At 38.4% G+C, this 72,089-nt stretch overlaps 1 protein-coding gene and 1 pseudogene across 2 annotated transcripts; one reads left to right on the forward strand and one right to left on the reverse strand.

The window, feature by feature from the left end:
* Positions 1-1,368: 1,368 nt before the first annotated feature.
* On the reverse strand, positions 1,369-59,466 carry B4GALT6 (beta-1,4-galactosyltransferase 6). 2 transcript variants are annotated; one of them, XM_045527602.1, is made up of 9 exons: positions 59,421-59,466; positions 40,795-40,911; positions 33,045-33,158; positions 21,144-21,268; positions 16,536-16,652; positions 8,055-8,242; positions 6,134-6,256; positions 5,414-5,515; positions 1,369-4,904 (listed from the first exon to the last, which is right to left on the reverse strand). In XM_045527602.1, exons 2-9 carry the CDS (start codon positions 40,892-40,894, stop codon positions 4,757-4,759), a joined length of 1,017 nt encoding a protein of 338 aa, XP_045383558.1. In that variant the 5' UTR covers positions 40,895-40,911; positions 59,421-59,466; the 3' UTR covers positions 1,369-4,756. The 2 variants fall into 2 exon arrangements, with proteins under 2 accessions (XP_045383558.1, XP_045383557.1); XM_045527601.1 differs by lacking the exon at positions 59,421-59,466 and adding an exon at positions 58,018-58,372.
* On the forward strand, positions 55,249-55,673 carry LOC123621690 (annotated as a pseudogene).
* Positions 59,467-72,089: the final 12,623 nt, after the last annotated feature.

Below are 72,089 nucleotides of genomic sequence, written 5' to 3' on the forward strand. Positions count from 1 at the left end.
ACACCTCATTTGATAGCATATGGTTCTTCAGGTGTTTCCACGACATCATTTTACATGCAGAGATGTAAATTTCTTGAAGATTGGTATTGTCTGATAACTCGAGATCTTTCAGAGCACAAACTGATAAAATTGGTAAGACTAAATTAGCAATGGTATTCAAATCCACCAAAATCTGTCATAGGAATGTGTTGAGAAGAACGCAAGTTTTATTTTTCAAATAGTATATTTTTCTTTTAATTGTAGTAAAGTGATGAATCACTTTTTTCTATGTCACTTAAATTAAGAGCAATACAGTATATGCACCTAAGAGCAGCCTCCTCTAAACAAAACAATTCTGGTCCAGAATATATCCATAATCTGAAATCCATGTGTTTAAAGATAGTGCAAACAATATATATGTGTGTATATATATATATATATATATATATATATATATATATAATTAAAACATTGCACACACTAGGAAAAAAATTTTTCCTTGGGGCCATGGTGTTTTATTATGAAAACAGAATAAAAGTTTCAAAAATAATATGATCCTAATTTAATGAAAAATGTATTTTTGTATTGTTTTCTGTTTGTGAGTTATATGCAACTTGAAAAATAGTCCACATGGCTCCCAAAGTGAAGAGATGTGTGAATTACATATGCTTCATGAGGCCCCAGGCTCAAAACTAGTCTGAGTTAAATACAACTCAAATGGCAGTTAATGTGTTAAGTTAGCATGTTTCACCAGAGGACACATTAATACCATAGGTAGAAACCTGGGGCAAACTAAGCTAAATTTTACAGCTTTAAATGACTTAAATGATTGATTGAATAACTGGTTCATTTGTGAAACATAATGACAATATCCCTATAGATCATACTATGCATAAATCAATTAATACTTAAAATTCATTACACAAATAATAAGTTGATAAAAGTCATGATCTTATAATCTAGTCCTGAATACAAATCTAGTCTGTAGGTGTTTTTGAGATTGGAATCTTTGCCTTAGAGATTGTCAATACTACTTGATACCTGAAAAACAGGAAATGAATTGGCCATAACAACCTAGCCTACTTTACTATAGTTATGCACAAAGAAAAAAATTTATGCTAAAAATGAATTCTTAAATATTCATTTTGATACAATGGATACTAATTGTACTAATGAAAAATATTTAAATACTGCTTTTTTCAGGTAAAAGTTATGAGGTGATCTCTAAATGTATGTAAGCTATGATTTCCTTATGCTTATGTTGCAATTCTAGCATCAACCAACCAATAATTCACTTAAAATTTAGGATAACAATTTAAAAAGGGGGGGAACAAGTAACCCAAAAAAGTTCCTGAGAGAAAATAATTACATCTTCACACAAGGTCTTTAGAACATTATATTTCATAAAAGACAATGATAAAAAAGTACAAACATTTCCATGAGAAGCAAAAAAAAAAAAAAAAAATGAAAGTACAAGAAATTACTAGCACTTATTTTAGTGCATTTAATGTAGAAGCCTTTCATATCTTAATAAATAAAATAATCTTAAGTACACTTCCTCCTTCTGATAAACACAATGATCATTTTAGTTCTCTCAATTGGCATACTTGCAAGGCCAAGGCAATAAATCTAGAGTACTATTCATCTTGAAAATATATAAAGAAAGATAACAGAGATAAGCAAAGGCCAAATAAAATGATACAAAATCTGCTTTCACTTTTAGGGAGCCTCCAGAAGGAGAATACGTATGTATTAGATACTTTTCAATTTTGTTTTAAAATGGATATTAATATCTTGGCTAGGAAAGGAGTATAGGCAAGTTTTTAATACATGATTTTGAATTTATATAATATTATAAATAAGGTTTTCTTACTGAACACCTTTTCACAAAATACAAACAAAAAATTTAGATTTTAAAAAAATACTCATTAAACCCGAGTTTTGGCAAAGAATGACTATCTCCACTGTGAGACTTAATGTTACAGCAAATGTATGTACTTTTCCTATTTTCTTTTCTACAAACAGGCCCATTATCATTACTTCTTTCTCTAGTTGAAAGGCACTATATAATTTTCCCAGTAGGGCCACAGGGAACTCCTCATAGCTCTAGGTCCACCATATATAGGTTTCTTGACTTTGAGACTAAGAAATACAACAGATAAGTTATCAGAAAATGTCCTCATAATTTTAGAAAAGTTTCAATTTGCTTGACTTGATTTGTTTAGAAATGAAATAATGCTCTTTCCATACACATACTTAGCATTGCACCTGATCCAGAGCAGGCAATCAACTCATGTTCATTAATAAATCCACCAAACATACTATAAAGAAAATAGTTTGTATTGGCAATGTATTTGTTAATCTTTATGGAATAGATTTATTGTCATACAATGAAGACAACTGGGCAAAGCTCTGTCACTCTTATGGGAACATAGTAAAGGTCACTGTTTATAAGTGAAAAGAATTTTAGGTTTATACTTAAAAAGCAAAACAAAACCAAACAAAAAGCAAACTAGTGAGGTGGTTTTCACAGGATAACATACTATATTCAAAACTGAGAAAAAGCAAAATATTTGCATCTCATTCCTAAAACAAAAATTAATGTCAGACATAACTCAAGAAAATAAGGCAGACGCTAGTAGTACTGAGTTTTCTTGAAACTGTAAAATGTACATCTAAATGAAAAGATACCAAATGCAGACAGCTCCACATTAAAAAGAGACAAAGGTTTCCCTTATAATAACACTCAGAAACAGCCCTAACTTTGCCCCACCACTAAAACATTTTAAGTATTATTGGGTTAATTATGCTCCTGTGCCCCTACTACCTTGCTAGTGATCAACAAATGTTAACATTCCCAATCTCTTTTCATCAACTTAAAAAACTACATTGGTATGAGAGACAGAAAATGAACAGATACACAAATTAAGTACAAATATCTTAATTTTCAGAAGGTTTGATTTTTCATTATTTTGAGTACCACAAAAAAAATTGACAGATAAATATTTTGGAAATATTTCTAAGAAATAAATATGGAAAAATTCTGTTTGGTATCATAATAGAGAGGCTCAGTTTTCTCAAAGCATAAGAATTTCAATTATTTTATGATTTGGTTTGTGGTCATTGGGATTATCAATATTGCCATAAAAACTGACACTTCAATATTAAACTTACAACCTGAGATAAATGACCATATTTCTATTTTAGGTGAACAATCCATGAGGCATATGTTATTTAAACATCTCTCATATATAGCTTTCTATCGTTCTTCATGTTGAAGATTCACTTTATAGATACACAGTTTTTTTAAGTTTGTAAAAATATCTTAAGATATTTTAAGGAATCTTTTATAACTGATAATTTTCAAAGTAAGAATATTGTTTGGTTTGGCTATGGAAAACTTCAAGCAAATTTAAGATAAATGTACTTGACATCAGGTAGTATGAAATGTTTTCACAGAAGTGTCATAATATCAGTGCACTTAACTGATAAGGTATTTTAAGATAATTCTACTAATTATACTTTTAATGAGGAAATTTTAATAATTAACACCAGAGATGTAATTTCTTAAAAGTGAAAAAAATATAGTTTGAGTGAAACTGGTTGACATTTAAGGGTCCCTTCCCAAAGTGAAATTCTATGTCTGAGAATTAAACTTAAAATTTGTTTTTATCTACTAAGCATTTATCTTCACAAAAATAGAACATTTAATTTCTTATCTAATAGTATAATTCATTTGTATATTATAAGCACTACTGGGTTTTCCATAGATCATTCTTTTTAAAAAAAACTGACTCGATTTCTTTTTAAACGAAGATACTTTTTTTGGCTCTTCTGAACTGGAAATAATAAAAGTGCTGTTGATTGTGAATTTAAAAAAAATACAGTGTATAAACACACAACCTTGGGAACATTTTTTGAGGCACAAAATCCCTGACACTTACACCAGAGGTACATGAAAGACATTTAACATAAAGAGGTCCTTTATATCATGTCACATCACAACTTTTAAGATTTTCTTGGTAATACTCATGCAATATGCATAAACAATATGGTTGTGATTTATAGCAAAATCTGATGAGGCTGCAAGCAAGGAAAAAAAACAGGTAATCCTGGCAGGAAGAAAAGCTGTTTAAGTCCTTTCTTCTTTCCCTTTAAAGCCCTAAGAAAGCTGTGACTTCTTCCACACGAAAGGCAGAGTTCTAAAGCTCAAAACTAGTATAACAGTTTACCGTATTAGTTGGCTGTCAATTATTGACAGTTCCTTCATTTCACACAAGGGTTAACCTTTGTTTAGTGATGTAAGTTTACAGTGTTTTTTCCCATGCAAATAAAAAAATGTCTATAAAAGTCCAATAAAGGCATAACCAATGACATGCAAAACTGCAACACATCTTATTTTTCAACAACTTGAACACCTTAATTTATATCACATATGTACAAAATATGTCTAAACGGAAATAAAAGCATTCTCTTGAATTAAATTATAGATTTTAGTATAAAAATTTTCTTTTTGTAGGAGCTCTCAACTTCCGATCTTCAGCAATGGCTTCCAGTCTCTGCAGTGCTCACCATGGAGTGTGTCTCAAAGCAGAGAGGATGGGTGGAAGAGGGGTGATTGGACATAGACCCCCGCTGTAAACACTGAGGACTGCTGGCTCTTCTCCTCTCAGAGAACAGGGCACCGTGACACATCCAATCACTGACCTCCGTTAAGAGTGCACTCCAAGTTTATGATCCAGCATGGTGGTCTATCTTGCCATGAGAGCTACTTCTTTTAATAGTCTTCAATTGGAGCTAACTCTGGCGTGAGGTTTACAGATATATTTGTATACAACCTATCAACCAGTATTTTTGGCCTACATATTAAATTGTTCAACCCATCGATGTACTGACGCTCTTTAGAATACCTTAGTAATTTATACCTATAGTGTTAGAGGAAAAAAACAAAAAAGTAAGAGAAACATATTCAAAAGAAAAATTGATGAGGAATATGCTCAAGGTCATCTTCTAATTAAAGCATTTAAAGCTTTTTACAATTTCTGGTTCTTGCGCATAACTAGAAATGTCTAAACCATTATTCTAAATTAGCAATTTTATTAGTCAAAAAATGCCACCTGAAAAAATCATTTTGTACCATTACAACTTAGACACCCTTAAGAAATAAAGTGTGTTATGTTTTATAAAGGAAACACTTTCTAAATAAATAGTTAACTGGGTTCTTTAATATATGTGTGTATATGTGCCATCTCTTCATAACAAGCACCAAAAAAATGCTTCCCTTCCACAAAGAACATTCCCTTCAGCAAAAAATGCTTTCCTTGCATAATGAAAATTCCCTTCAGCAGATACTTTTGGGTGCAATACAGTTTTATTTCTCTTTCATATATAAAACAGCTCTGAAGCCCTGGTAACAAGATGATATTAAACTTACCGTCCTAAAAACTGGACTTCACCTCGATGGTGATGAGGAATAGACTTGTATTTTCCTATGTCTCCCTCTGGTCTGGTTACGTTATATCCAGCATAGTGAACTCTAAAATACAACATATGGAAATGAAAATATAAAGAAATAAAATCTCACATACAGGCCAGGCACAGTGGCTCACACCTGTAATCCTAGCACTCTGGGAGGCCGATGCGGGAGGATCACTTGAGGTCAGGAATGCGAGACCCCGTCTCTACTAAAGATAGAAAGAAATTATCTGGACAGCTAAAAAAATATACAGAAAAAAATTAGTTGGGCATGGTGGCACATGGCTGTAGTCCCAGCTACTCGGGAGGCTGAGGCAGGAGGATTGCTTAAGCCCAGGAGTTTGAGGTTGCTGTGAGCTAGGCTGATGCCACAGCACTCTAGCCTAGGCAACAGAGCAAGACTCTGTCTCAAAAAAAAAAAAAAAAAAAAAAATCTCACATATAAATGGATTATGTGGGTTCAATTTTAAAGTGCAAAAGAATGCTCTAACCTCTGTTGCCAATAATTTCAGAAGGCAGTCTTAATGAAAAAAAAGAGAAACACAAATAGGATTTAGAAACCTCAAAAACTTCCCATCCCCCCAAAATGCTTTCTTCGAATAGACAAGGTCTAAGATTTACCAAATAGAAATAAGATTTATAAAAATTTTATTATTAAGCAATTTGTACCTCAACATACCTGTTCCAAAGGTCATCATCTTCTCCTCCCCATCCCCAGAAGGCATTAGGAAAACCATTGATCTTTCTAAATTGTTCCACTGTCAGTCCACTTACACCACCAAAAAACTCTTTATATGGAAGACTAAAAAAGAAAGCAGGATATAGCATTCTAAGAATGAAATCATAACAGTTTGCCTTGTGAAATCAGTTTTCTTTCAAGTGCTTTGCAAAACATACCTGTTTCCCATATAAACAATTATGTTAATTACATAGTATTCTGGAAAATGGAAAGTACACCAAGAAACAAAACATTTTTATATTCTACTGAAACAGTATTTGTAAATGTGCTATGTCACCCACATAATAAAACATTTGTGGTAATTGAAATTTAATATTTAATATATAAACAAGACTCAAAATAAAACTCAAAACCCAGTGTTCAAAAATTGTATATTTTCACAAAAGTAAACTTAATTAAATACATCAGTAACTATCAATGCATGTCAAACGTTGCTAAATAACATTTAAAAATTTTTTAATTATAAATGCATTATTTATTATATAGAGCAGGATAAATATAAACTACAAAGGATAATTCTTAGCATTTAATTTTGAAATGACTAGCTGCCTATTCCCATAATGATCTTATCTGTCAGGATTATACTCCCAAAATACTCATGGATATTTACAAATATATTTATTTTTAATGTACTAATATTTAGAGAAATTACTATATTTTTAATTTGGATTTTATTTTCCTTACCCTTCCCTAACTCATTGTCTAAGGAATTTGTCACACCATACAACGTTTCTAAACTAGACTTTTAATTATCTTAGTTGTTAGTCTAGGTATAGACTGGTTTTCTTACGTTGAGGTAGCATTCCTAGACCTATAGTCCTGAATAAATTCGCATGCCCTGAAATGTTCCTGCCTCTTCACCTCCCCCATCTCTGGATCTAATTTGACTCTAGTAGGCTGACCAAAGCCAAGTTTCCAGAGGGGTTAAGAACCAGATCATGAACCTTGATGGCTTCCTCCAAGGTAACCCCAGACGTGGAGTACAGATACACAGATAAAAAGAAAAAGGTTTTCTAATGATGACAATGACTAGCGAGAAAAAAAAAGCATTCTTTTTTTTTTTTTCCCCTGTTTTAATGCTGCTTCTTTTGCTCATGTCCTTGAGACTTTTTGTCTCTCTCTACTTTGCAGGGCAGCACCAGGCAAAACTGTGATGTGGGCACCATCTTCCTGTCCCAGGCAACAAAACAGTTTTCTCTTCTTGCTCTCTCTTCCTTTAGCCAATGAAAACTGGGATCTCTTTCCCAGATCAGACCTGCATTTTTCATGTCAACTTAAGTTACTATCTCAGGTCTGATGACTGTTTACATTTTAAGATATCTCCAGTTGGAGAATGAGAAGATTTATTATTAATGGGCAGCTCAAGAATGCATAGTTTAGGAAGCTACACAGCAGAAGAGAGGGCTTCCTGGCCCTGAACCATCACTGGAGGGACGGAAGGAGCCAACATGAGTCTTGCACCTACCACATGGCAGACATGGGGCACACATGACCTCACAGCAAGCCTGTCAATGGACTCTGTTTGTTATTCCAGTGAAGAAGGAAACCAGCCTTCAGAGATACAAGTAACCAACCAAGTCCTGTAAGTGTGAGAACCCAAATTTAAATCCGCATGTGCCTGACTACAGAAACCATGCTCTCTTTTCCATCACACCACACTCAAACCTGTGTGTAAAGAAGTGCCCAGAAGGATGACAAGCCCCACTGCATCCCAGCTCTCTAGGAAGATGGGTTAAGTTGTAGATGATATTCTTGAGGCTCTTGAGCTCTCTCAGATTTAGGCATATAATACTACTACCAATTCAATGCTATGATTGTGCAAGTATGTCGTATGATATCAGGAATGGTGCCCACTACTTACATATACATGTATTTATCCAGCTTTGCTGCAAAATGACGTGGCATTTCTCCACATCCATAATAGTTACGGTCATTTTCAGGGAGATGATCCACATCATGGAAGATGACGCAGTCCCAGACACTGTCTTTCATTGCCTCTTTGAAGCCCACATTGAAGAGCATCGCACGGTTAAAAGGTTGTGTGCCAGTCTTCACAGAGCAAGCCCAGAGAGAAAAATAGAAATGTACGTGTTCTTTGTCATCTGACTTTTTCTATATTTTTCTAACTTCTTGCATCATGGTCAAATAATAATAATAATTATACCCAAATCAAATAGACAAGTAATAAACATACTTTAGGATTTTCCAATATACTATTTAAATTTACTGACTGTATTATTTTATACTTTGCTAACATAGAAGAAAACATTATTATCATCTATTGGTACATCATCACATTTACATATTTCTGTTTGGCTGGGTGAGGTGGCTTATGCCTATAATCCTAGCACTCTAGGAGGCCAAGGCAGGAGGATCGCTTGAAGTCAGAAGTTCAAGAACAGCCTGAGCAAGAGCAAGACCCTGTCTCTACTAAAAATAGAAAAATTAGCCAGGCGAGGTAGCATGTGCCTGTAGTCCCAGCTATTCGGGAGGCTGAGGCAAGAAGATTGCTTGAGCCCAGGAGTTTGAGGTTGCTGTGAGTTAGGCTGACACCACAGCACTCTAGACCAGGCAACAGAGTGAGACTGTCTCAACAACAACAACAAAAAAAGAACACAACCTTCCTATTGCGGGGAGTTAGCTATGCTCCCAGCAAAAAATCGGGTCCCTTAGGCAGGAGTTGTCACAAAGGATAAGGAGATAATAGAAAACAAAATAATAGAATATAGAAATCAAAGAATACACAGAGACGAAAGTACAGTTTCATCAAATATAGATTTATGAAAGGGGGGGGCCAACAGGAGACCCCACAGCATTCCCGTGAGCTGTGAGGCCACGAGTGAAGTTTCACATCAGTATTTATGGGTACAGTGATAGGTTGCCAGGGGTAATAGATTTACATAATAACAGGTAGTCCATTTTAGGTTAAAAGTCTCCCAAAAGGCTTCTATAGATCCCCTAATTAACTCTATCTACGTAAGCAAACGGTCACAAATCTTTGAAAGACAAACTTCTAAGTTCTAAGATAAAGCTATCACTTAACAGAAGGGTTAAACAGAGATGCAGTGGCTCCGTATTTCTTTATCTAGTTATTGTGGATGGAGACACGTAGTCAGGAGTCAAGCAGGAACTGTCCCTTGGGCTAACTGCTTCTAGCCACAGGTGTCTGTCTGTGGGGCTGCCACTCTTTGATCAGCTCTCATGCCGTGGCTCCCTGCAAACCTGCTCTGTCATACAAACCAGGCGAAAACCACAGGTTTGAGACTGCAGCATCACCTTGGAAAGCAGCTGCCACTGATCTTTGAGATGCCCTCCTGAGGTGAGGCAGCTTCTGACACGCAAACTAACACGTTTACATTTTCCTGCAGGGCAAAGCCCTGCAAAACTCCTGAAGTCTTTTCTGTCTCTAATATAGCAATATTAATCTATGGAGCAACATCCTATATTACAACCATTTTACTTTATTTACTAGTAAAACTATATTAAGGTGAACTGGCAATAAACAAGTTTCATTCTGTATCTAAAGAAAATTAAAGCGCATTTATTGATGTCTTAGCAACAGTTCTCAAAATCATTTCCAAAATATAAAATAAGAAAGGATTATGAAAGAAGTGGATGACACACACGGCACAGTCATCACCAGAGCGCTGCTTTAAGAGCGAAAAATTACTAAGTTTTAGTCCTGGATCTTACATAACTTGAGATAATGGAAATCACTTTACTTTTTACAGCCTCTTTTTTCACCAGTGAAATGGAGAGAATAAGAAGAAAAGACACTTAAATTATTTTGTTATTACTGATGCATCAACATCAGCTTTAAAAACCTACTTTCCTTTAAGGTTTTAAAAATTGTTTTTATTAAATGTGGACATAATGCTCAAAGGCTTATAAAAAAATAAGAAGTTCCATGTCTAACCTATCTGCATGCCCCAAGAGCAATACATTTCAACTCTTCCAGCTGTGTATTCTGGTATTTATCTCCGTATTTTGAGGTAAGGAGAGTTCTAGTTATTTCTTGCTTCTTTGACTTTAGACTCTTGACTTCTTCTCATGGTAGCAGAGAAGTTAAATCACCATACCCACTGCCCAGACCTTCACTCTCCCAATATGGTTATATTATAATTCTTGGTTAAATCAATAGATTTATATGATTTGGACTACATAAATAATTCTCCAGTGCTGAGTGAATTGATTCTGTTTTCTTTCTCAAACTGGGATTAGCTATAGTTTTCTATATAACTATTACCACTTTGTACAAAAGGCCCAAGAGATATGCTCTATACCTATTAATAATTGATGTAATCATCCAAACACATCAAATCATCTATCAATTCTTTCTCCATCTCCTAAGCCCAACTTCCCCTTGCCCTCTCCAGACCACATGTGACTATCACCTGGGACTTCTCTGACATTCCCTAAATTCTCCATGTCTTTAACTTGGATTTCTCAATTTGCTGAGGCCCATCCTTCAGTACCTTCTTAAGGATCCATAGAAAATACATGTTCTTAGTCAATGAATGATTGAAAATGCCACTAGTCTACCCTCACACTTAATTGACATTTTGACTGAGTAAGAAATTCTAGGCTGAAAATAACTTTTCTCTAGAATTTTAAAAGCATACCTCCACAATCTTTCAGCTATCAGCATTGCTGAGAAGGTTCCTACCTTTCTGATTCATAATCATTTATCATTTTTCTTACAGAATGTTTTTAATATCTTTTCTTTTTCATCTGTATTCTAAAATTTCAAAATAGTATATTTCATAGTGGATCTACATTTTATTCATGTGTACACGTGAGGTCCCTTTAATCTTAAAGACTCATGCCTTTACTTCTGGAAAATTTTCTCATAGTCTTTCTTTGGTCATTTTCCTCCTACTCCCCCGAAATTTTTTCTGCTGTATTTTTTCCACAGCCAGTGTATTAGTTATCTATTTATGCATAAGAAATCACAGCAAAACTTAGAGGCTTAAATAAGCAATAGTCATTTATTATGCTGATGACTTCTGTGGAGAGAGAATTCTGGGAGCAGAATAGAAATGCCTCATTTCTGTTCCATCATATCCGGAGCCTCAGCTGGAAGACTGGAAGGCCAGGCACCTGGAAATACTGGAAGGCTTGCCTGGGGAAGGAGGATTCACTTCCAAGGTGGCTCACTCACATGGCTGGAAGGGTGGTGCTGGCAAGTTGGTTCCTCTCCACACAGCTGCTTGAGCATCCACATGACATGGCAGCTGGCCTCCCCAAGAGTGAGTGATCCAAGAGGCCAAGGCAGAAGCAGCAATGTCTTTATGACCTAGCCTCAAAAGTCTCATATTGCCCCTCCCACAGTATTTGGTTCTCCATGCAAATCAGCCCTTGATCACTGTGGGAAGAGATTCCACAGGGGGTCTGACTGCAAGGAGCCAAAGATCCCTGGAGTCCATCTTGGACAGTACTTACTCCCACGACATACTGATGCTCTTAGATCAATCTCCTTATTTTCTTAGTTTTGGTTCTATTTCAGGAGTTATTTTAAATCTTCCAGACATTCTATTGAAAGTTTTGTTTTATTTATCACATTTTCATTTCTTTTCTTTCTTATTCTCTGATTGTCTTTATGATGTCCTGATTTTGTTTCAGGGATTCATTATCTTTCCTTCGCTCTCTGTGGATCCTGGTTATGAGTTTTTGTTGTTTCTTTTATTTTTTAAAGATTTTTTTTAAAAGTTCCCTCCATTGTCTGTATTTTCTACATTCTCTCTCTCTCTCTCTTTTTTTTTTATTTGGCTTTATCTCCTTGTTGGAGGCGTTCTTTAAAATCTAGGGATCCTTGGCTGCCCATTCATGTTTGAGAACAGGCAGTAAACAGCTGAGGGGAATCTCCACATATCTATGCAAGAATTGCTGCAAACCACTCTTGACTCACATACAAAACACACACACACCCTAACCCAAAATAAAATTTAAAAAGGCACATCCCTCTTCCTCCAGTATTCTATGTGTCCACAGCTCAGGGACAGGCAATGCCCTTCCTTGTTCAGGACAAAAGCCTTGGCATCAGGTTTGCCTGTTCTCCATCACTCACACTACATATCCAATTCATCAGCAAATACCACTTCTAAACCCAGTGTAGTCCAAACCCAACCACTCCCTACCACCTCCTCCTCAACCACAGGAGCCCAAGTCATCACCATCTCCTCCCTAGACAACTTCCAAAAGCTTTCTAGTGGCTCTCCTTGTTTCAGCCCCGACCCTTATAGCTTATTCTCAACACAGCAGCCAGAGTCATTCTGTAAACATAATTAGACCAACTCATCCCTCTGCTTAAAATCCTCCAGTGTCTTCTGACCTCACACAGGATAATCCAAGTCCTCACCTGGACTGTTAGGTCCTTCATTGTTTGCTTTTGATTTCCTCCCCAGCATGCTCCTCCGGTGACACCCATCTCTCTGCCCAAACACACCAAGCATTGTCCTGCCTTGCCTGGAATGCACTTTGCCCACATCAGCATGGCGTGCTCCTTCATCTCCTCAGTGAGGCCTTCCGAATACTCTGTGAAAAAGAGCACCTCTGCCTGTCCTTACCACACTCTGCCCTGAGCTCCACCTGGCATATCACATAATTATTTACTGCCTGTCTTTCTGCACAAGCACAGGAGGGGGCCTTATCTGGTTTGTTCACTGCCATATCCCTTTGTTGAAATAAATGCAAGTGGGCTGCAGGGAAGTGATAACACGAGGGAGCTGGCCTTTTCCTTTGGAGACCTCCAGTGTCAGATCTGTTTGCTGAGGCTAATCTATTTCTCTAATGAAGACACTACTTATGCCCTGCCCCACTCGGAGGGGTGAAGGATTCATACCTGGCCACTGGCTTTAAAAAGCTAGACAGGGAAAAGGCCAGAGGGTCCCCAGTGTTGGCATGCAGACTTATTTAATCCCCTGTCTTTAGGCCCCAAAATGTAGCTGTGTCAGCACAGTCAGAGCTTCTTGAGTGTGGTTTTTCCAGAAGATAAACTTCTCATTTTCTATAAGATACAACAAAGTAATCCCCTGGCAATACAAGCAAAGATGAGGAACTGGGGATTTGACTGTTTTGTAGTGAAACTTTTTCACAACCTGCTTATGGTTAGCCCAGTGCTTCAGTCTACTTTCTGTGACATCTTTCGAGTGCCGAGATTCTCAGACGTTTGTCCAGCAAACTGACTCCATTCTTGTCCCAATTGCCTGCGACAGGCACGTGGGTTTGGACATTCACTGCTCTGCGGGGCAGCTGTCAGCACTCCATCCACTTCCTGACTTCCAGGAAGTGCTGAAACCTCTCACCCATTACCATTTCTTTGTCCTGAGGTTTAATAACTTTTTAAAATTTTTTCTTCTTTCACTCTCATTTTAGGAGTTTGGAAAGAAGAGGTAAACCCATGCTCCATCTTCGCTATTTAAGCAGGATCTTTGAGCTGCTCTTCAATTACTTAGCATTTCTCCTGGGCACCCGTCCAGCAGAAAAATTACTCTTCTACTTCATATGTGGTGAAGATGTTTCTAGCTCCAACCCACACACTATCAAATACATGGTTCTGAATTAATATTGATCAAAGCTGAGATTCAGACAAGAGGTTTGAAAATAAAAATGTGGATCTTAGTTGCTTTGCAAAGATTTCTTCATCACATACACAAAATAATTCAATGGTGCTGAACTCTCAGGAGAATATGCCTTTGAAAACACAGAGACAGATATCTCATCTCTCAACACATTATGGGGACCTGATATTTTGAAAAAGGAAACTAGCAACTGGTAAAACAGACCTAGAAATCTATACCTGCTGCTATCATAAAAGTAGCTAAAATTTTTGATTGGTTATCAGGTTAAAAAAAAAGTCAATTTTCATAGAATAGACTATTACATTAAAAAGTACATATGCACTATATACATCATAATATGCATGGGGCACAAAAAGCAGAGGCAAAAGCTAAGAGAAATTTTTTAAAAAAGTAGATCCAGAATAAACCACAGGAGCTGGAGAAACTGTAACCATCTTAATAAAAATCTGAATATTTCTACCAAATAACAGTAATAATACAAGCCATGTCACTTTGTCTATTATTTATCTATTGACAAATAAGGAAATAAACCCTAGCAGGCTTTTTGGGAGAAACTGACAAGCAGATTGAATAGAACAGAACAGAGAGACCAGATATAGACCCAAATATATGACACATACATTAACTGATTTTCAACAAAGGTGCCAGGGCAATTCAATGGGGAAAAGATAATCTTTTTAACAAATGGCCGATGGATCTTTTTAACTAAGTAGCCATAGGCCAAGAAATGAACCTTCACCCTTACCTCATATCATATATAGAGATTAACTTAAAATGGATTAGCCTAAATGTAAGAGCTAATCGCATCAAAGAAAACAGAAAATCTTAGAGAACAATTTCTCAAATACAACACAAAAAGCAAAAGCTATAAAAAAAAATCAATAAATTGGACTTCATCAAAATTAAAAAACTTTTGCTTTCAAAACAGACTGTCAAGAAAATAAAAAGTCAAGTCACAGACTGAGGGCAAATATTTGCAAAATGTATGTCTTACAAGAGACTTGTATCTACAATACAAAAAGAATTCTTACAACTCAGTAACAAGAAGACAACCCAGTTAAAAAATTGGCGAAATATCTGAACAGATCTTCACCAAAGAAGGTACACAGATAGCAAATAAGTACATGAGAAAATGACCAACATCCTTAGTCATCAGAGAAATAAAAATTAAAATTGCTATAACATACCATCCCTTACAAACCCACTAAAATGGCTAAAAATAAAAAGACTGACCATACCAAGTACTGGCAATGACGTGAAGCAACTGGAAAGGTCAGTATACGTTAATATAAAACTACTATGTGTCACAAATTTTAATGTGAAATACAAGGTGACAATATTAAGAGTGGTATAAGTTGGCAATGGAGATCCGGTCTTGTAATGTGACCACACATTTTTGGTTTCTGAAATATCACTTTATCCATGCTTAAAAAGAATGTAGAAAAGATTCTTTACCCTTACACTTTACAAAGACAGACTACAAAAAGTCAGGGTCATTTCAACTCTATTTGAACAGACTATGTTGAAGAATTATGATTTACTCAGCTGTGATAATATCTGTTCAGAAACAAATGAACTTTTTTTTTTTTTTTTTTGCTTTGCCTATATTTTTTAATTCTATTCTCTTCTTGGTTATCTCTATTTCTAAAAGAATCACAGAATCTCAGATTTGAAAGAGATCCTGGGCATAACACAGTTTAGTGCTCTGTTTTTCCTGACCTGTCAGTTCATTAGATGTATATTTGCTTACCAGCTACAGAGCCTGGTCTATATCCTGGAAAGGCTAGTATCCCATTACAAATGTCAGGCTCGGTAAGGCTAGCAAAATACATGCGTGTGGCTACAACAAAAACAAAATTCCTCTACCAAGAGAGATGACTTTGAAAATGAAAAACTATGAAAACATGACAGCAAATGTTCATTTTACACAACTTTTATTTTTTTTAGGATTACTACCTGGCTCTCATTCAGGTGCCTCTGATTACCTGATGAAGTTGACCCAATATTGATTCTCAGGACTAGCCAGCAACTACCCCACAGTACAAAGAAATCTGCAATCAAGAATTACCTACACTTTGCTGTTGTGTTTTTTGTTTTTTTTTTTTTAAATCTTATCCTTCACTTTCTGTACTTAAATTCATGGGTCATCAACTAAAATGCTCTATTGAAATTAAACACTGTGAATATAAATGAGGTAATTCTGGGGTGCTTCAGTATAATCTAGAATAGGACTTTGAGTTGTACTCCAAAGTACACCAGTTATGAGTCCAGATGGCAGTACATGAGTCTAAATATTCCCAAATACCCTGAATTAACAAAATAACCAGTTTCTCAATTAGATGAAACTTTACAGAGGTTTTCAAAAATAAACAAAGATCATAAACCAAATGAAAGCAAAAAAATGAGCACTACAAGTCGAAGTAATATTTAATTCTATAAGGTAAAATCAACTATAGTTATTTTAAAAAATCATACTTTGACAATCCTATGTTTAGAATCTAATTTAAACATATCAAGCCTATCATACTAAAGTTGAATATAATTGCTGATCAACCCTCTTGACCAAATTACAATTAGTACAAGAAAATTACATTATTACAAGGGGAAAAAATACAAGCTCAATCTAAAATCTAACTTTATTCAACTATCAAAACAAGGATTTGAGTTACCTGCTTAATCTTAAGCCAAACATTTTTAATCAAACCATATCTAAGAGTTTAAGTTCTAGAATACTTGGTGACTATTTTGAAAAATATCCTTACCTGTTCAATGACATAAAAGGCAAATTCCAGCCGCTGTTTCTGGAGCATCGGAATCAGGTGCAAGAAAAAAATTGGAAGATGTTCATGGCGATTACGGAAAGGAATGAGAACTGCCACCTTTAAAACAAAATAGTCACATGTGTAAATAAATGCAGTGGCAAATCCTAGAGGTAAAGATGAAAAGTGATCCTTGAAAACATCTGATGGCTTTAAAGTCACGCTGTTCTGAATTTTCTCACCAGAGTTACAACAGCGAGCAAACACAGACATGCCTTTGCCTTCATGCTGCTTGTGGTCTTGTGAAACTGGGAGGTATAAGTGGGCGCTGCAGTCTATTTTAAGGATTGTGGTCTTTAACTTATGAACACCATGGGAAATTGTTTAAAAGAGAAATAAATCAGATTTGGCAACTGCAAGGACTACTTTGGTGGCAGCATGGAGAGTAGATTGGAGAGGACCACGAGGCTGTCACAGCAACACTAACCCCACATCCAAGACTCCCTTCCTACTCCCAAGGGTGCTGGGGACTCCCTGGCGATGGGCTGGCATATTCAAGGAACTCCCAAATCAACCCACTGCCAAACCAGCTCAGAGGCCCCTAGGTTTACTCTCAGGATCAGAAACTGCTATGAAAAGTAAAAGAGAAAGGAGTCAGATGGTGAGTACATGTCCCTACCGCTGACCTATGTAAAGGGCATTAGTGTGATACCTTCTAGCCTGGTTTTGCATTTGGCCACAAGTTGGCTGCTTATGACATAACATAAATAGACTGTAAAAGTAGTTAAGGCAAATTATAGATATTTAAAGGAGGAAGTTATTAAATGGCTCCAGAGTCCATATTAAAGATAGTCTATATTACTTAAATACAACTAGGCCAAGTCATGAGTTGAACATATAAGGTTTCATTTTAGTCTTATAAGGAAACTGAAAATGATATAAAAGAAAAATTACCAGTGTCTTGGCAATTTCAAATAAGCTAAAGTGACATTTGAATAGCAAATAACTGTCCAAATTTTAATGAGACAGTTATCAAAGACTGTGAATGATATGCCTAAAGCAAAGTTTTTATTAAAATAAAGCTAAACAATCTCTTAAAAATTCATTTGGCATGTTCTTTCTCGTGGCTGTGGAACAACATTCTCAATAGTTCACAATTTATATCTAGAAAAAAAGATCTCAGTGTTCTATGATCATTTATTTTGAGGTTTAATAGCCTTTGTTTCAGGACATTCTTTCTTCTATCTGCCCTAATTTGCTGTTTAAGCCACTCCCCTGTCGATACATCTCCAGAGGAAATAGAGAACATCTGCTCCTTATCTTCTGAGAAAACAACACTTCATCTTCCTGAATCTCTCCTCACCCCATCTTGCTTGGGCAAAATTATCCCATTCAGTTTGTTCCCACTTTAAAACCACTCATCTTACTGAATTCATGCACCTTTTTTCCTTGCTTATTTCCTCCAATACACACCATGAGGAAAGCATCAAGAAAAATGTTTACCACATCAATTTCTCCCACCAAGTTTTTGTTCCATTTTCAAACTTCAAGCATACCACTGGCTACAGTGTCCCTAAATGACATGGCTTTGGACTTAGTTACTTTCAGGTGAATACAGCTATTCGCCACTGACTAAGACTAAAGGAAGTAGAAGTTACCAAAGCCCTCATGCTCCTTTAGTGTTTTTAGTTCTCTCTTCCTCTTCCTCATTTCCAGTGCCTACACATAGGAGCAATTCTCAAACTGGAATCACTTGATAAAGCAACGGAAGTCCTCATCCACCGACAGAATCAGAATGTCCGAGGACCGAGTCAAGCATCTGCATTTTTTGCAAACACCCCAGGTAGTTCTGAAACAAGTAGCTAAGACCCATCTTTGAGGACCTTAGACAAGAAATGGAACTCCAGGCCCCTAAGTAGATAACAACATCAAACAGCTGTCTGGTTTTTAAGCCTGGATGGTAGGCCAAAATTTTCAAGCCCTCTACCATCTGAACTCTAAATGGAAAGGCAATGTCACAGGTAAACACTTCACTTTTAATTACCTGAAAAGCATCACCATATTCCTCTTCCAACCTTCCTTAAGCTTGCCTCTATAAGGTGCCCAACCTGTGTCGAAATCTTCCACTCAAACCTACAGCATTCAGGAATACCTAGGAATTGTGTAAATCGCTAGTTTTGAAAGATCTCAATTCTAATTAATTGGCCATCAATTCACTTGGTTGGTATTTTTTTTTTTTTAATTAAAAAGAGAAGGAGGCCAGGTGCAGTGGCTCATGCCTATAATCCTAGCACTCTGTGAGACTGAGGCCTTAAGCAAACTCCTGCTTAAGGCCAGGAGTTTGAGACCAGCCTGAGCAAGAACAAGACCCCCGTCTCTACAAAAAATACAAAAATTAGCTGGGCGTGGTGGCGCGCATGCCCTAGCTACTTGGGAGGTTGAGGCAGGACAATTGCTTTATCCCAGGAGTTTGAGGTTGCAGTGAGCTATGATGACACCACAACCTTCTAGCCCAGGTGACAGACCCTGTCTCCAAAAAAAAAAGAAAAGAAAAGAAAAGGAGGTTCAAATATTAAGAATCAAAGTAATGGCACATGGTTAACATAAATCTAGTTATTTCTTCTTTCTCTCTCTCGACTCTGTTCCAATATGAAAAGGGAACATTATTAGTAAACAGGCAGGGAGGGGAAGGGGGGAATTTATTTAATTAAACATTTAGTGAGTTTATAATTATATAATACTTATGAGTATAGCTCATGTCTGAATAATCTCCAAAATCCCTCTCATACATTTGGTTGCATAACTCAGAACTAGAGACTATATTGAGAAGGGTTTGCTAAAAGCTGAAATAAAAGTAGGATTATCATACAGTTTGTAAATAAAATAAGCTAATTAATAGTTAGATCCCCAAATTAGTTTGTTCCTAGGAACTCCTTTCAATAATGTTATCTACTGATTCAAGTGGAGTTTAGAGTCTACTAATATTTTTAAGTAGGAACTACAAGTGTGATACATTTTTGTCTCCCAGAAAATAAGAAAACTATAAAATTTAAAATGCATCAGGTACAATCCACTGGAAAAAGGACAAGAATACTGAAATTTTCCTACCCCAAATTACTCTACTACTAATAGTATGCAACCCAATGCACACCTGAGGGGCACATTGTATCCTATATCCTATATACATCTGAGCATCAAACTCCAGGCTACCTCACGGCCTTCCTGGCTAAGTGTGCTATTTCTTCCATTGGGATTCAACATATACACTCATCACTCAAGGGTGAAAAGTAATTATTTGTCCAGGCCATTTTAAAAAAGTGGAATATATATAAATTGGGCCACATTTTATATAGATACAAATGTGAGGAAGATCAATCAAGAAATATGAAGAGATTCACCTAGTAAATGAATCTGATCCGGGAAATAGCATAAGGCAATTATAAAATAGAACCTTTTGCTAAAATTGGTACTAGAATCCATTTGAGTAGCTTTACAACTTGTTTAAGGCAATGACAACGCTGACCACCTATTTAATCATTTGTAACAAGGCCAAAAAGGCATTATTTGTCTTATAAACTCAATTCAACAAAACTGTGTTTCGTGCTTACCTTATACAAGACAATATGCTCTGCATTAGGGACACATAAAATAACACACATCCCCAAACACAAAGTTCAAGGTCAATGAAGTCAGAGGGTCTTTTTCATGAGTATAACAGCATACACTTCTTCCTCCTACCAGTGATTTTTTTCTAGTAAAATATAAATATTCTAGAAGAATACTAATATTTTAAAACAGAAATTAAAAACTATTTTCAGATAAAGGTTACATCACAATCCTTTAGGAAATAACATTTTATTTAATCAGTTGTAGTCTTCATTTGTGTTACATAAATGCTATTTCTTAACATTACATGAATATGCACTTATTAACCAATTTCATAGTACTGACAGCAACTCTGGTCTAAATCATGGCTTTTCATTCTTTTAAAGCAGCAGAGGCAGACTCACCCCCTTACCGTTTTTCAAATAAACTATTAAATAGAATTCTGACATAACAACAAGATAAAAAGCTTGTGCTGTGCCTTCTGAAACACAGATGAAGAGCCCAAAGTCCTCCCTTTCAAGTCCCGCAGTGACCTCTGAACAGCCTCTTTAGAAATTCTTAAACCCTGAGAAACAGAGCTTAAAAATCCCAATGCTAGATCCAACTGAAAATCAGGATATCAGTATCTTCCCATTGAGCTCTATGGGTCCAGAAACTGGTGGGCCCGCAGGTGTCATTAATCTTGAGGCAACGCTGTGGGAGGCAGAGAAACCATAGCCTCTGTTCAAACAGAACCAAAAAAAAAAAAAAATCTGTTTTCCAAGCCAAATTCCAAGAGACTGAACACCTGAGCATATATTTTGTATAGGCAGAGGTGCATGTCCAGTCTCCAAAATAACACTAGTAAATCACATCTGAACTGTAAATGCTATGCATTAAATACAAAAATGTTGATGCCTTAGTTTTATCAATACTTAAAGGCATTTGACTCTATTTTGAATAAGGCATATTTCTTCTCAAATGCATAGTAATAGTCAAATTACTTATGAAAAGAATTTACCTCACCTTCCACCTGGGTTTACAGTCCTTAGGCCTCCAGTGACCTCCTGGCTCAATATCTAAATCCTTGGAGAAGAGTTGATGAATTTCATCAAAACTGATTTCACTTACATTGACATTGAGGAATCCCCCTATAAGTCAAAAATGTAAAAAGTGGTTTTAATATTTTTTGCCTCAAAGATGTTAGAAGGACAAACAACACTCAGTAGTATGATACCATAACACAGCTGCCAGGACAGTACAGTTTATTCCTGTTATCACCACATTTTATTAATAGCACCCCCCTTTACTTTTGCTTTTGATGGTAATTTATGTGGTCATTCTACTATGTTTGGCAAATCAGCCAAAGATAATCTATTTCTTTTTTTTTAACTTTTTGCTGTTGAGTAATATACTGAATATTTTAATATCCTTTGGAAAATGTTTGCATGTCACTATAACTTAGCATATCGTTGCAATTTAACAATTATTCAAGTATTTTAAAACTACTTTTCATTTCAACATAGGAGACACGATGGCAGAGTACTTAAGAATTAAATAAGCAGTCAGACTTACTGGAAGCTTTAACCCCAGCTTCTGTCTACAGGGGAAATTATTTAACCTCTCTGTGCCTCAGCTTCTGCCTCTGTAAGAGAGGACAGTTGATACCTGCCTCTGAAGGTGGTTGTACACCATGGACTTCTAAAATGTTCCTGGTCTAATAGGAGGCACTCACTACCCAAATTAACAAATATACCATATTACTGGAGGTGTTTTTACTAATAGCTTTTCTAATGAACACCACACTTTGAAATAGGAATGAATCTTGAATGGAAAACCACTTCCATTAACACAGTCAAAAACAAAGCTAAGAGTCAGGAAGCCTCAGTATCTTCCCCCGAGAATTAAAACAGCTGTGCCATCACTAGCATTCCCTTCAAAGCAACCAATGTCACTGAGAATGGCATATAAAATGCCAGGAGAATGAAACTATGATCATCTTATAGCAGTTTTAATGTCACCTGTTAACTTCCAAATAGGTACAAATTGCTCTAGAATGCCCTCGGGCCAAATTCTTTTCTCTGACCTCCTCCTCTCATATTAATGAAATACAAACCAACAGATGTTGAGGTTTTCCATTTCAAGTCTTCTGAGCCTCTTGTGGCCACAATTTCACACACACAAAAAAACACTCAGTTCCTCTCTAGAAAGCCTCCTTCCTCCTGCTATTCTGTATTCTAGAAGGTCTTCACAATGGCCTCTCTTCCCCATGCCCACTTTATCCTAACCAGGGAGGACTGTCGTAGCCTCTACTCAGCACTGAGGCATGCTAGAGGGAAATATTAATATTTAAAATGCAAATACCTGTTTCCCAGAGTAAGCTAGGAAAAAATCTGTAATCTTCTAATGTCTGCTCATTCTACCGACAACATCTGTGGTCTTTTATAACCACACGCCCACCCTTTCCTCTGACAAGATATGCAAACTAGCTAACCTTAGAAAGGTCAGGTTCACTTAAAGGAAAGAGAAACCTATGAACTTGCAGAGAAGGGGAAAGTCAAATGTAAGACTGATCAGTCAACATAAGTACAGACTATCATGACTCAGCTGACAAAAACAGAATCTAGCACTGTAATCAAATAAATTTCACACAAATAAATCTGATGCATTTAATAGTATGCATGATTGCTAAAATGATAGTAATTAGGCTAAATAATAAGCAGTTCGCATAAGTAACCGAAGTTGGTATTCTTTATGCACTGTTAAACCAAATTTTTTTTGTCTTTTTTTCAGCTTTATTGCTTCAACAGCTGTAATCATCATTATTGTCAGCAGTTTTCTCCAGCGTCGTTTGCAATTTAATTTCCATTTCCAACGCACATGCGCTGGCAAATGAAGAGACAGCCTTTGTATCTTTCTCCTCATTAGAGAGGGCTTCTTGTGTCTGCCACCGTCCCCCATGTCTGAGGCATCCTAAATTCACCTTCCTCCTGACTGCCTCCCCTCAGAGTCCCTTAGCAGTTTTCCCTTGTGCTTAATTGTTCCTTGCTCTGAAATCCTACTATGTTGCTGGCTGAAGGCCAAAGATGACCCAGTGGCATGATGTTGTCCTACCGGTGGTAACAGCAACATCACTGTGCTGGGGGCAGGTGGAGGGCAGAGAACAGGCCTCCCACCTAGGACAGGCACTGCCACCACTGGGAACAGTGAATAGTGTGATCAGAGAGAGAGAGAGAGATGAATAAATGCTAATTACCACTAGGCAGGGTGGTGGTGTTAGGAAGACCCTGTAAACAGGAAAAGGAAGGGAAAACAGTGCCCAGGAGGAAGCATTCAACAGATTAACTAGTGGCATGTGGTTTCCAAACTGTCCTCAGTGGAAGGAACCTCTTTCAGGGAACCTGTGACTGGGGTACGGAGGACCCTGGGTCCCAAACATGGTCACTTTCATCTCTTTTATGTAATGGGTATCCCCTTCAGGTTTCACTCAAGAAAGTATTCCAGTGCTTCAAAAAAGCATTTGAGCCGGGCACAGTGGCTCACACCTGTAATCCCAGCACTTTGGGAGGCCGAGGTGGGAGGATGGCTTGAGACCAGGAGTTCAAGACCAGCCTGGCAACATAGCGAGACCCTGTCTCTATGAAAATATGAAAAAAAAAATTAGCTGGGCCATGGTGGTGGGTGTCTGTAGTCCCAGCTACTCTGGAAGCTTGAGGTGAGAGGATCACTTGAGTCCTGGAGTTCGAGGGCACAGTGAGCTATATGATTGCATCACTGCACTCCAGCCTGGGTGACAGACCAAGACACTGTCTCTACAAAAAAGATAACAAACAAACAAATAAATAAAAGCATGTAAAAACCACCCGCTATAAATGAAGTCAGGAGAGGACACAGCCTTCTTTACTCGTAAAGAAGTTAAGCAATCAGCCAGGCCAGACCCCTTTACTTCTTAAACTTGCTGAGATGTCAAAAGCAAGTGAAGAGAAAGAATCCACCGAGCTCCACAGAGAACTCCCAATCTTCACTCCCCGCCTGTGCTAAATCTGAGATTTTCAACTGGGAACTAGTGCTTCCTTTTCCCCATTTAGAGATTTAAAGGTCAAGAAAATGAAGATACTGGCTGAAATCCATTTACCCAGTAATGTAATAACAATCAGCAAACAAATGTAAATTATATAATTTACCAAATAATGAATTTCACTCTGTTGACATGAGGCTGGTGCTAGAAAGGAAAGAGCCAGAGAAATGAGTGCCTGAGGGAGGAGAGGCAATCAGTTACCTAGAGGATCAAGGCGAGAAGCCGGGAACTCACGTGGCATTAAGCTCCCTCTCAGTCTCGTGTGCCAAACTGCTTCTGCATGTGTGAGAATAACTGAGTTGCACCAGTGGTTATGTAGGACGTTTACTATAATTTCCTAATGCTGAATTTGCAAGATATGCAACAATGACTCCCATTTTGCAAAGCTGGACCTGAACGGGCCTACAGTCTGTTAGGCACACGTGGGCCCAAATGACAGGCTTACTGTCATGCGGGTTACAATGTATCACATGACATGATTTCGGATATTATTTTTTCTATTAAAATATAATTCTTAAAAAAAATATTCAATACACATGAATTACCTACATTTGCATTTTTCTTACATTTCAAGTAAAATTTAAGGCATATCCCTAGGCAGAGAGTTGTTTTCTCAATACATCAACAGTTTAAGTGATTACTTCACTTAGTTTGGAGCCTATATCTATTTTTTGGTATTTAAAGCCTAATTCTGGATACTTTCGCTTTTGTCTCTGTTTTACTCTCAGGGTTTTAAATGTGCATAGCCCAAAGCTCTTGATGACAGTGTCAGAGAAAGATCTGAATTTCTCCTAGAAATGTCCTTAGGGTGAATTCCTCCTCAAAGTCAGAAAAGAATTTTCATGATAAGATGGAACATTCCCTCCCCCCATCCTCTATGCTGTTTCCTGAGTACAGCTCTAGGCTGAACAGCTTTGAGTCATCCAGCCATTGGTCACCTACTGTCCCCTTTGAAGCCAACATTAGACACTGCCTATCTCCAATGCTTTACTGAAGCTTCTCAACTTCTAGAATTTTATAACTTAACACATGATTTCTTAACTATTCTTGAAGCAACGAAACCTGAGCATTCTAAACGTTAAGATAGAGTGTTTGTCTCACATCCCCAATGCCAAGGGCAATGCCTGGACACAGGATGAATGAATGATTGACTAGGAAGGCAAAGCTGCTATCCACTCTTGTCTCACCCCTACTTCCCTCCTACCGGTATTTCCACTCTCTGACTCCAGCAGGTGCTAAAGTATGTCTGTGAGCACTCTGACACTGCTCCCTCTCATTAAAGCCTCCTTCCCTTTCACCTTCCCACCCCTCCCTTCCTTCCTCAATCTCATGGAGATTTAAAGTCCTCTCTACTATATCCCCATTTTTCCTGTCTGCCTCCTTATGTAGTGATTTGCTGATTTGGGTGGTGTGCCTAAGAATTATCAGGTGTGCTTGTTCAAAAGCACACCTGGCCCCATCATCAAGGTTTCTGTGTTAGTCCTTGCCAGTGGGTCATGGTTATGGCCACTGGCTTTATCTGAACACATTTCAGCTGCGTGAACTGCCCACCATTGAGTCCTGCCTCCCAGAGGAAGAAGTTAGAACCCACTCCAAACCAGTTGAGCAGGTAGGAGCAGTCATGTGACCAGATGCACCCGCAGGAGGCCTGGGAGCAGTAGATGCCTCAGAAAGTGGTCTGGGCCCTGTTTTGGCTGCTCAACCTTTGACCCTGACTCTCTGGACACCCAGGCTTTCTCTGGAATCCTTAGTTTCTTTTCATGGATCCCTTTTCCTCTTAAGCCAGATAAAGCATATTCTGTGGTTTGCAACCAAGAACGTTTTGATTTGGCTTTTGCTATAGGTCTGGGGTGTGGCTCAGAGGTCTGCTAAGTATCCCAGCTGATACTGGTACAGGTCATCCCTGAACCACACTTAGAGAAACAGAGCTCTATGACCTGCACCTGATCCCAGCATCCATGCACTCACAAACGCCCTATTCCACCAACCTCCCAACCTGCCACACCTGGGTCGCCCATCCCAACCTTGGAGCAACAATTGTCCATGCTCAAATTCTCCACCCAATAAATAGCACTGAAGAAAACCACATAAGCACAGAGATTAATCCCATCACATTTTGGTGACAATACCTAATATACTGCCTCAAACATAGGAAGCTTTCAACAAAACTAAGTGTCAGAGGATTTGTGAGTTTTGACCAGGTGGGGGCGCTCTCTACGCTAACCATCAGTCACCTTTTATGATTAGCTCCACTTTTCAGTCCCTGAAACAACTTTTTAAATATTCACTTCTCCCTTTCAAGCTGCACAGGCCTTCTTGGCCACCCCCTGATATGCAAGTGGCCTCCTGCTTTAACTGGAAGGAAGAAATAACAGCATGAACCCCTTACCTTTCTCCACCTCAACTCCAAATGAACTGCGGTCTGGCCTCCAGCTCTCCAAGGTTCACTCTTGAACCCAAGGATGCAAGTCCCCTTTCACTTTCTGACCTGGCTCTGCAGAGCCCCTTCTGCTGCCTGTTCCTCTCTCCTCTTCCATGGTGCCTAGGACACACTCTCATCCATTCCTTCCTAAAGAGTTCTTCCTTAACCCAGCGTCCTCCGCAGATTCTTTACCGCTATTCTCCTCCCCTTTCCCACAAAACATTTGTTTTTTAACCAACTGGTCTTCACACATTTCAGACTCAGTTCTCAGGACAGTCTAACTTTGCTTTGTAACTACCCTGCCGCTCTACTGAAGTCGAGCTTGCTGTGGTCACCATCAGTTCTACGTGCTGAATTCAGCAGCCTTTTCACAGTTCCTCATTCTACCTGTTGTCTTTGACAGTCTCTCCTTGCAATGCTCTCCTCACTGGCCCTTGGGATGCCATCCTTCAACTCTTCCAGGTCCCTGACTGCTTCCCTTCTTCTACTGACCACGGCTCACCTGTGTGAGTGCTGATCCTGGGACCTGCTCTCAGCAGTCTTCCCGCTCACCTGCCCCTATGTCCAGTCCAGATCTCTTGTGACATTCAGACCCTAAATGACTCCACTGAACTTCAAATGACACATCCTCAAACTGAACGCATGAACTACCCCATTCCCCAAATGTGAGGTTTATCCTGCATTGCTTGTTTCAGTTAACAGTCACCAGGTTTTTTTCAGAAACCTGGAAATTAACCCTGATCCCTCAGTTGGTTGCTGCATCTGGCTAACAGCACACCCCTGAGCTGTTTTATGCCTCAGCCTGTTTCCAGTGCCATAGCCCTGGCTCCTGCTCTTGTCTTTTCCTCTGGCCAAATGCAATTAGTGCCTCACCGGTCTCCCTTATTCCAAGATTTCCCCATTCTCACCCATCTTGCAGCTTCTCATCTGAATAATCTTTCTCAAGTATTATACAATCCTAGTCCAACATTCATCTGCCTAAAGCCTTCAATGGTTCTCCATTTCCCTAAAGCAGGGTTTTTTGTTTCTGCTTTGGGTTTACCCTTTTTTGCCCCTAGACCCTTTGAAAATCACACTCTCACCTGAGAGAAAAGTGCACAGGCTCATAAACCAACTCTTTGCAGCCAAGTTCAGGGGCTCCGCTCCCTCCAAAGCCCATCTCATGGACACCTGGGGATTCATGGAACCCGTGCAGACCTCAGATCCCTTAGTCCTTTCGGTGAAACCCTTCTCTTCCTGTCCAGCTTCACTTCCCACACGCCCCACTTACACACCCTCTTCAGCAGGAGCCGACCACTCTCCATTCCCAGAATACACAACTCCTGTGCCCTGATGCTGTTCTTTCTCAGCTACCTACTGAAGTATCTTCAAGACCCAGTTCCGATGTTCCTTCTCTCTGATTCTTGCTTTTCCTTCCAGAATGAACTGCTGTCTCCGTTTTGTCACATTTATATCCCTTTCACAGCATGCCTTTCTCTGGGTGTGTGCCCTGCTCCTAGCTGGTGCACACACGACCATATTCAGCTTTGCTTCTCCCCTGCCTGCCCCTATGACACAGGGCCCCCCCTGCCTGCCCCTGTGACACAGGGCCCCCCTGCCTGCCCCTATGACACAAGGACCCCCCTGCCTGCCCCTATGACACAGGGCCCCCCCTGCCTGCCCCTATGACACAAGGACCCCCCTGCCTGCCCCTATGACACAGGGCCCGCTGCACAGCTGCTACTCAAGCAACAACGGCTTGCTGACTCCAAAATGGCTCCCATGGCTCTTTTTTTAATAAACATATGCATGACGGTTTGGTATATTAACCATTATTTGAGCTTTTCTGAAGTCTATTTGCTTATCTTTTCCCTCCTTGCTGATTTTCATGTGAATTACTTAAATCCATCTCAAAAAGTCCTTGTAGCTTTTGTTATATTCATAAGGTTAGCAACTATAGAAACTACCAGGGTTAAACCATACAGGAAACTATTCCACAAATAGTAAAGACAGAATATACAAAGGTCACTGCAGACGTATTCTATTTGAATAAGAATTAAAAGATAGGAAAACTAAAGGTGAAGTCTATTTTCATTTTAATGCAGAGTACACAACTGACATTTTCCATATTTGCCTCACCCAGAAAAATCAAAATCAAAACATCCATGCTAAGCACTTATTATTTTTTAGCTCTAGATAAGGTGAAACTTCTATTTTACTTTGTTAGCGCAAAGAATCTTACATAAATACAACAAAGCTGAAAATGAGTTTGCCCTATGGAGAATCTATAAATACTAACAATAACAAAGAAATATTCACTCATACTCTTCATATAAATAATACACATCAAAATAGATTTTATAGTGTCATTTGACCACTACTGAAGATGAAACATTACTGAAATTCATGAAATGCATTTTATCTGAATTTCAATTTGAAAAATTCACACTTTATGGAAATCTCGTGCCAGTGGTTCCATTGTTACACCAGGGAAAACTCAAAAAGGATTTACAGCTAGATAACCAAACACCAATTTTAAGCCATGACTTCACTTTTGGTGATTATAAATAAATATTACTCACACCTGAATGGTGTTCAGCCCAGTAGGTCTTATTCTTACACAGATCCCTCCTAACTATTATTTGGGGAAGTATTATATTCAATTATTTTGTGTGATATAATAAGATGTTACACTTAGGTATTTTATTATATTGTTCTCTGTCATCAATGGGAAATATCCTGTTAATTAAAAAAAATTCAGGATGCATAGCTAAGAAAAAACTTCTTAACTCCACCCATTTCTCCTAGGTTTCTCTTTCCCTTAATCATTGTAAAGTCTGGCTCCATCATTCAAGGAAGCAGGAAGAAGGAAAGGGAGAATCAAATTAACACCTATCAGGCTTCAAGTGTTGTGCTCCATCCTATTCTCACAACACTGTGAATGAAGGTGATATGATAGATAACTGCAGGTTTTACAGATAGGTAAACTGAGGTTCCACTTTGCAGAGGTCGCATGACGAGTGAAGGGGCTCAGCTGGGCAGCTCACGCAAGGCCCTCTTGGCAGAAGCCTTGTTATGTTGGCTGCACCCACGGCTCCTTTCTAAAGCATTATCTGATGTGGTCATATTTTCTACCAAATAACCCTGCACTCTGGGCACCACTCACTGGACACAAGATTGGAGCTGGACCCTAAGCTGGCAGATGATACAGGGTCCTGCTGTGAAAAGATGCCTGGCCACACCCATGTGATCCTCTCTTTTAAAAGAATGCAAGACTGAGGGAAGCAGAGAGAAGGAACAGTAGCCCCAAGACCCCTGTGCAGCGGCCACACACGGCAGAGGTTACGTGCGATGAGCTATGGGACTGGAGGAGAGGAGTGCCAGCACGAGGCCCTGGCAGTAAGACGCTTTCAAACAGAGTCTAATTAATACCCCTAAAGCACTCATTAAGAAAATGGCAACTAAACCAAGAACAGAAAGATTTCCTAAAACTATAAACCCTTGAATATAAACATTATGAAGATGAAATTACGGTAATCAATATTTCAACAGAACATTATCCAGTGGTTTCGGGATTACACAGACAAAAATATTCATTTTTAGGAGAACAAGGCTGCAATAACAAAGTAAGGACAAAGAGCCACAAAAACCATTGAGCTTCATTCTCTATTATGGAACAGCAAGGAGATACCAAGATAAGAATCACCTGAGAATTTGTTTTACATGTCGCTGCCCAGGCCCAGGTGAAACCAATCAAGTCAGAACTTAGGGGTTGGACCCAAGAATTATAAATGCTTCCCAGGTGCTTCTGTTGTACAGCCGGGGATGAGACCCACACTCTCAGTGAGTCTCAAAGTGTGGCCCCAGAATCATCAGCATTAGCATCACCTCAAAGAACTTGTCAGAAATGACGACTCTCAGGCCTACTCCAGAGCTACTGAATATGAAACTCTGAGGGTGAGGCCAGAAATCTGTGTTTTATGGGACCATCCAGGTGATCCTGATATACCCTCAAGTTTGAAAGCCATGGCCTTACATAACATTGAAAAGTCAATCTTTCTTTTTATTATAAATATATAGTATCTATCAACAATAAACTGAAAAAATCCTACACATATGATAGGCAAAGGCTAATATCCTCAATAAAAAGCCATGTAAAGACATAGAAAACATATTTAGATACTAAAGACATTAGAACACAGGGATACACAAGCAATTTAAAAATGTTTATTTAAATCTTTAATTGTATAAAAATCAAGATACAAACGTATATGTACAGAGTACGTTTAAATCATGGGGTGGGGGCAGGGAGGACATACAAAGAAAAAAATTCCAAATAATAGCCGTGGTGGCTTCTCAGACCTGGGAGTACAGTATAGTGGTTTTGTAAAAATAATGATAATGTATCATCTTTATAAATTTTAAAAATCACATGTTTAAAGTACGATAGTTTGATCACTATCACATATTATGCACAAAAATTAAAAACAAAATAGTAAAATTATTAGAAGGAAATAAAAGTATTTGTATGGCCTTGGGGCAAGAAAATCTTAAGACAAAAAAAGCAAAAAACTTAAATGAATTGATTGATATGACTGAAAAATATTACAATTTTTAACTTCTGTAAAATAAAAGACTCCATAAACAAAATAAAAAGACAGGCCGAGGACTGTGAAAAGATACTTACAACACACACAGCAGACAACAGGTCACTGCCAGAATATAAAGGATTCCTACAGGTCAATACAAACACCTAACATCCCACAAGGAACTGATAAAAGCCATGACAGAGCAAGTCACAGGAGAGAAAATTTAAAAATACTAACATATGAGAAATTACTTAAACCCACTAGTAATGAGGAAGGTGAAAATTGTTTAGCGTTTTTTTTTTTTTTTTTGAGACAGAGTCTTGCTCTGTTGCCCGGGCTAGAGTGAGTGCCGTGGCGTCAGCCTAGCTCACAGCAACCTCAAACTCCTGGGCCCAAGTGATCCTCCTGCTTCAGCCTCCCAAGTAGCTGATACTACAGGTGCATGCCACCACACCTGGCTAATTTTTCTATTTTTAGTTGCCCGGCTAATTTTTTTTCTATCTTTAGTAGAAACAGGGTCTCGCTCTTGCTCAGGCTCATCTTGAATTCCTGAGCTGAAGCAATCCTCCGCCTCAGCCACCAGAGTGCTAGGATTACAGGCGTGAGCCACTGCGCCTGGCCAGAATGTGAAAATTCAACCAATGAGATACCATTTATTAAGTTATCAGAGTAGCAAAAATCAAAATGTACATCAATATCAAAGTGGTACGTTCATGCTTTGCTGTCAGGGATGTAAATTTAGAGAGCAATTCAAGAAAATCTGGAAAAACTGAGCCAATCTACCCAGCAATTCCACCACTAGGCATCAACCCTCAAGTATACATGCATATATGCAACAAGATGGTCTGTACTATGTGGCTCTTTATAGCAAAAAAGAAAAAAATGTTGCTATTTTGTGAGAGCAAAAAAAGTAGAAACGACCTAAATGTCCATCAGCAAGGAAAGAGGTAAACGAAATGTTATATACTTATACAAAGAAATACTGTGCAATAACAGGGAAAATAAATTAGATCTATAGGTAACAACATAGATAGTTCTCAAAAAAATTAAGTAAAAAAATCAAGTCACAAAATAAAATGCAATTTACAAGACCATTTACATAAATTATTAGAACCTTTGTAGCAATATCTGTGTCTATCTGTGTAAAAAATAATTTTTGTAACCTGTAAGAATACACAGCAAACTCATGACAGAAGTGAGGTTACTTCTGAGGAAGGGCATGGTGGTCAAAAAGGACTTTGGGGGTGTATGCCTACATGACAAGTGCGTTGCACACCCTCTGGGGAATGGTCATGCTTGAAGGTGCAGACCCGGGGAGGTGGGGGGGGGATGGAGGTATGACTATATGATGAGTGCCAGGCGCACTCTCTGGAGAATGAGCACGGACGCGCCTGGGACTCTGACTCGGGGGGATGGGCGGGACATGGACAATGTATATGACCTGAACTTATGTAACCCCATGATGAGCTGAAAATTAAAAAAAAAAAAAAAAAAAAAAAAAGGACTTGGGCTTACTCTGTAAGGTTCTAATATATTCAAAAGGAGACAACATATTAATTACTCTCCTAAACACTGTTTTAAGAGAATTTGGAAGAAAGCCAAAGAATGAATTTTTAAATCCTAGTGGGAAAAATACAGGTATTTGTCATTTTCTCTTTTGTATTTTTCTTCAGCTTTTCAATCATTCCCCTACAAGAAGTGCTTTGCAAAAAAAAAAAAAAAATTCAAATAACATACTGCATAATATAAGCATTTATACCCAGAGTAATGATCTGATCCTGATGTACTCAAATCATGTGGTTTTTATGATTTTATTATAACACAAGTAAACAGTTAAGTCAAAATTAGACCACACTTACGCATGTAAGGCAGCTTTTCTGGGCAGGGGAGGTATGGTGAATATGTGAAGTTTTCCGGAAGATACGTCGTCGTTTGAACAAGGTAATCACTTGAATTATTGCCTTCAGGATAATCTTGGAGAGAGAGAAAAAAGTTACAACCAAAAAGCTGCCTTTTGCTTTGCCCCTAGTATGAAATATGTCAGTGTCACTGTGAGAAAACTGTAATATGCAATCTATAGAAGTCCTTAAAAGCAATTATTTATAAAGAACTAGAGAAAAGCAAACCTCTGCTGGAATGGACCTCACAGCATGATTTCCCAAGAGAAGTCTAAAGTCTAGAGAGCAGCAGGCCCCTGTCCTTGCATGCAAACATAGCAGTCCCATTTGCAGCAGTATGAGAACACCTGCTCCCATCCCTTCCCTGGCTGAGCCAGATCTAAAAGGAGTGTGAAAGTACAACAGGGAATCCTCTCCCCTATCACACAGCCAAGGGTGTTCCTAACCATCACGGAGCCACATGACTGCCACTAGTATCCACAGAGCAGAGGGGTGGGAGTAATGTTTTCTCACCACCTCACACTTAAGAAACTGAGATTTACCCACTCGACTTATTTCTGTCACACAGCCCATTCTAAACATTTAAATTAGTCACTCCCAGCCCATGGGCTGCAGCCCCTGGGGAGCCGTGGAGCTATTATTACATTAGGGCCATTATCTTTAGGGTCAGCAAGCTATAACATATAGGGCAGTGGTTTAGAGCACCAAAGTCAAATGCCTGACTGCAAATCCTTGCTCCTGCACTTACTAGCTGTGTGATACAGGGCAGGGCACAGCATTGCTTCTCATCTATGCCTACATCATATTGTCATTTCCAGATTTCAATAAGATAAAATGTATAAAGTGCTTGGAACAATCCGCGGCCCATATAAATATTCAGTAACTATAGCCATTAGTGATTGGTTTAGAGATGAGCATCTGACCCATGAGACAGTCTCAGGCTTAGGATTTTTGAACATGGAACCGGAGAGATTACATTTCAGTCCCTTTCTAGGGCGAAGTTCTGAGATGCAAATCTGGGAACTATGACATGCAGGTTTCCTGCTTTGCAGCAGAAGCTGGCCTAAGAGAACGAAATCAACACGCAGTCAGAAACAAGAGGTGGAAACAGCTAATTAAACTACTGTCTGTCTCCTGAATCACAAACCATGTATCACAGAAAATGAAATTCTAGCAGACACTTTAGGAAAATGTGAAGATATTCTTTCTATCCTCAGTAATCTGCTCCAGTGAGAGAGACTGTAAAAGCTAAAGCCTCTGACACATGGAAAAATGGCACAATCCTGCAAACTGGATATGAAGTATGTGAGAAGAGCCAAAGAAAACTAAGCACCTCACCTGCACACCTTTACCTAACATCAATATTCACTCATTATCAAAATGGAGTTGATGGGGATGAGGCCTGGGAGCCAGGATAATCCTTCAGGACAGAGAGACGCACCCCACCTCCAAACCCGGCTAATGGAAGAGGGCCCTGCCAAGGCTGCTGAGTAGAGGTTGTGTGGGCGGAGGGGAGGGACTCCAGGCCTGGTTGGTATCGAGGAAGAGACAAAAGTGACAATGACAAGGTCCAATTCCAAAGGACTGCATGGAAACCCCAGTTGTGAATTTTACAGGGCATGAGTAAGGTGTTGAGGTAATTGTATTGCCAGAAAACCCCAACATGATAAACAAAGACTGATGATGGTACAACTGCTAAGGCCTATTCCACCAGGAAGTGGGAAAGCCCCAGTGAGAGAATCCTCCCCAACGCCTCTCTCTGGAGGAGCCCTGGAAAGCATCTGACAAGGAATATCCTTCACGCACAGGGCATGGGAGGGGATTCAGTGGACACTAATTGTTTTGCATGCCCAGCAATAGACTAAGTTCACAGAAAGTCCTCTAGCAGCCCAGGCTCTACGTCTCACCCATATGTATCTGGAAGATTTAAAGATACTAAACAAAAGTAAGTGTAGGCTGGTCCAAAGGTAGTGAGTTATCTCAGTTGACTGTTCACAGCCAGTTACAGATTGAACTCCTTGTTCTACTACTTTCCCCCTGCTCACTACTGCACTTGACTAGTCTAAAAAAAAAAAAAAGTCGAGTGTAAGGAAATCCTATAAAGTTCTGATTCTTTTTTCAAGATACTTTTTAAAAATATGTCTAGATATATACCAAATTTCAAGTTATATTTTAATTTTTTTACATGTACAGCAAGGGATGCAATTTTTTAAATTAATTTTTTCCAAGTCATAGTTTAAAGGAAAGGTTTCTCCTTTTACAGAGACTCCTTTGCTAGTGGCAGGAGTGAGTGCTCCAAGCATAAATTAGGTTGCTGTCACTCCCACCAGAAATGGTTAAGATTACTATTATTATATGAGTTTTGTGACAGCTTTTGGTCAAACTCATTGATTTTACACCTTGGAGTTGTTTATTTATCTTCAATAAACAAATAGATTTTGCTGCTTAATAATAACATAACATACTGGGTTTTTTTCATTTAAAAGGAAGATAAGGCATTCTGATTACAGGGGATATAGTAAGAAAAGAAAAAAAATCAAAAACAAAAAAAAACTTTTAAAAAATTATAAAAATAAGTTTGTCAAAATTTAAGAAAGCAAAAGATATAAGTCAAAGCAATCTCCCAGAAGGTAGAAAGAAAAGAACTAGAAAACAGAAAAGATAATAAAATTAGAAGGTTCTTTCAGGAGTCACAAAATCCAAACAACAGGATTTCCAAAAAGAAAGGAATAGCAGGAAGACAAATGATCAAAGAAATAATAGAGCAATATTTTGTAGAACTGAAAGATAAGAGTTTCCATAATGACAGGCCCAAATGTACCGAGCAAGAGAAGAAAAACAAAGCTCCAAATGCTTTTTGTAAAATATCACAATACAAAAAACAGCCTACAAGTCTCCAGAAAGAAAAAACTGGTCCAGGTACAGCAACTGCAATCAGAATGGCCATCAGATTTCTCAAAAGCAACACTGGAAGACAGAAGACATGGAAATTTCAAAGCCCCTCAATTTATGTGCTTAAAGGGCTCAGGAAAAAAATCAATGATAAATATGTGGAAGGCTCAGCAAAAGGGGAAAAAAGAGTTAACAAGTAACATTAATAAAAATAAAAAGATCCACAAAACAATTATGACAATGACTACTTGACTCAGGAAAACCAACCAACCAACCATTATTTACGTACTCTTCACAACATAAACAATACTGATTTGAGTTTAAATCATGATGTAATTATACTGGGCAGTAAGGGTAGGTAAAATTGGGGTGTGCTATAAAGTACTAACTGGCTTTCTTCCATAACAGGAATAATTACAATCGATACATCAAGAGACACCAGAACAGAAACATGAAGATAAATACCGAATAAGCTGTTAACAATTAAAAGTTTCTGTTTTCTCTGAGGATTGGGACTCAGAGAAGAGATAGGCTGTTTTTTTTAATAACCCTTTTCTACAATTAAAATATGAAAGTACTACTTAAGAATATAAGAAAGCTAGTCACACAGTTTGCTTTTCAATATGAATAAATGAAAGGTTAACACAATAAATTCTGAACAGCAAGTTCTTCTCAAGTTCTCTCTCACACACATACAGTTTATCTTAAAGCTTTCTTTGCACACGCCACAGGAAAGAACACATGGGCTGGCTATATAAGGACAATGATTTTCCTTAATCTCTTCATTCCATCAATTTTTATTAACCACCTACTATACACTACACATTTGTAGGAACTGGAAACAGAAGATAAATAAGGTTATACCTGAATGTACAACTATGATATGAATTTAAAAAAAAATTTTTTTTTAAAGAATAAGGTTGTCCCTGGGGGTCAACTGCCTTTACTAGGTTCCAAAGACTGATTTTCTTATAATCCTGAGGCAGGAAAATATTTACATTCTCATGCAATCCTCGAGTAATTTCTCAATGTGGTGTGTTAACTTTAAATAACAGTATTTTCTTACCCTGTATAATTTATTCTTATTGTTAATGCTTTGGCCCCTCCTCTTATAGCCACATGCTATGGTTCTATAAACCCACATCCAACTTTCAGAAACGTTAAGCTCTCTAGACATTTCTGCAAAACAAACTGATAATTCCCCCTGGGCAGTCTGGTGGCACCAGGAGGATCAGAGAGAACTGTTTTTACTTTTTATTTTAGTATTAGAATGACTGAATCACAAAAAACACATTCATCACTTTTATAAGTTTTTAAAGAACCAAATTAAAAAAAAACACCTTAAAGCCACGCAATACCAATATATTCACTTCCTTTGAATACAGAGCTTTGGAGCTACATGTGTTATTCTTGGCCACATCATTATCAATGATCGTAAGGAGCTCAACTCACTGCCAGACTTAGAGAAACGCCTACACGTTCCTTGAAGGAGTACTTTGTCCAGTGGTATTTATGTCATTCCAATGTGTTATGTTTACATAAGTCTACCCACCACCCCAGCTGCTAGTCTGAATATCTCTTTTAATTAAAATCACATTGTCTTTGATTTCTAGCATCTAATAAAGTACCTACAACACAGTAGGAACATACTGTAAATAAACACTTTGTAAGTGATAATACAGCCAATTATGACTTAAGCTTTTGGAGACTATCCTGTAATAAACCCACAAAAATCCTTATTCCTACAGCCGTGGTTAGGTGAGTAATGTCCATCGAGCATGACCACTGCTTTGTAACAGTTTTAAAAGGTTATGCATGACAGATGCATTTGAGAGATCCGCCACAACCCCTATAAAAAGTAGACATTATTTCATCTAATGAATGTATAAGAACAAAATGAGCTCTGGGCCCCCTGCTTCATTCCTCCCTTCCAGAACCACAGCCAAGGCTGGGCACGGTGGCTCATGCCTATGATCCCAGCACTTTGAAAGTCCAAGGTGGGAGGACTGATTGTGGTCAGAAGTTCAAGACCAACCTGGGCAACACAGCAAGACCCCATCACTACAAAAAATTTGAAAAGTAGCCGGGCATGGCAGCGTGTGCCTGTAGTCCCAGCTACTCGGGAGGCTGAGGTGGGAGGATTGCTTGAGACCAAGAGTCTGAGGTTACAGTGAGCTACTGCCACTGCACTTTGGTTGAGCAACAGAGTGAGACCCCATCTCCAAAAAAATAAAAATAAAAAATAAAAAAACCAAAACCACAGCCAAAGAAAAGGGAAACACAGAATGAAAACTTCTGGACAGATACCCTGCTAAGCTCTCACTGGACCTTATCACTTAAAGAAAAGGAGAACATGACCAAAAGAGACTTAGTGGCTTTATTTTTCCTGGCTTAAAACAGGTGGTGGAAACTTGATGAGAGTTCTAGTCTGTTTACCACTAATTCATCATGTCAGGCTGGCAGTGTCTGAGGGCCTCACTTTATAATAAGAAGTGTGCAGGGTTATTTCTAACAAACCCACCAACTCTAACACTGTATGACCTTATCATTTTCCTCAGCTATTATGCACTGAATACATCTTGTTTTCCTAATGTGACTGGCCCCGTAGGCTACAAGGAAAGGCTCATTTGATTATGAAAGTATGTAATTTCTTTATAAAAATATTATATATCTATTAACCACAGAAAGTCAGGTGTAGGGTTAAAAACCCCTTTTTGAAATCAAAGGTACTTATAAATATTATGACCTAGTTACCATTTAGTGTTCAATTTTAAACAAGCCACTACACATTAATCAAGTCTCCCCTAGGGCTCAATTAGCTCTTTGTATACCTTATAAGCCATTATCTCCTTTTTGGCAGATTATATCTATATAAGTCTGTGCAGAAATAACCAGTTGCATTGTAAATATATTTATGTTAGCATCTCTCCCAGCAGTCTAGAGATAATCATACAAAGGGGTAATGTTGTTCTTAATGCTGCATCTCCAATTATCTAGTTAAATATACTAACTATAATAATTTGATAAATGCTGGATAAATGAACATAGCACAGCCACATAGTTGCCGACCCTAACCCCCATTCCCCTTTTCCCTTAGATAACAGAACCCCAGTTTCAGTCAGAGTTCTAGCGCACCCAGCCCAAAGATATTTCCCAGGACCACAGGCACACATCACCACATCCAGCTAATTTGTTTTAAATTTTTTGCAGAGACAGGGTCTTACTATGTTGCCCAGGCTGGTCTTCAACTAGTGATCCTCTGGCTTCAACCTCCCAAAGTACTGGGATTACAGGCATGAGCCACCACGTCTAGCAAAGTAAGCAAACTCTAATCAAAGTATGCATTGGTTCTTTGGTTTTTATTGAACCTATGACTTGGTGAAAGGAAGAAAGGATTTCCTTTTTTTTTTTTTTTTTGGTTGCAGGGCAGGGTGCTAGAGGGAAAGTTTGACTTGTCCAAGTAATGGTTTCTCCTAATCAAGCTCAACATCCACACATATAACTTATTCATACCCCAGGAAATACCTGATCTGCAGAAATTTTTAGTACTCACACAAACACACTAACCTAAAGATGCTTATTTCTTTTCAGTTCAAAAACTTTTAATGAACATATTCACAATCAACTTATTCAACCAGCACAGGTACTACAGAAGCATTTAAAATGTTTAAACTTCTAAAACTGACCTACTATTCAGAAGAATCATTAATGCAAAAGAACAGTTAATGAGCCTTTAACTGTAGTATTAAAATATGAACTATGTTGAGACAGTTCTTCTAAAAGAAATGCCTTTAAAGTTAAAAGATTAAAAGAAAAGAGTATTTGATGTGTGGCATCATAAACAAATTAGTCAAATGACTAAAATGGATTTTGTTAAAGCACATGTGACATTAAATTGAGAATCACTATGTTCCAGTCCTGAATTTTTAGAAGGGTCTAAAACTATTACCCACCTTAACGTATGTTTAAGAAATAACACCTAGGGTGGGAAATAGAGACTTCCTATTAGCAGAGAGTATGTGTAGGTTTACAGTGGCACAAAGAAGAAGTGTTGACACCAATTAAATCTTTAACTATTTAAAATGAGAATATAGAAAGTGTAACAACTGTCAATCACACTGAACCCTTTAAAATAACACCTAATAATACTCAGGGAGACACTGCAGGAACACTGCCATAAAGCAGCATTAGCATTCTTCCACAGGAGTTAAATCCATTTACAACAATTCTACCATCATTGAATCATTAGTTTGGCCTATTAGATTTTAATCATAAGTGTTTTCTAACAGACCATTTACAACATTTACAAAGATAAGAGCAGCTACTGATTTCTAATGTTATAGAATTTCTCCTTTACTCCTCAAAAAGGCCATAAAACTATTAAGAATCTTCCATAATTAAAAACAAGTATTTTCTAGACCTAACTGGAAAAACATCTTAGGAAACAGAATGAGTATAAAGACAGACGGTAGTATGGCTAAGATGAATAAATTATCCTCTTTGTGGTTAATTTCCCTTAAATATGATAGGTGAATTGAAAAAGTTGTTCCTTTTGTTTAATTTAAATTTGCAAGAATTAATTATCTTTGTATAAAACCCCATCACTTTTGTGACCACACGTTTATACATCCTAAAATAGGCGACAGTCCTGATTTGCACGGTAAAATAAACTACCAGTACACTTAGGAGAAGACACCTTCATCTACAATAGCGAATTACTTAAAGGCAAAACCGGGGTTTAAAAGATCTGGTTTACTGCTTTGTGACTACAAGGGTACAAAGCAGAAGCAAAGCAAGATTAAGCAGAAAGTAATCTTACCTGTACCGTTGAGTGTACTGTTTTTATTTGTGTACAGCCTGATCATATGTCCTATTGTTTTCACATTTTCTCTCAACATTATACCTCGAGCTTGTACCATGAAGAGATACGTGTTGGCTATAAAAAAAAAAGAAAAGAGAGAGAGAGAGAGAATATTGTGACTCAATAAGCTTTTTTATTTAATAAAATAACATTAAGAATTAGTGAAGTGCCCAATAAACACAAACTGACTCAATTAACATGTCCAAAGGAAAAACAGAAATATAAAAATGACTATTTCCCACTATAAAAACTTACAAAAACAACTGATTTTTTGAAACAATAAAAATGAAAAAATTAAAGTGGCAATATCTATCTAATAGAATAAGACTAAATGAGCAAACTGAAATATCATAATGAACCCCTTTACCCATAAATGATTTTCTACCATAAAATATGCTTAGAAATTTCAAAAAGGCATTTTATTACAACTACTCAATCCTACAATTATAAAATTCACTTTCTCTAAGTATATATTAATTTCCCTAACCAAAAACTTCAAAAAGGCAAGGATTCCCTGTCTCACCGTTAACATATCATAAATCACCACAATATCTAGTATGGATGAAGATCTTACAATGGATCCTGCAAATTCTCAAGGTGTTTGGGGGGTAGGGGTGATCTACAATCAGTATGTTTTGGTGATTTCTACCAGTTAATTACTTAAACTTTTATGCTCCCTTTCCATCACAAATCTACCCACCAGGACTGTAAAAGCAAATGAAATCAAAACCAATGTGCCTTTTAAAAGTGGGTCAATTTAATTCTTTGTGATAAGTGCTTCAAAAATAGGTCCCTAATTTCTTCCATTGGGAGAAACCGGTAAATTGATAAAGATTACAAAAATGCCTGACTTTTGAGATGCCAAGCCTCCTCAAAGGTACAGAACTAAAGTCAGAAGATCCTTTCCTGGTCCAGATTCTGCTAATGTAGTGCCTAACTCTGGACAGAGCACTGGATCTGTTTCCTCATTTTAACAAGGCAGTACTGCATTAGCAGTGCACTTTTCTACTCTAAATTCTCTAAACGCAAAGCCAAAAAAATCATAAACTGCATTCAGATGAGAGCAGCAGAAGCTCATTACCATGGCAAAACCGAGAAACAGCAAGGCTCAGTTAATGACTCTTCCAATTTTAAGATAAGCTGTCTCTGAACACAGTAATGACACTCTCGGAAAATGAATGCTGAATGAAAAAATTAAGAATGCCAGCTCATTTTCTGAGTCCTGCTCTACTTTCTCAAGATGGTACAAGAGATGAGAGGAATGTAATGTTTACTACCTCCTTTCCCATTTTTTATGTAAATTTAAACTTGTTCAAAGTACAAACGAGCAGAGCATAAATAAAACTAGTAAAGAAGCAGAGTAAAATAACACTTTTTCTTTCACCTTCAATCTATAAAAGAGAGATAAACAGATATCCAGGTTACATATAAGCTTTACTGAAATCATGTTTAAGAGCACGTCTACAAGGCTTTCTAGAAAGCAGTCCTATAATTTAGATTTAACTTGCTTATGCCTGAATTTATTATACTGGGTTACTAACACCACATTTTTTTTTTAATGTTTTTGCACTTGAGTGGACTTTAAAAAATGAAGAAAAGAGACAAAGAGAAAAAAGGAAAACTAAAAGAACAGCCAACCAAAAATATGGGAAAATGTTCAAGAAAAGACAAGCTAACTAATATTAACAATTTTACCTAAACCAAGATCTAAAGTTCAATTGGAATGATGCAGGTGGGGAACAGCAAATAGATTACTAATACCAATTGGTTTACAGCACCTTGGATTATTTAATCCTAAAGTTATATATGACATTTGTTGTTAATGATATAAATAGCTTATAATATTTGTTCTACACCAAACTGTAAAAAGACCTGCCACAGAGTAGCAGAACTGAGGCACAAGTAAAAAACTCAGACTTCCAGAAACAACTCTGGTCTAAGCAAGGAGACACTAGGTAAGAGTATTATGTGCATTACTGGGTGTCCTGGAAACAATTTTTAAAAATTACATAGCCTATAGTTATATGTAACAAAACTATTACGAAAAAAATGATTACTGATAATACCTGTGACAAAGGTGAAATATTTATCAAAAGAATGCATTTACTTATTCATTAGATGGATAGAGAAAAAAATCCAAGAAAAGCTAGACACCAATCTTTCCAAATAAAAAATCTATTAGTTTATTTTAAATCATTTACAGCTAATTGAGTTACATTCCTTAGGTTAATGGTCCTCATGGGTTTAATCCCTAAAGATCAAAGCCCATTAGAGAATGAAGCTGTGTTTAAATGGAGACTGGTTGTTAACAGGAAGAAAGTGATGTGCCAAAGCGTTGCAAGACATGCTAAACCAGCAAGAGAATGGTTCCAATTGTTTGATTTCCAAACATCATAAAACTACATTAACACACTCAACTAAATACTTGCTAATTATCATTAATAGAAACCATAATGTCTCATTGGCAAGCCTTTAGAGAAAATCCTTGTCTAAAATTTCTATTCCAATTTACAAGAAACTACATTTCAGAAGACAAACAGGGAAATTTACCACTGCTTAATTAAAACCATGCCATGTGTTCCCTAATTTCATTCATTTTTTTTTTTTTTAACCTCTGCATTGTAAGACATAAATCTAACTTATTTCCCAGTTCTGCTTCCCAGGGGGAAAAAAAAAAAAACTACATCTAAAAAATAAACAACCTTCAAAAATCGACATTTTATAAAAGCTTCTAGGCACCTACCTACCCTGGGTTTGTGAGGAAAGATTTATGAACTTGTCTTACTCTTCACTTAAGAAAATTAAGGAATGCACCTGCTATAAAACTGTGCCTCCCGGCCCCTTTCCACACCCAGCTTTGTTCACTGGCTGTGCTGTAAGTATTCAAGACACGAAGAACGTTCCTGTCTGCAGGGATTTGGAAATGCTTCCTGGACTTTGAAGGACTCCAACACAACAGCCCTCTGGTCCTGATATCCCTATTCCTGACTGCTATGACCCACAGTCGCAATGTCCAGGTCTTTGCACAATAGGAAAGTGAAGTGAAGAACTGATTTTGAGAGGGAGATGATGATGTTGGTCAGGCAATCTGGCATGCAGTTATAAATTATAGGCCTGGAGCTAAAAAGAGGGGCTAGAAATATAATTTGGGAAGACGACTGTATAAATGTAAAAGCTGGAACTATCATGGTGAATTACCAGAGAAGAAATTACCTAGTTAGGAGATAAGCAGGTGAAGATCCAATGTATGAATTCAGACCACAAATAGGAAGCACAGAGATAAAAGGCACCAAGATGAATTAATCTCAGCTTGAACACAGTGAAGGAGCTAACAGACTAAAGAAGAGGGAGAGGTCAACCATGTCAAATGCAGCAGAGGCTAAGAAGGAGGACTTAAAAACAACAGCTTAAAAAAATTATTAAAACTGCCCCGGCCAGGTGGCTCATGCCTATGGAAAGCCGAGGCAGCAGGATCGCTTGAGACCAGGAGGTTGTGACCAGCCTGGGCAACATAGCAAGACTCCATCTCTACCAAAAAATTTTTAAAAATTAGCCTGGCATGGTGGCATGCACCTGTAGTCCCAGCTACTCGGGAGGCTGTGGTGGGAGGATCACTTGAGCCCAGGAGTTTGACGCTGCAGTGAACTGTGATTGTGCCACTGCCCTCCAGCGTGGGTGACAGTGAGACCCTGCCTCCAAAAAAAACAAAAAACAAAAACACAAAAAATACATAGCATACACTCTTTGCCAGGCATCCTTACATGTACTTTACATATACTAACCTATTTAATCCTCACAAGCAACGCTATTAGGCAGGTACTATTATTATTCATATTTTACAGATAAAGAAATGGAGGCATGAAATCAAGTAATTTGCCCAAAGTCACATAGTTATTAGCAAGTAGTGAAGGGAGCTAGAATTCAAACCAAGTAGTCTGGCTCCAGGGAGCTAGCTCTTGACCTTCACACCATTTAGCCTCTTAAAAATGCTAGCAGGAGATCACTGTAAGCCTTCAAGAGAGCAGTTTCATGAAAGCATTGGAAACAAAAGGAAAATAGTAAAGGACTGAGTGGATACTGACAAAGTGAAAGCATTAAGTTTCAGAAAAGGAAACTTAGTGAAACTAAGTTTCAGAAAACTTAGTTTCAGAAAAGGAAACTTGCTAAGTGATTAGCAAGGTCAAGGGAAGGTTTTTTGGAAGAGGAGGGACGTGAACATGACTGTGGCCTGAGTGGAAGAAGCCAGCAGAAATAGTTAACTAATTTAAGGCACTAAAAGAAGCAGACGAAGGAGAGAAAAGAACATGTCCATTGCTGGTACAGTTTAAGCAGAGGCTCTGAGGTGCACAGGTGCAGAACATACCCAGGGAACGACAATCCAACTTCAGTAGAGTTTGGTAGTACTAAAAAATAAGTTAGAAAGGTCCAAGTGGACGGACGGTTTGAAAAAATAAGAAGCAGGGTGAGAGGATCAGAGGTCACTGTTGAGAATGAGACACAGCATTAACAAAGGTGAGAATGGCCGAAAGTGGAAGGGTAAGAAGGCTGTGGTCTAGAGAGACGCCAGGAGAGCGCCACAGCTTCGCAGACACCCAAGGCATGACCCAGACAAAAGACAAGGGCTGGACATCCCAATGGCCACCAACAGAGATGTCAGTGGGAGATTAAAGTGGACAGGAACGTTCAGAATTCAGCACTAACTGCTGAAATCTTCCAGGGATACGGAATCTTGGAGGGCACAGGTTTCTAAAGAGAAGGAGATGGATTAACATTTACTGAGTACCTACTTTAGTCAGACACTACACTAAAGGCCATGAGTATAAATATATGTAAATATACATATATTAAATATATCTAATTTAATTCTTAAAACCACCTGCAGTTGGTGGAATGGAGACCTCCAAAAAGATATGTCCATATCCTAATTCCTAGAACCTGCAAATATGACATCAGAAAGGGGTCTTTGCAGGTGTAATTAAGTTAAGGATTTTGAGGTAAGGAGATCATCCTGGATTATCTAGGTGGGCCCTAAATCCAATGGCAAGTACTCTCAGAGAGGCAGAGGGAGATGTTACATACACAGACACACATGTGCACACAAACATGCATGCACACAAGAGAAGGCAATGTGAAGACAGCGAATGGAGTGATGTGGCCACAAGCCAAAGAAGACAACAAGCACCGTAGCTGGGAGAGGCAAGGAAGGATTCTCCCAAAGAGCCTCCAAAACGAGTGTCCGCCAACACCTTAATTGCAGACTTCTGACCTCCAGAACTCTGAGAAAATAAATTTCTGTTGTTTTCTGTCAGTGTGTGGTAATGAGTTATGGCAGTCCTAGGAAACTAATACACCACCCGTCATAGGTACAACTCTCCCCATCACAAGATCAGAAAGCAGACACAGAAGCAAGTTATAGATGTGGAATTAAAACCTCAAGATTCAAGCGTAGGCCTGAATGACTCTGGGGCAGGGATTTAGAAGCAGCAATGGTTCAAAGCTGTAGAGCAGAGGGAGGGACAAGGAAAAAGAAAATCTTCAACGTAAAAGTTATGAGGGAAGTGACAAAATGAGAAAAAGCCAGATTTCCATTAATTCAAGGAGAAAGAGGAAGCCACAAGGGACACTTAAAAGTTACAGAAGAGAAAATAATTTCCCATAGTATCTACAGAACATCTAATGGAATAAACAATATGGAAAAAAGCAAAATACTGCTACATATGCCCCTTGATATTAGCTACACATATGTGAATCGGGTATCTCTTAATTTCTAAGAATTCACAATAATCTTCTAAATATCTGTTTCAGATGCTAAAAAGTTGTCTTCTTTCCACATCTAGTCCCTTGTTCTATATATCTCCAGAAAATACTCATCTATGTTGGTAAAGGAAAAAATAATATTATCTCCAATAATAATGGTATATAAACCCCCAGGATTAAGCTAGACTATATTTGAAATATTGTTCATACTATGCCTAGGACCAAAGTATTACTTGGATTAAAAATTGAAAAATAACAAATTTTGAGGCTGTGCCAGGCTGTTAAACCAATTCTTTTATGTCAAAGTACTATTTCAACAGATATCTTACCAGGATGATAATAATTCAAAGCCAAGCATGGGCTCAAGGAAATCTGTAGTGCAAATAATTACCAATCTATAATTTACTCCTTTTTACCTTTCAAGTAAATTATGGGTCAACTAATGAATAAAGGGAATGAAAGAATTCTGTGTTTGGAGTCCCATTTTATCAAACAATAACAAATATAATGATCATATACAATACAGATCTATTTCAGATCTTAGCCAAAAGCTCAAACTTTGCAGATGTAAACACTAAAAATTAAGAAATTCTTAAAAAACAGGTGTCTTTACCACTTCCACTCTGCAATTTAACAGTCTTAAGTTATTTTTGGCGATTGTCTGTGTTTGAATACTGATCAAAGTTAAATATTTTAAAATAAAAATCAACTTTTCTAATGATCTTATTAAAGAAGTACAGGATGAAGATGTGTTTATCTACATGTGTTTATTGAGTGCCTACCATTTATCAAATGGTGCCAGGAACTAAGGAGACATTTGGGTTCCTCTGTAAAGAACCAAGATTCTAAGAGGCACAAAACTACCTAAAATATCAGAAGAACTTTTGCAGCATTCAGATCATTAGTTCAGCCTGGTTTAAACCTAATTCAAAGAGTAGACTCAGAACCTAGTGATATGAAAACCCTAACAAAAGATAGACATCAGCCCTATCATTTGTTAATTCACTATTTTTCACTTGAAATAACTACATGGCTTCTTTAAAGCATGACAGGAGCCCTAAGAGAGTTATGAAGAACATTGGGGAAAGGAGATGAGGGAATCGGGGAAGGAAGAACAGGCAATTAAACAGATTTTAAAAATCTAATCAGGCAACTCAATGACATTATGGACAAAAAGAACAAACTCCAAATAAGCATGCCCAGGAAACATATGAAATTTTTGAAAATTAGTGATTTCAGAGTACATAAGGTGAACATGAAATAAACCTCTATCCACTTAAGAATTCTATTAAACAGAGAAAAATAAAGTGTGAACTCTTTGTATTGTAAGCTTAATCATCATCTCTGATTTCCTTGTGTTTTTGCAATTAAAATACCTTTCAGAATTCCAACTTACTTATTCATCAAAAGAAAATGACTCTAAAACAGGAAACAGAGAAGGGGATGCTGGATGGGAAATAAGTTTCAAAAACTTCCAAAGCCAGAGCATATTTTCAAATCAGTAAACAAGGCATCTTTTAATTCTCTACCTTTGGTCTCTTGATTCAAACGAAAATAAAGTCCAATTTATCTTCCTATGAGTCAAACTGAAAATTATACTATAATTAGAAGTCATAATTTCTCAGTGATTAACCTAATCATCAGGAAGGCAATATATGTAACGTGATTTCAGAAAATCTTATTAACACGGCAAGCCTCAAATATATAAAAACAAAACAGGCCATAATATTTCAATTAAGATGTCATGTTATACATGACAAACTTCATATAGCTATTCAAATATACTACTATAAAGATACTATAAAAACACTTTCTTAGCCAAATGCCAGGAAATGTTTTGAAACTAGTTCCATTAGGTAATCTATAATGCTATATACTTTAATAACTTTTATTGATCTTGTTAAGTGAATTATAATGTATCTTTCTAATAATTAAAATGACCCAATCACCTAGTCACTACAGACTCATAAAGGAACAAATGATCCTGGTTGTCAGAAACAATGTATCTGTCCATGTCTCTTTTGAAGAGAATCATAGCTACCTTTATCTATCTCCAGTAAAACATGGTGTTATAAACAAATTAATCTGGTTTTCAAAAAGTAAGCTTTGTGGTACGAAAATTCAAATAATTTAATATGATCAATTGAGAACAGCAAACCTATCTATCACTTAATTTTTTTCCCCACCATTTGGGGTGTTTGTCAGAAACATAATTCCCAGGCTGCAGAATGACCTGGGTATGTGTCAAAAATGAATCCAAATCAAACCTCTGGTGATAAGACCTTTGAAATAAGCTTATTAAATCAGACCACCTTAATAAGGCTTAAGCACATTCGTATTTGGAAACCACTGCTTACAGTAATTCTCTAAATATAATTAATTAACATTTGTAACAAGCAAAATAGCAGAATCTTCCTTCCCTATTAGTTTAACTTACATTAAATATTATCTTTTATATAGCTTTCTAATGCATCCACAATTCATTCAGACATAGGAGAATCTGAGTTTCATCCTTAATGAACATACAATACGATTTAGTGGAGCCAAAGACTTTCAGAAACTCAAGTATTAATAATTAACTACGGAAACAAGGATGCAAACAAAAAGCCACATTTATTACAAATTTAATATTTAAAATTACTAAGTATATTTTCCTAAACATTTTGCTGTGCCTGACAGTCAACAATATAACTACTGATATAAATATCCTTTAAGCAACTCTCCTATTTCAACTGAGGAGGGCTCGCTGCAGCTTAACCCAAATTCTGCTAGGGCCAAAAACAAGTATGTCCACAGGCAATCTGACCATGAAACATAACAAATCAAACTGGCCCAACATAGGATGTACATGGTAAAGAAAAATAAAATTGGGATGCTCCCTGAAATTCTCCAGTGGGCCCAAGACATGAGATAAAAGTATGTAGTTAAAATTGGAGTAAATGCTTTATTTTCCAAAGGCATTTTAAAGGCATTATATGTATCCTCAGAAACCTTACTGTCAGTCTTCAGTCGAACTGATTTTCAACTTGAATCACACTATTACCTGTACATTATTCTCTTTGTTTTTATTTTCTTTTATTTTTTTTTTTTTTGAGACAGAGTCTCGCTCTGTTGCCCGGGCTAGAGTGAGTGCCGTGGCGTCAGCCTAGCTCACAGCAACCTCAAACTCCTGGGCTCAAGCGATCCTCCTGCCTCAGCCTCCTGAGTAGCTGGGACTACAGGCATGTACCACCATGCCCGGCTAATTTTTTTCTATATATTTTTAGTTGTCCAGCTAATTTCTTTCTATTTTTAGTAGAGACGGGGTCTCGCTCTTGCTCAGGCTGGTCTCGAACTCCTGAGCTCAAACGATCCGCCCACCTCGGCCTCCCAGAAGGCCGGCCCTATTCTCTTTGTTTTTATCCTGACAAAAGGCAGAAACAGAAAGAAAAGATCTTTTAAATATTAAATCACTGTGTCCTCCAGAAATTAAAAAGAAAATTAAAAAGAACAGATCAGAGTGACAAGGGGGAAAAAGAGAAAACAGGACTTGAAAGAGGTGGGCACAGGTGCTCTGCTTAAACTGGCAAGGCTCAGGCAGTGGTGTCAAAAGCCAGAGTGGTCGAGGGTGGCCGAGCAAATGGACCAGCAGGAGAATACTGCAACCACACAAAGCCTGAGGAACTCCCAAATACAACCAAGGAAACCCAAGCTCTGGAAAAATCACTCTTCCCACTCTTCTCACCTCAGCCTCCCCTCCCACCTCCACATTTCTACTTAAGACAAACATCAAAGGCAGGCTTGAAAGGAAAAAGTAGTCACAAAAGGCCATGTGGGCGGAGGGGGAGCAGGAAGAGAAGCAGGTCTGACCCTGTGCAGGGTGAGCCGGGGTGCTGCAGAGTGTAAGTGCACACTGTAAACACATCAGAGCGCAACAGCAGTTTAAGGGAATATTAGAGGTCTGTCCAGTTTCCCAAGCAAAGCACCCTTTCCAGCCTTAACAGGTCATCTACCCTGGCTTGAAAATGTATGTGGGAAAAAAACACTTATAAGGCCACTTATTTCACTGATTGCAGGTCAGTTAGCAGGTTGGGGTGGGTGGGTATGTGTGTGTGTTTTCTTTACAATAAGCCTGAAATCTGCCTCATTGTAATGACCTTTACTGCTGACGCAATCCAAAAAAAGTTTCATCTGTCTTCTAGATGGCATTCCTTCAGACTTTGGAAGAAAGAGCTCGTTATTGCCCCCAAATCTTCAATTTTCCAGGGCAAAAATGATCAGTTCCTTCAACTCAGGCACAGAAGAAAGAGTCAGGTATCCTCAACCATATATTTCAGCTCTTTCAACAACAATCTGTGAGGCTTTGGGCAAGTGACAATCTTCCAGAGCCTGTCCTTTCTTCTCCTTCTCCACAAACAAGGCTACCCTGCTGGCAGTGGGCTCAGGAGTGTGGCAGGGAGGACCCTGTGGAGCTCCAACAGTGGGCAAAGCAGTGGGCTACCTTTGTGATCTTCCTCCGGGGGCTTCTTTGCCCACAGCTTTGGCTCCAGAAACACCGATGCCTCTGTGTCCAAGGTTCCCATGTCCTTAGTCCCTCGGACAGAGAAGCACACACAGGCATTCTGGTGGGGACAGAAGCTGCCATAGCTGGAATCACCAGAGCATGAGGCCTAGAAGCACAAGTGCCCTGAGAAGCCTTGTAGTTCATCCTGAGATAAACAGGCTTTTCCTAGGATGGGTTAGGAAACTAACCACCGTAAATAACACTGCCTCACCAGGGAAATGCATTCTGTTCCCAACCAAATTCCAAATAGGGTTTGGAATACCTATTATATACAGAGACTACAAACCTAGAAGTTTCTCTTCTAAAAGTAACCAAAGACATGGCTATTTCTATCTTTAACAAACATTAAAAGGCAGCAATGATAAACATTATGGCAGAATAAGCACATCAGTACCTCATTCTGCCACATTGTTTAATAGACCTCAAATTTATTCATAAAAGACTGAGATGGACAATGGCATTTAGCATTGCCAGATTTCAAAGAATCAAATTTCCCTTCAAAGTTACCTAATTTCCCACAAGGCCATGATTTAGATTAATTTGCAGTGAAACCATATAGCTGAGTTACATATGCTACTCAAGAATGGCAATCTGACCATGGCAGGCAGTCTCTAAGAGGACAGACTCACCCCCTTGAGTGTGGACAGGACCGACTGACTCCAGTCTAACAAAGACTAGGGAGGGAAAAGGGTAGCAGAACCTCATGGGATACCTGGTCCTCCTCCATATTCTGATTTAACCCTTATGATTCCATGTTTAAAAGTAACTAAGTCATTTTCACTTGCAGGAGTGAATTTATTCACAGCCCTTTGGTCTCCTGGCCCTGGCCAGGTAAGCCTGGCTGTGTTTTTTTTTGAGTTGATATAGTCTACTTTGTGTTTCAAAGGTCTTTTTGGTTTTTTCCTCACCAAGTGCTCTGATCTACGTGGCTTCTTTCAGCAGTTCTCGCAGGTATGCCGGGGGGAGAAATAGATAAATACCATTCACCTACACGCTGACCACACCCAAGCCTCTCTCCTGGGCTCCAAGCCCTTATTTCCATCTGTCTACCCACTGACAAATTCTTCCTGGATATCCCATGGGCATCCCAACTCAACTTTTCAAAAACCAAAATAGCTCCCTCAAAACATGTGCTTTTCTATATTTCCTATTAATAGTTACCTGTTTGTCCAAGCTAGAATCCGAGCATCATCTTAAAGCTTCTCCCTTTCCTTCAAAACCACTGTTCACATATGCTTAACTCTGCCCTGATACAAACTATCAACCTTGATCCATCGTCTCAGCTACTGCAATAAATTCTTACCTGGTCTTTCTGCCACTGGCTCTGCGCCCATACCATCCTTCATGCTAGAAGGATCACTCCAAGACAAAGGACCTCATCATTCCCCTTTTCAAAACTTCCAACTACTACTCACAGAACAAAAATAGCATGGGACATGTGGCCAGTAAGGGAGGCCCAGAGGAAAAAGATGCCCGATACCATGGCCCAAATCAGAACAGCTACTGAAAGGGGCCATGTAGATGGGCACTTGGTGAGGAAAAAAACAAAAAGAACTTTGCAACACAAAGCAGACTGTAATAGCTAAAAGGAACACAGCCAGGCTCACCCAGCCACAGCCAGGAGGCCAAAGGGCTGTGATAAGAAAGCTGCAGGGCAACTAGCTACTTTCTGTGCCAGCCAAGGGAAAAACCCAGCCACATGTCAGGGGGACTTTGAGCCACCTCTCCCACAACACACATGCTTGCACATATACCCACACCAGGACCACCCGTCACCACCAACTCCACCATTCCCAACAAATAACAAAGCACTTGGCCAGGTAATTCCTCAAAGGGCCCCTAGGAATCAGATCAAAGTGATCTGATCAGATTCCACCTCTGCCCAAAGGACAAAACAGCCTGTCAGTGTGTCTAGGAAAAGTCAGGGTTTCTGGTGAGTCAATTGGACAGTGAAGTCTCCACTCTCAGGGAAGTAATGCAATCCCACCCCCCAATCATACTGCCCCACTGATTACAGGCACATCAATTTCTTTCGTAATAAGGACAGCTTTGACAAAGCTGTGTGAGCCAAGACCAGTTTCTCTCTGTCAGGAATTGTAGAGACCTCAAGTACCTGACCACCAGGGCTGGGCATGCAGAGCCCAGGAGCCCTTTTACTATCTGGCCTATCTGCTACCCCATGCCCTAAATAGTAGCCAGATGAAACTACTCCCATTTTCTGGAACCTTTGTTTATGCAGTTCCCTCTGAGTAGGATTCCTTTGCTCAGTCCTGATAAATCCTATCCCTGTTCAGTGGCCCATTCCAACCACTGTCTCCTCTGAAAATCCTTAACCAGCCCTCACTCTCCCCACCACTCCCTGCCCATGCCTTCCAGGGATCTGCTACAGCTCTTTTATGGGGCTCACACGATCACACTATGAGGGAAGGTACTGAGTCTTAGTCATCTATCTTCCATACCTCAATGTCTAGCCTCTCTTGGGGGCACCATTTGTATTTGTTGAATGAACCTGTAAGTCTATCAGCTCATCACCTTTGACATGACAGTAGGAAAATGATTATGTTGTGTTGGAAGTTGTATTGAAAACAGTTTCCTATTAAATGGAAGTCCATTCTCAAATCCAGCCAGGTCAAAACCCTGGAGGGAAACTGCATTTATCTTTTTGCAACCATGCACAAAGGTAGACACAGAATGAGAAATAATTCATGGCTGCTGCCTCTGCTGGGTGGGCTAAGGCAATCTGTCCATGGACTTCCTACGGTGTGGTGAGGGGGAGGTGTCTGCCATCCAGCTTCCCTCGGTACTAAATTCACAATGTAAAGACTAGCCCTGTGTTTTCTGCATGAATGAGAAATTTCAAGGACAACGTTTCAAGTCGTTCTTAAAATAATGAACTTTGAGTTCTATGGAACTCATTGTAGATTAAGAAAAACCCAAATAATAGCCCAGATCTGCAGTCCCCAACCTCCAAGCCAAGGACCAGTCTGATCCATGGCCTGTTAGGAATCTGGCCACACAGCAAGAGGTAGGCTGTGGGTAGGTGAGCGAAGCTTCATCTCTATTTACAGCCACTCCCCATTGCTCGCATCACCGCCTGAGCTCCGCCTCCTGTCAGATCAGTGATGGCATTAAATTCTCATAGGAGCCCGAATCCTACTGTTAATTGCACATGCAAGGGATCTAGGTTGCGCTCTCCTGATGAGAATTTGCCCGAAACCATCCCCCAACCCTGTCCATGGAAAAACTGTCTTCCATGAAACCGTTCCCTGATGCCAAAAAGGTTGGGGACCACTGGCCCAGACAATGCTGAGCAACATCAGAAAACCTTGGAAATTATATAGGTTATGCTGTCTACAACTGTATACTTACTGAGTAGGTTGGGAGGGAGGGACACAGTTGAAGGACAGCAAAGAAAAATAACTAAAATGATAGAACCTGCCTGGAAGAAAGCCCATGATAAATGTCTCTGGACAGAAAAGGTGGGGAAATATCATTGAAGTCTACCAAACAGGTTGATGTGATAGGATTAATAAGGGCTTCTTAACAGAAAAGATTTGAAATATTTATTTAGGACAAATAAAAAGTACTCTTACACAACATATATTTTAGCCATAAAAACATTTTGTCCCAAGATGTAATTCAGGCTAAAATATGAATTATTACAAGAAGTTTCTATGTATATCTGAAGAAAACTAGTTATAAGAACCTAATTTGCCTAGCACTCTGGGAGGCCAAGGCGGGAGGATCTTTTGAGCTCAGGAGTTTGAGACCAGCCTGAGCAAAATCGAGACCCCATCTCTACTAAAAATAGAAAGAAATTAGCTGGACAACTAAAAATATATAGAAAAAATTGCCAAGCATGGTGGCGCATGCCTGTAGTCCCAGCTACTCGGGAGGCTGAGGCAGGAGGATCGCTTGAGCCCAGGAGATTGAGGTTGCTGTGAGCTAGGCTGACGCCACTGCACTCTTGGGCAACAGAGTGAGACTTTGTCTAAAAAAAAAAAAAAACAAACAAACAAAAACATAATAAATAAGAAATCTACGATGAAATGGGAAGTATGCACAAAGCACTTCTTCTCTTCTGCCTCCTTCTGCCATCTTTCTGTGCTGCCATAATGGTGCGCATGAATGTCCTGGTAGATGCTCTTAAGAGCATCAATGATGCCGAAAGGAGAGGCAAACGCCAGGTTCTTACAAGGCAGTGCTCCAAAGTCATCGTCCAGTTTCTAACTGTGATGATGAAGCACAGTTACATTGGAGAATTTGAAATCATCGATGATCACAGAGCTGAGAAAATTGTTGTGAACCTCACAGACAGGTTAAACAAGCATGGAGTGATCAGCCTCAGATTTGATGAGCAACTCAAAAGATCTAGAAAAATGGCAGAATAATCCGCTCCCACCCTGCCAGCTTGGTTTCATTGTACTGACAACTTCAGCTGGCATCATGGACCACGAAGAAGCAAGAAGAAAACACATAGAAGGGAAAATCCTGGGATTCTTTTTCTAGGGATGTAATACATACTTACAAATAAAATGCCTCAGTGGACCAAAAAAAAAAAAGCATTTCTTCTGCATAACAAAGTACCATGGTTATCTCCAGAAAAAGCACTAGAGCAATTGCTGCACTATAAAGTAGTCACATATTTCATGGAACATAATTTTTACTTGAGAGAACAACTGAAAAACTATGGTATTTAAGCTTGTATTTCTGACCTACATTTTCTCAAAAATGAATAAAGTGAGCCTGACACCTCAAGAAAAACTGACAGTATTGGTTGCCAGTGATAAAATTCAGGCTTTCAAGCAAAAATCGGAATTCTAGAAAACTGCTTCCCAATGCTTAAAGATACAAAATAAGGAATTTTTTTTTTATTGCTAAATGGTACACAGTTTTGGAAATAGATTCTGCTTAATAAATTCATAGCATTTTATAAGTTTTGGTTTCACTTTTCTTTACTGGTTTTAATGACTTTGTAACATTATAAATTCTAAGACCCACAAAAGCAGAGTAGTTTAAAACACGTCAATCTAACTGCCTAGAAGACAGACATTTGCCAAAATTTTTATGACGTATCAGTGATTGTTCTATGGCAAACATTAAGCATTCAAATAAGAAAAATATATCAGTATTTCAGATCAATTAAATTTTAAGAATCTATAGATAATATACTAATGCCCTTAACAAAAATTTTTTTAAAAAGATGACTATCAAGTAAAATCTGGAATTCTGATTTCATTTGCTTAACTTTTTGAGTAACAAAACTATTAATAACACGTTACTCAAAATACTAAGTAGGAAAATTTTTATGTAAGCGCATAAAACTTTTTCTCCAAAATCTTTCAAAGTTAAATGTCTAGCAAAACAACATTCCCCAAAGATGTACAACTTTTAAAAACTTACATGAGAAAGTAAATATTGCTATAGAATGAAGAGTTAATTTATAAGACTTCTAAAATGGCAAAAACTTTTAAGAAAAGCCTTTGCTGAATATCTTGGATAATATCAAATCCACTAAGCTACCACTGTCATTAGAACTATAGGCTTTAAGAGGTGGTTTTCTTTGGGGTTTTTTGTCGTCGTCGTGTTTTTGGTCTAAAGAAAAAACTGCAATAATGTTAAAACATTCTTCAAACTTTACCCTAAAACTTCTATTTGGAGATACATTAAGGTTCCAACAACTCATGTCCTTTCAAGCATCATCTGAGCTTATACATCTTCCTTGAATCCAAAAATTTAATATAGAAAAAGTCTTGTAGTAATTGTGTTTTAAGAAATGAAGCAGTCTAGATCAGGTTTGCTTTTCCTTCCCCCCTGCAATTCATTACAATAATCCATTACACCCAAGGCAATATCTGGATAATAATTTCATCTCAGAATTCGGCAGGTGCTTTCACTCTGTAGGAGGCATTACATTTTTAGCTAACTCTGGGAAGAAACACCACCGGCTCAAAATACTAGTGACTAACAACAAATGACAGAAGATGCACACTGTCACTAGGTAATTTAACATTAAATAAACAATAACCAGGAAAAACTCCAAAAAGTTTTGGAAATATGATGTACGTTAATATCCACGTGAAGTTCCTATTTTTCATTCACTACAATAATGCCACACTGGCTCCTTTTCAACAGAAGGGAGATGAGGAATTAGGATATTTAATAAAGAAGCTAATTCAAGTAGATTTATACAAAAGTGTATTTTGGACCAAAGGTCAAAAAATAGAAGGTAAAAATTTTAAACTACAAATTGCCTTACATAATTGTTATTTTAATCACTATTTTTACCTCAGAAGCCATCCTAACAGGTAGCAGACCCAAGCAGATTAAAATAATGGAGCATTGTTTTTACAAGACAACTCATCGCCTAAAAATTCCTGAAGTATGGCACAAATGTTAATTGACCCCATTCTAAAAAAGCCACCTAGAACACTAAAATACGTACATTCTTGAACTCAAATCACATTCCTTACTGTTGGTTTCTCCGTTTTTTTTACAACCAGTTCATACATCTGAGAGTGTTTGAATAAATCTACAATTAAGCACTGAGCTTAAGCTTAAAGATGTGATATTAAATGGCTAAAGCTGTCACGGATACTCAAGAAAGTGGCCAGGGCATCCCGGGCCATCACACTTAATGTTGCTATTCAATGCATTTAGGGCAATTTTTTTAAGTTATTCAAACGTGCATTAACAAAATTCACATACCAAAGCCATGCCCTGAAGCAGTTAATTTGACACGTCTGAAATAACATTTCAAATAAAATGCTTTCTGCGGGGCCCCTGTTTAAACAGCCTCCAAATCCCAGAAGTAGCATCGTTAACATCCTGCGTTTCCTTCGGGGTGACCAGGGGAAGTGAGGGTGTGTCTCGGTGCTTACCGATGCCCGGAGCCACATAGATGAAGTAGAGACAAGACGAGGAGAGGGAGAAGAAGAAGATGAAGGCGAGGAGGGAGCGATTGGAGATCCGCATCACCCGCCTGAGCACAGACATCTTCCTCTTCCCGGCCGGCAGCTCGGGCTGCGCTCTCAGGCCGGACTCGGGGCCGCCGTCCGGGCCCTAAACTTCCATGAATGTGCTAAGAACCCCGAGACTGCAGCGGGGTCCGCGCGAGGCGGCTCTGGAGACAGGGCCCGAGCGGGAAAGGGGAAATGGGAGGGAGCGGACGGAATGAATGGGAGGCCGGAGAGCCGGGGAAGGGGAGGCGCGGGGGGACTAGGGCGAAGGGGTGGAGGGAGGAGAGGGGACCGGGGCGGGGGGCCGGGGGCCCGGAGGACCTGAGGAGGCCGAAGAAGGCGGAGGACGCGCGTTCTCTCCCCCAGGCAGCGGCGGGAGGAGGGGCGGCTGCAGGTGTGGAGAGGCGCGGGCCGCGCGCCGCGGCGCCCTGCGGAGAGGGGCAGAGAGGGGCGGCGAGCTGCAGCACGCGCGGCTCCCTGGCGGCTCCCGCAGCCGGCGCCCAGCGGCGTCCGGTACGCGAAGCCCCGGCGCTCAGGGTCCGGCCCGCACCGCCTCCTCCTGCGGGCCGCGGCGTCTCGTGCCTGCGCGGGGCTAGCGTGGGCGCCGGGGCCGCAGCCGGCGCGCGCGACGCGCGGGGGTCCGCGGGGGCCCTGGGGGCCGCGGAGCTGGGCGCTCGCCGGCAAGCAGCTTCCTCCTCATGCCGCGCCGGACCCCGGCGCCCCGCGGCCGCCGCGGGAGCCCAGCGCAGGCCAGGGCGGCGTCCCAGCCAGCGGCGAGCGCGCTCCGGCCCCGACTCCAGCCGCCGCCAGCTGCCCGCCCCGCCGCAAGGGCGGCAGCGGCATCACCGCCGCCAGTCCGGGTGAGGCGCCCCCGCCGGCGCCGCCCCCGCCGCCCCCGCACGGCCCGCGGACACCACGCGCAGCCGGGCGCCTCGCGCTGCGGTCGGAGCCCAGGAGCCCGAAGCGGAGGAGGCCAAGCGCCGTCGGAGCCGCGTCCGGGCCGGAGAACGAGGCGGACCTGAAAGGGCGGGCGCGCCGGAGACCCCAGCGGGCTCCGCGCGCTCGCTTGGAACTCGGCAGGCGGCGCTGCGCCGGGACCTGAGGAAACCTGGAGGACCCCGGCCCTCCCCTCGCCAGAACATCGCGCGTCCTGATAGGCCCGCGCCGCTGCGCGCCGAGCAACCCCCTCTTCCCGCGGTCCCTACGTCACCACGGTCCCCGGCCACCTGGGGTCCCCGCGCTCGCCGCGCTGCTGGGGGCCGAGGGACGCGTCTCGAGCCTTGGGTGCGTTCCACTCTGGGGATCGGCAATGAAGGATGATGTACCTGAAAGGAAAGAGGTACCTCAAAGAGGCGACTTCTATGGTGTCATTTCCTCCCAAAATACTCGCTTGGGGAACTAGGTGTATTTCCGACCTGGATTAATGAAAACCCCCATGTAGCCCTTCCAGTAGAAACATACTGTCAGGATATGATGTGGGCCTACGTGTGTCCTTTATACTAGGGCTTGCCTTCACATCTGGAGGGGAACACTGGGTAGCCGTGCTGTAGCTCTGTCTATGCAGGCTGAAAAGACTTCTCTGTGCAGGCAATAGACCCTTGAGCGCTGCAGCCGCATCAAGCTTCTGTAGCCAAACCATCCAGTGGTTTAATCCACCTCCCGGGCTGTGGTCTCCCGTTTGTCCAAATGCTTCTTCCTGCTAGCTAAATTAGTCCAGGTCCTTAGCTATATCACGTTTTTCCAACGGGTGTGTGCAGGTGTTTCTTTTTCAACTAATCATGCAGAACGTGGCTGGATGCCCTACTGCCATTATTTGCTGAGTATTTCCAGATCGAACAATCATTGACAGCCAGCAAATTTGGTACCTTCTTACCAAGATACCCATGCCTTAGATGTCTCTGAGATACTGCTGTGCAATGTGGAGCTTGAAACTCCTAGTTTATAAACCCAGGCCTTTTATTAACGATGAGACCCATGACAAGCTACTACTTTCTGTGAGCCTGCTTTCTCAACCCTCAAATGGTGGATGTAATACCACCTTGCAAGGCTGTAAGATAAATGGTATAACTGTGCAAAATGCTAAGCACGATGTCTGGCACATAAGAGGTTTTTATATCCCACTAGTTCACTGGATGGAATCACTAAGTTCAAATTCATTTTTTAATATTTTGCTTTTTGGAGTACTTAAAGTTACTCAATTTCTCTAGCTACTTTGATATTTAAAGTGAGAGACACTATTTTGTAATATTTTTAGATGCTTAAGGAAGGAATTTGAAATACAAAGTGGAACTTATTAAAGAAAACTCACCTGTAAAAAAAATAACAACAAAAACCTATGCAAGCAAAAGAAATCCATGAATAGTGAGGAAGCAAAAATTGTATTTCCCTCTCCAACTCGACTGACTTTTCATCTCTCTCTTTGCACCGGTTCAACTGGTTGTCTACAAAGCTAATACCATCAAGCCACTAATATAGAGAGAACTCCATACCTTTGCTGGCCTTAGCAATGGACAGTTCTTCTCAGATAAGGTAGGCTTTTTTTTTTTTTTTAAGGAAAGTTTACTATAAGATTGAGGGAAGTAGTAACATCATAGAAATTGATGGTTAATCTTATTTTAAGAAATTTGAATTGTGTGTACAGATGTACCTGGCTGGCATAGATGACTGCCACTGGTCTCTTAATTTTAACCCCAACTCTTTTGAGTTTTGTTCGGCAAGTACACCAGGGTACCTGTTGAGACTTTTTAGTTCTCTCCTAGAGTAGACTTCATATATTGCACCAGAAAAGAAGCTTAGTCAGTGCAGCCATTATTGGAAGTGTTAAGTTAAATGAGTAATGCCTATACAGAGCATGGGAGTCTGGTACATGGTAAGTACTATTTGAGTATTTGGAAAATTTATTTTTAAAAATCTCTTGTTTGGACCACTCTCTGCCCAATAGTAACAAGTGATGCTTGTCTCTTTCTGTTTAAACACCAAATTTCCTAGTGAGTCACCCATTAAGTCTCGTCTCTAATAGTCTGAGGGTCTCAGACCATTTTCCAAAGAGATAGATAAAATACTCAGAGCCCAAGAAATGCTAACCAAGCCTTTTCAAACCTGAATTATAAACTGTTACTTCCTTGGGAGCCAAGTAAGCCCCACAACACAGGAATGACCTTGCAGAAGTCTAAAAATTTAATTTTTATGACATCAAAAAGACCTTAATCTTACAATAATAAAACATAACTTACAGTAGTAAGACAGAAGTAAATTTTGTTTAATGGCTTTGTTCAAAATTTATTACTACCAAGTATTCTTTTTTATTATTTTCTGTCCATTTGAGACTCCATGCTCTTAAATATCTGGGTATCAAACTGAATAAATTAAGTCATAACCAATGGTTTTCTATTTTGTATTAATAAGAATTATGTCATAGAGATTGCAATTAAAACAAAAAAGAAAAATATAATGAGAAGGATGACATTTGGTCTGTACTGTCTAACTGAGAGAGGATGAATGATATACACTAAGTATTTGGATTAGTTCACAACCTTGGTAAACTAAAAATCAATAATTTTTTTCTGTGAATTGGGGGGAAAAGGAATGAAATAAAATATCATATAGAATCTCACTTTTATGGTTGCTAAAGTTTCAGACTTCCATATTATAATCACTGATTAAATATAGTAATTATATTTGTTTAAATAACTAAGAAAATAATTAGGTTGATGAATTACACTTAGACAACTGAATTTTTTAAATTATGTAATTGAATGTAAATTGTATGAAAGACATTGGTATGATCCATAAAATGGAATATATATATTCCAAAATGTTATGGTACAAAAACTTCTCTTAAGTGAAAATTTACATTATACATATGGTCAGAGTTCTGCTGAGAAAAAAAATACTGGTACCTGTATCTTATTTAGGTTATACTAAAGAAATTTTAAAATAAATAAGTCTTACATTTGAGAGCACATATCACTTTAAAGCCAGATTTTTAATAATCTTGTATATGAAAGAATACAGAACTTTATGATGATTCTGTATTGTAGTTTAAAAAGAAAACCAGTGTAGTGGTAACATTCCCTACTGTAGCATTTGACCCAAATTTCATACTAATCTCAAAGTGCCCTAACACTTTCATCTTAGATCCAAGATCTATTCTTTCATATCATATGAATGCCTTATAGCATTTTCAAGTATTCAAACCACTTTGATACCATTTTCACAACATCCCTTTGAGGTTGGTGTGGCAAGTATTATTATGTCATTTTGAGATGAGGAAACCAGACCTCAGTGAGGTAAAATAACTGGCCTGAAGTCACAGACTATACAGGTAGCAGAGCTGGGAAGAGAGCTTAGATTCTATCAGCCTAGTTCAGCGCCCTTTCTACAAACCACACCAGCTCCCATCTTCCCACGGATTACTTTGCCTATCAGGGTAAATGTTTTATTCAGTGTATTTTTTTTCATTTTTCTAGAAATAAATATGTGCAATCCATCTTTCAAGCTTTACCAAATTTGCCTTAGACATCTGTGTCAAGAAACTGTATAAATTAAACTACATGGTACAGTGAGAGGGAAAAACAGTAGTACATAAAGTTAAGGCCCCACTGTCTAGTCCTTGCTTATAATCACTTGATAAGTCAAAATGAGAAAATTAATGGATTGTGTTCACTTTATCCATTCTTTTTCTCAGCTTAGTCCTAGGTTTATTCAATAGATTGCTAGTTTCGCCTTAAAGGGAATCTGAGCTGCCAGCCAAAAGTCACTGATTGGCCCCTGCCTCAAGACCAGCAAATCCTAGGCTGTCTTGGAAAAACAAGCCTGCTCAATTGGAAATGAGAATTTAGTCAGAAAACTATGGGGTTGGAGGGTGGGGGAAAAAACAGTGAAAAGCAAAGACAGAAGAGTGAAAGAGTAGTTAAGTCACCCAATTCAGGGATCCGTGCCTTCCATGGAAAAGGGTGATTCTTAAGCACCCACCAGGGTAAATGTAGGAGGCTGCCTTCACCTGCCTGAGGCTTCAGCTGTCTGGGTCCCATGCAGTACCCCCAGAAGGCTGAGGGAAATCAAGTTTTGGCACATGTGTAACTCAGACACACAGGGTACCTCAACCGTTGTGCACACCAGCTGGGAAACTCAACCGTAGAGAGAAAGTCCGTAAACTTGGCTATTGAACAGACAGAAGAGTATCCACAATACTAGAGCTCCCTTGAATTCTAAACAGTGGTTAGTCCTAGGTATCTCTGAGAGATACTTTCCTTATTGACACATATATCCTTATTAAAAAGAAAACAAAAACTATTACTTGTTACAGTTCAAAATAATCAACTTATAATGACCAAAAGTCTACCCTCAGTCATTTAATATTTTAAGAAGTCATTTCCTGAACACAATTCTATTTTGATGATATGTATTAGAATCCCCAGAACCTAGCACAAAAACGGAACAATAAATAATTATTGAATTAGTGGATTAACACACTCTTAATCTCTTGCATAATTATGTATATTCCTTTGGGTTTAGTGTAACAAGGAGTACAAATTAGTTCACCTTATCTCACCCAGAGTATATTATCAAAAGCCAACTGCATAGGCGAATGACTCATAAAAATAAAAGATAAAATATGTAGATGAAAGGTAAGTATGTAATGAAAGTATTCTATCTTATCAGGAATGTTTTATAACTGTGGCCAACAAAAGCAACCCAAGAAATGCAATTATGATACAAAGTAACTTTTAATGAAAAATATTTATAGGCCATTTTCTATCCATTTATTATCATATTTAATGTCATAAGGCTCATAGGATTTTCTCAGTCTGTTCCTTTAGTGACTGAATCATTCTGGGGAAAAAAATTGGTTTCTGAGTTTTAATGGCTTAGTATTGAAGTGAGAAATAGGATTCAGATAAATCCAATAAAGGATTTCTGGAATACCAAGGTCCTGACTTAAGCTAAAATCTACAAGTTCATAATCACAGGAATGATTTTAAGTTATTATAAAAAGACATGTAAAAAATGAGAACTTTAGTTAGAGCTATTAAAAACAGAGAAAAAAGCCAAAAGATTTCAATCTGAAAAGTATGAATAATACCAATTCACCATGACCAATAAGGAACCCCCCAGAAATTCAAGCACCTGGCAACATTAGGCAAATTATTAATGTAATCCAACATATTAGATCAAAGAAAAAAAATACAGTATCTTTCTTTTTAGAATAGGTAATTGTATACATATACCACAATTTATTTGCCTATCCTATTATTTGTTAATGGACATTGCTTTTCAATTTAGGTCAATAATAAATAAAATGAGTACAAACATGCATGCATATATACATATGCATTTCTGTTGGTTATATACCTTGTAGTTGAAATTCTAGATTTTATGATGTATATATTCTCAGCTTTAAGAGATACTGGCAGACAGGTTCCCAGAGTGGTTATACCAATTTATACTCCCACCGGCAGCATTTGAGAGTTCAAGTTGCTCACATTCTCACACTTACTATAGTCGACCCTATTATTATTAGCATTTCAGGTAGAATGTAGTGATGTCTCATTTTGATTTCAATTTGCATTTTCCTGAGAGCTAATAGGATTGAGCAATTTTTCATACATTCATTTGCATACAGTGTCTTTTATAGAAGCCAGAAAAGCATTGAATACAATTAAATAATTTCTGATAAAACTCTTCATAAAATAGGGATAAGAGCATATGTTCTTTTGTAAAGAGCTATCTCAAACAAGTTGTATCAACATGATTAGTGTAGAATCCTCTCCATTCAAATCATGAAAAGGCAAGAATTAGCTAATGTACATGGATACAAAAATTATGAGGTAAAAGTAGTAGAAAGAAAGTGATAAAATCATTATTTGTAGGTTACATGATTACCCCACACACACACAAAAAAAAATGTTAACTGGAAAACCCAATAGAACTAACAGAGGAAATTAATAAAGAGCCAGTCAAAAAATACATGCACACTTATCTACTTTAGGAAGGGAAATATTAAATACATTCCTAGAATTAGAGCTCTAACAGAACTTAGTTATATGAGGTCCTATGGTTCCTATGGAGAAGTATTTTAGACATTGTACTTAAGTGATTGCTCAATCCTCAGTTTATCACATATGGCATGCTATATATCACGTGCAGCCATGCTATACTGTGGAGAAGGAATATTAATGTTATGAAGTGTAAGTCACTAAAATACGGTAGAGGGTAACTTTTTTCCTACCTTTAAGAAAAAATTCTATCCACTGCCAATAGAGAAAAGGGGCTAGAACAAATGTATTATACATATAGCAAGAAGAAAACGTTACTTATTTATTTATTAATTTTTTTTTTTTTTGAGACAGAGTCTTGCTGTGTTGCCCTGGCTAGAGTGCTATGGCATCAGCCTAGCTCACAGCAACCTCAAACTCCTGGGCTCAAGCGATCCTTCTGCCTCAGCCTCCTGAGTAGCTGGGACTACAGGCATGCGCCACCATGCCCGGCTAATTTTTTCTATATATTTTTTTAGTTGTCCAGCTAATTCCTTTCTATTTTTAGTAGAGATGGGATCTTGCTCTTGCTCAGGCTGGTCTCAAACTCCTGAGCTCAAAGGATCCGCCCACCTCGGCCTCCCAGAGTGCTAGGATTACAGGCATGAGCCACCTCGCCTGGCAGGAAAACGTCATTAAAGGCGAGACTGGCAGAAGGTGGTTTCCAGTTTAAACTAATGAAATACAAATATCTCTGCCACCTCCCATCCCTGAAATTAACAAAACATCTCCAAAGATGCCAGAGAACACCTAAAACCCTGAGTAATAATACATGAGGAAAGCCTGGGAATATGGTCTCACAGTCAGGGAAAATGTCAGAAGAGCAATCCCACTCAGCACATTTAGGACAGAGCTGTCTCAGGGAAAAATTCTCTGAAGTAGTGGAACTTCCCAGAGGCAAAACAGCCACTGCCTGGAGAGCCTCTCTTGCCTCTTTTGACAATGTGGGAGGGGAAGAGGTGTTCAAGCCACAGTGCACAACAGACACACTATTTCTGTAAGAATCAGGCTGTCAGTGTGTCATGTGGAGACAAAACCTTGGATGGCATGCAGCCCAGAGCTGCCAATTTTTATAATCTGAAGAGTAGTGAAAGCTAAATCCGAAGGTAAACATGCTAGAAAACTATATCATATGGAGATTCATTGAAAACCAGTACAACTTCTCCTAACCTGGATTAGAATCATGCCACAAAGCAAAATACCAGGGTTTTTTGCATTCGGAGACAACATCTTGTAACCCAGCTGTTCCTCGGTGCACTCCCTGGCCCATACTCCCTAATAGACCAGGAATAACTCCATTCAAAACAGAAATACTCAAAAAGGAGCCAGGATAAAACACAAAAAGAACAGGAAGAGAAAATATGACATACAAAAGGTAGATAACCACATACAAGAAAGATTATACCAAGAATGAGATTAAAACTTCAAAAGAATTTTTACATGCATACACACAACACACACACACACACACACACACACACACACACACACACATACCCCTATTAGAAGGGCTTAAGGAAGCAGACACAAAATGATCTGGCAGAGCTCAGGAATAAAAATGAAAGAAAAGAATAATATTATCACAAAAATCATGGTTACATGGAGAATAGAAATAAAAAGAAGATAACAGACATTGCTGAAAATATAGTCAGAGATGTGAGATACCAAGCTTGAGAAAACCAAGCAAAGTAAAACAATAGAGAAAAAAATATGGAAGACAGGCAACACTATTCATTATATACACATTTAGTATTGCTGAAGGAAAAAACAGAATAAATGCAACAGAAAAAAATTCAAAAATATAATTAAACAGCTAAAAAGGAGAACCTCTATTCAGTATAGATTCTCCCAGCTTCTTTTATTCCTATCAAGTCTTGCATTTGATTGATCAAGTTTTATTTCATTGTCTCTCTTTACGTAGTTTCCTATATTCTATTTCTATTATTTTATTGATTATCCTCAAATTTTACCATGTGGAGTTAAATTTTTATTATTTTTAAGTACTTCTTAAATTATCAGTGTTTTTTCTCAACCAAAGATCTAGAACAATTTAGCTTCTCCCCAGTCTCCATTCCATATAATTTTCCATGCCTACTATTTTATTTCAATTTGTTTTAAACCCCATCAAATTGCTTTTCTAAAAAAATGTTAGTGCTGTTTCTTTTAGGATTAATACTTGTGTAGATTTTTCTAAGATGTTTTATCCATTTTTCTTCTCATTATGGCTTCTTGCATCTGTTGCTTTGTATAGGCTTATTTCCTTCCTTCCTGAAGTAGTTCCTTTACAGTTCTAACAGCAAGGGTCTGCAGGTATTAAACCAAATCATTGAATATACAAATTTGTCTTTATTTTGCCCTCACTACTAAATGATTGTTAGCTTGGTATAGAATTCAAGGTTGACAGTTTTTCCCCCCAGACTTTGAAGGTATTATGTAAATGTCTTATGGTCGCTATGGCTGCTGTTTGTCTAATTGTCATTCTTTTGTAGATAATTTTTTCTCCATCATGATCACAATTTTCTCTTTTTTCTGATGTTCTGTGGTTTCAATATTTTGTTTCCGAATAATGTGTTTTTACTTATTCTTGTGAGGATTCAGTGTTACGTCTTTCTTAAGTTCTGGAACATTCTCAGCCATTAGTTCTTTGAATATTGTTTTTTACCCATTCTCTCTAGGTGCTCCTTCAGGAATTCTGTTTGGCATGTTGGATCATCCCATTCCTTCTGCCTGTTTTTTACCTTCTTCTTTAATTCTCCATGTCTTCATCTCCGTATGCATCATTCTGTTAGATCCTCAGCTGTATATTTAATTCAGCTATTGCTTCACTTTGCTATCCTTGTTTTTGATCTTTTCAATGTGTTTACAATGGAAGGAAGGCTTCCCTCTTATAAACTCAATCTAACATTTTACAAGGAAGTTGAAGGCTTAAATCAATAGTGTAAATACATATACTCTTTGGTACAGCAATTACTATTTTTAAAAATCATCCTGCAGTTCTGTTTGCACATATGTGCAAAGATATAAACACAAGGATATATGTTTGCAGCAATGTTATACATAGGGTCATAGGATAACTGGAAACAACCTAATTGCCACCAAGGACTGGGTAAATAAATTACAACAATGCAATTGAAAATTATGCTTGCAAAATTATGCTTGTGAAGGGCTAAGGTAGATTTTATGTGAGTTGATAAAGCCTGACATCTAAGGTCCAGATGTGTTTCCATTTGTATCTTTGGGATCCCTGCTGGCAACAGATAGCACAGGCAAGCTGATAAACTGTGTTTTAAAGGGAGACTATTTAAAGTTCTGGGGGAGGTGTGGAGACACCTCTAGAGATAGTATGAGATACTATAACCAGAAAAAGGCCTGAAGAGGTGAAGGAAAGGCACAATTATCAGACCTGGAAGGAGAGGGTAGTTGGAGAGAGCCACCAGCAGGACCTATGGAAGCCGGGCCAAAGTCCCACCTCACTCTTCTCATCTTTATTATCTTCCAACATGAAGCCAGAGGGGAGAGAATCTGAGCAGGGGAAGAAAGGTCTAGAGTGGATATGGAGGGGAAGTGGGAGGTACACAGCACTCTGGTTTTCAAATAATGGGGATATATTTATGCTTATATACCCAAGAAACTGGCATGTGGAGATGCCCTTGGGAAAGTGTAGCATGAGAATTAGGGTCTTTGCAGTATGGGGTGGAAAATCACACTTTCTCCGCATTCTCATTTTTACTGTTAAAGTTTCTTTTTTAAAAAAATCTTATCCATGTGTTATTCTTTTGATTACAAAGTTAGCTTGTGGCAGAATTTCTTTTTTGTTTAGCAGAACACCTTGGTAATCATCCTAGCTGAAGAGAATGAGGTCTGACAAGCAAAGGAGCAAAGAAAACAGGAAAAAACCAACTCTCTTTTCATAATAAAATTACAATTTGGGCTAAGAATAAGGGACCCAGGAATGGGTAGGAAGTGGAGAGAAGTAAAAGAATTTGAAGAGAGATAAAAGAGGTCCAGAAATGCTGACAAGCTGAGGCCTGAGGATAAAAAAGACAACAAGGGTGACAGATTTCTAAGAACAGATTCTGTAATCCTCAGTTTTATATCATGCCAGTCCTTCAGAAGAACCAGCTACTGCCTTGTGTTTGTGGTATGAGGTTAGGGTGGGTGGGAGCGATTAAAGGAACAGGGACTCTGTTTCCTGTTTGGATTGTTTTAGGACAGAGAATCAAGAAGAGCTACAGTTAAATAAACACTAAAAAGAAATAGTATCCTAAACCAGAAATTGGGACAGAACTTGACTTGAGAAAACATAAGCCCCTAGAATGTCTTCAGCAATATAGGAGAGATGCTGATTTTTGCCATATTTGAGGTCAGAGATCAAACCAGTATTAAGAAAAGAGAGAGCCTAAATAGCTGGAGCTTTGAGCATGCCTGGGGAGCTGTGTGATATATATAGAATTAAAGCATTCAAGGACATATCTGACTCAGGTATTCCTGCAGATGTCTAAGAATCCATATGGAGAAATATGTAAAGCTCTGAGCTCAACTACTTTGCATTGGCTCTTTTGCAAATCAGCAGGGTTAAGAGATTTAAATATTACTTTGAAAGTTAATAGTGCTTTATGATTCAGACAAGGCTACCAGACTTTCTCTAATCATAATAAATCATGTGTCCAGGCCCCAGATTTAAATCCTTCTTTGTTATCTCCATTTTCAACAAAAACAATATTAATCACAACAAAAAAAGCTGAATGCAAAAAATTGGTCCTAGAACTTTTGCAATAAATAAGTCAAAACATCAAGTACAAATAATAATAATTTTACAAATAGTTACCAATCTAAAGAACCTAGAAGGTTTTAAGATATCTAGGAATAATAGAATTGGTTAGGCAAAATCATTATCTTTTTATGAAAGAGCATAAGAGATCTTTCTTGTATCAAAAAAAGGTCTGCATCTGTTCTTAGTACAACTTTTGTCATGCCTTATTCCAAAGATACAAAATCTTATAAAACAGACAGATATTTGGACTTGTTTTTCTAAGAGTAATGATGTGTTTTTAAAAAGATACAATATGTAGGGTTTGCTCTCGCCTAACCTATAATAATACATAATTGTGAATTAACCCGTTGGTTTAGGGATGCCAGCAATGGCCATCGAAGAGTTTTTTGTTTTTTTTTTCAGATTAAAATTAAACAACCTATAATAGCCTCATTTGTACAATACATACAATAGCCAAGTAGGATAAGTAGCCTATATTGTTAAGAAAATTAAAAGACTGACATGATTGATAATTAATTTACAGTTTGAGAGATATATAGAGAGAAATGTACACAGGCATACAAAGTTAAATCTGTATTGGTATAACTATATTAATATTCTACCTACCAAAAGAATTTGGCATAACCTGTAATTTTAAAAAGTCACATCTACAATGCAGTGCCAAATCAGCCAAACAAGACAAATAAGACAAAAGTCAGGTAATAAATATGAAGTCATGTAATAAATATGAAACTACATGAATGTAGTTATTGTCAAGTTATAGATAGGAGCATATAGTAGAGAGGACGTTTTACTGCTTTATGAAGTATATGTGATTTAGCATATTTAAATCTGATCTATTTTCTTAACTCTACCAAATTCAAAAGGATAATAAAAGCACTTACACAATAGGGTATGTTAAGAGATATTATTTAAAACTTGTATATAAGGCCCGGAGAGCCTGTGCTCTCTATGTCATACTGGGCATTGTTTAACCAGCCCACTCATGGATTACTTAGTTATCTAGGGCAACTTTCCTTTGACTTTTATACAGACCTTTTTGTGTGACTTGTATGCAAGAGTTTAGACTCTGTCATTTCTATGTTAATTTGTAGGTAGATCCAGTGGAGCTACAAGTAATTTCTCTTACGGCCTCAAATATTATAGTTTTTTATTGTCCTAAAGAACAATCTTATTCTAACATTCCTCCTAAATACCTATAAACATCCAGTTCCTCAAAATTCTCTTTGAACCACTTTATCATCTTGCTGATTCCCTCGTTAATGAGTTAATAAATCTTTAACGTGTGTTCTTTCTATATTGGAATGAGAATCATATTTTCAGCTTTTTTAGAATTATGTTTAGACAGGTAGTTAAGATAGCAAAATTAGAAAACATGCCTAGAACATACTAAATTCTCAATAAATATTAGAATTTATTAAATTTTATGCCCTAATTCCTCCAAATTATAAGGAAAAAAATTTAGCATTATTCACAGAGGGAATAAATACATACACATGTATACAAATGTTTTTGTATATGTACACAGATATATTCACATATACATATAGGCAAAATGAGTATATGTATATAATATACATAGATGTATGTATCATATTCATCAAACATTTACTATCAAAAGTATCCTATAACTTCTAAAGAATCTCTTTCATATTCCTATGATTGACTTTAATGTTTTCTAGAAAAATATAACATTAATAACCAGAAGTAATATATTCAAGCCCAGTTTTGGCTTAGGATCTCAAACTGAAAGAGCAAAAACAGACCAAATCAGAAACAGCAATAGCAGTGTCATAAAGATAATATCCTGAGAATTGTACTAATTCAGTAAGAGAAGCTTATCAAGTGCTCTGTGAGAACTCTAAGACATTAACCATGTTAACATACCTAAATTGCAAGAGTTGTCATTCTATATGCGTCATTAGGAAACAGGAATGCCTGGTTTAAATTAGTTTTCATTTCATAAGGACTTCTACCTATGTACTTAATTTTCACAACTGTTGCAAATTGCAAATGTGATTACAGTCAATGCACATGAATGGAACACTAGACTCTACTGCACTCTTTCTAGTCGTGTGAAATTTGACATGTCAAATTTTTGCCTGTAAAATTTGTGAGCTAGATTAGATTAATCTACAATCTTTTTCAGCTCTATCATTCTTCAATTCCATGAAAGAGCATTT

This window comes from Lemur catta, chromosome 16 (assembly GCF_020740605.2).
Source record: "Lemur catta isolate mLemCat1 chromosome 16, mLemCat1.pri, whole genome shotgun sequence".
Classification (NCBI taxonomy): domain Eukaryota; kingdom Metazoa; phylum Chordata; class Mammalia; order Primates; family Lemuridae; genus Lemur; species Lemur catta.

Bases quoted from the DNA above. Each gene is read 5' to 3' on its own strand.
- B4GALT6 (XM_045527601.1), bottom strand. From the start codon at position 58,132: ATGTCTGTGCTCAGGCGGGTGATGCGGATCTCCAATCGCTCCCTCCTC. The intron at 21,269-33,044 runs GTAAGTGTGGTC...TTTGACTTATAG, and splicing joins AGAAAAGCTGCCTTACATGC to GGGGATTCCTCAATGTCAAT. The intron at 6,257-8,054 runs GTAAGTAGTGGG...TTTCTTTTTTAG, and splicing joins CTGGATAAATACATGTATAT to TCTTCCATATAAAGAGTTTT.